This window comes from Zea mays, chromosome 3 (genome assembly GCF_902167145.1).
Source record: "Zea mays cultivar B73 chromosome 3, Zm-B73-REFERENCE-NAM-5.0, whole genome shotgun sequence".
NCBI lineage: Eukaryota > Viridiplantae > Streptophyta > Magnoliopsida > Poales > Poaceae > Zea > Zea mays.
In genome coordinates this window covers 140655868-140727438 of record NC_050098.1, presented here as the reverse complement: position 1 = coordinate 140727438, position 71571 = coordinate 140655868, and the positions used below count along the sequence as shown (strand labels likewise).

At 51.6% G+C, this 71571-nt stretch overlaps 1 protein-coding gene across 3 annotated transcripts; it reads right to left on the bottom strand.

Annotated features, from left to right (window-relative positions):
* Positions 1–40459: 40459 nt before the first annotated feature.
* On the bottom strand, positions 40460–48480 carry LOC100280567 (pseudouridylate synthase). 3 transcript variants are annotated; one of them, XR_563474.4, is made up of 11 exons: positions 48102–48480; positions 46316–46372; positions 45422–45499; positions 44543–44596; positions 44206–44288; positions 43898–43997; positions 43756–43818; positions 41878–42156; positions 41257–41317; positions 40926–41159; positions 40460–40834 (listed from the first exon to the last, which is right to left on the bottom strand). XR_563474.4 is itself a non-coding variant. In NM_001366136.1 (10 exons), the coding sequence occupies exons 1-10, from the start codon at positions 48384–48386 to the stop codon at positions 41059–41061; spliced, it is 1161 nt and encodes a 386-aa protein (NP_001353065.1). In that variant the 5' UTR covers positions 48387–48413; the 3' UTR covers positions 40815–41058. The 3 variants fall into 3 exon arrangements, 1 of the variants encoding a protein (NP_001353065.1); NR_158751.1 differs by having other exon boundaries at positions 40494–40834; positions 40992–41159; positions 48102–48459; NM_001366136.1 differs by having other exon boundaries at positions 40815–41159; positions 48102–48413.
* Positions 48481–71571: the final 23091 nt, after the last annotated feature.

Here is a 71571-nt window from a genome sequence, read left to right as displayed (position 1 = left end):
ATTTAATTCGACATAATCATATTAATTATAATTACTATCTAGTTTCGATTAACCTCCTACACTAACAGTTGTCAGTTAAATAAGTAATTTAAATAGAACGAGAGATTCTAAGCGAGGCAAATTTACGACGTGCGGAACAACACGACAGCGCGCGAAACGATGTGCAGACATGCGCGACATAGCACGCTGATGACACTCGAAACAGTGTGTGCGACCAGAGCGAACGACGCGCGAAACAACACACCACCACGTACGGAACAGCATGCGCGACATGCGAGAAAAACTAAATGGGTGACGCGTTTATACTAAACAAATATTAAATAAATAAAAGTAGTTAAGTTAATATTAGCCATGTTAATGTTTATTATAAAAGCGCAAATTGAACACCACACATTTAATCTAATTGGAAAATTAATCTAATAAATATTAGTCGAGCAAACCTTAAGTTAATTATCTAAAATATATGATATGACGAATTAACGTTATTAACATGAGTGTTTAAAAGTGAAAACAATTTATTATCATGCGTAGAAACCGCGCGACACACGTGACTGCCACGCGAGATACACGCGCGAAACAAAACGGACGACAGCGCGCGACACGCGCGAAACGACGTGACGACGTGCGATCAACACAACCACGAGCGCAACAAATAAGTAATTAAATAAAGGTATTTAAGCTGGTAGTAATCAAGCTAATTAATTTGTATCTATAAAGCACGAGTTAATACTATATACTCATTCTAATCAAATTGTTATTTTAAATCACCAACGGACAAATTAATCATTAATTAAATAAATAATGCATGTGTTATGGCAAAATAATATTTTTATAGCGTGTGCGACACTATTACGAAGCTAACACGGCTGATACGGAATAAATCAGACTCTAACGCAAAACTTGTCGTGTATTTAATAACTATGGATTAATAGTGATGTGGTGTGATTCCATCGGTCAGAAAGGGACTCGTGGAGGACCGCATGAGGCTCAGCCACAACAGATCACGGAGGAGTGGCATCAATATTGTGGCCACATCCATCCTCTTCCTCCTCTAACCGTTATGAACGTAGGGAACGATGGGGACATGGCTGCGCGTGCCATGGGCTCGACGGGCACGCGACGAGAGCAGGACGCGACGAGGCGAGGGCTCAGCGGGGCTACGCCTGGACAGGCTTCGCCGGCGACAAGGCGAACGGCAGGGGCTGGGCTTGGCCGCGCGCCACCAAGGGCCTCCTAGCCACGCCCTGGGGGCTCGCCGGGGGGGTGCGCTGGGGAGAGAGAAGGAAGGTCGATCGGCTCGACAGACGGCGGGGCGTTAGACGCGCTGGACCTCGAAGCGGGTACGGATCGCGCGCCGGGGCCGCGAGCCGTCGTGCTGGTCACGACGGACCACGCGTCGGGGCTGGCTGCTCGGTTGCGACCAGGGAGGGGCTGGGGGCGAGGTGAGGGTAGAGAGAGGGCTGCACGGAGAAGGTTTTGGGCTGCGGTTCGGCTCTAGATCGCACGAACGTGGGCGAGAAGGGTGGGGGAGAGACGGTTGAGGAAGATGAATAGAAGAGGGGCAGCCTGGTGGGTGGGCCCACACACAAACGGCGGCGATGCTCCCACACGCGCGCGAGCTGGGCCACGCGACGGGGTATTGGGGTTTATTTTCTCTTTTTATTTCTCTCTTTTTCTCTATTTGAATCTTGTTTTAGGTTTTGAATTCAATTTCAACCACGCTCTGCGAGTTTAAATAGATGCACTCCAAAGCAAATCATCGTACAACAATAGATGTATTCCGGCATGATGCAACAATCATTATTCCTTTAGGGTTCATTCCACTAGATTTACGCCAATATACAACAAAATAATTTCCCATTTTTAGGAAAAAGAGAAGGAAAGCAAAGACATGAGAGAGTAAAACCTAAATTTGTTGGATATTAAGAAAAAAAATTTATACCCCCAAATTCAGGGTGTTACAGTATGGTAAGGTATTACTAGTGCTTGCTAGAGCAACAGCTAAAACAGAAGGCATAGGAGCTTGGGCACCTATAACGTGTGATGATAGTATACCAAAATAACTAGACTCTATGTGCTCTCACTAAGTTCTCCAAAGTCAATGCCCACCCATGTGATTAATTAACTAGGAGAAGATATAGGACAAAAGTGAACATAAGGTAATAGAAGTCTAGCTTTGATCCAATCTAGAATGTATCATCTATCTCATAGAACATGAAATCAACAACATCAAACAATGTGTGAGATCAAGGCACCAAAGAGACACAACTAAATGTTGGTGAGTGCCTCACCATATCCCATCTATGGCAAAAGTGTCATCTACATCACATTATGAAAGACCCACATAGCTAGTGTGAAGTCAACTGGTGCTCGACAGGATCCCTCTCCAAAGTGTGGCCTAAATAGCCCGGTTACATGTGTTGTCCATGGTACATCCCCACCATGAGGATGCCTCATTGGACCTATAGCTCCATAGCATAAACTGAATTCTACCCTGAGATGTTGGAAGGTGAAAGGCTCTCTGACCTATCTAGCATAGATTCTATAGTCATGTCCCATAAACCTAAATTATATTCACTTATGATATGGAGACCACATTGGCTCATTGATCAATTTAAAGTCCTACACTAATGAGAAGCTCTTGCAAGTCTGCCAGGTAAGTGAGGTACTCCTCAACCTCTAGTCCAACTTCCTCTATAAGGATACAAAGGTCGATGGTTTTATGATCCTTGAGAGAAATCATAAACATCAACTGTGTCGTGTAAAATGACTCGAATAGTCGTATTGAATAGAACTCCTTTTGGGTCTTGTACCTCAGGTAGCAAGTCTGTGATTAGTACATGTTGATGAACCAACTAGATGTAGCCCCATGAAGGTCTAGCAAACAAAGGTCAACCTAAATCTAGTCCACCTTGTACTCATCAGTCATCATGCTCTCAAAACTAGGGCTTGGGAGGTGTAACTACTGGTCGTTTCCCCTACTATCGGACCTCGATCGGGTACACAAGTATGTGTGTGTGCACATCGACTAACAAAGAGGTGTGGCCTTTGACTAGTGTGACTAAGTAGAAGGTGTATTTGATGCATCAAGTCTAATCAAACCACCACTGCCACCTCACTCTATTATCTCTATTGCAATGACCTTGCCCTTGATAGGCCTAAGAAAATGGCACGGTTCCTGGTTGTCATCCCCACTAGATGGGGGGCTAGACATTTGGTCCGAGCCATATTTGAACTATCAATAAGAAACTCCGCCTAAGTCAAATACTGTCGGGGACCATAATTTGGGGTACCCCCAAGGCTCTTAATCTCAGCTGGTAACCCCCATCAGCACAAAGCTGCAAAGGCCTGATGGGCGCGATTAAGGTCAAGGCTCAGTCCACTCGAGGGACACGATCTCGCCTCGCCCGAGCCCAGCCTTGGGCAAAGGCAGCCGACCCAGGAGGATTTAGGTCTCGCCCGAGGGTCCCCTCAAACAACGGACGCACCTTCGGCTCGCCCGAGGCCTAGGCTTCGCGGAGAAGCAACCTTGGCCAGATCGCCACGCCAACCGACCGTATCACAGGAGCATTTAATGCAAGGATCGACTAACACCTTATCCTGACGCGCGCTCCTCAGTCGACAGGGCCAAAGTGATCGCAGTCACTTCGCCGCTCCACTAACCGACCTGACAGGAAAACAGCGCCGCCTGCCCTGCTCCGACTGCTGTGCCACTCGACAGAGTGAGGCTGACAGCAGCTAAGTCCAGCCTTGGGCGCCATAAGAAGCTCCGCCTCGCCCGACCCCAGAGCTCGGGCTCAACCTCGACGCCGGACGATGGACTCCGCCTCGCCCAACCCCAGGGCTCGGACTCAACCTCGACCTCGGAAGACAGACTCCGCCTCGCCCGACCCCAGGGCTTGGACTCAGCCTCGACCTTGGATGACGGACTCCGCCTCGCCTGACCCCAAGGCTCGGACTCAGCCTCGACCTCGGAAGACGGTCTCCGCCTCGCCCGACCCCAGGGCTCGGACTCGACCTCGGAGGATCCTCCGCCTCGCCCGACCTCGGGCTCGGACCTGCCATGTCACGGGGGGGGGCCATCATTACCCTACCCCTAGCTAGCTCAGGCTACGAGGAACAAGACCGGCGTCCCATCTGGCTCGCCCCGGTAAAAAAGTAATGACGGCACCCCGCGTGCTCCATGACGACAGCGGCTCCACCCCTTACGGAAGCAAGGAGACGTCAGCAAGGATCCGACAGCCCTGACAGCTGTACTTCCATGGGGCTCAAGCGCTCCTCCGACGGCCACGACATCACATGAACAGGGCGCCAAAACCTCTTCGACTGCCACGACGGCATGTACTTAGGGCTCTAGCTCCTCTCTGCTAGACACATTAGCACACTGCTACACCCCCCATTGTACACCTGGGCCCTCTCCTTACTCCTATAAAAGGAAGGTCCAGGGCTCTCGTACGAGAAGGTTGGCCGCGCGGGAGAACGGGCTGGCAGACAGTCTCTCTCTCTCTCTCTCTCTCTCTCTCTCTCTCTCTCTCTCACTCTCCCTCGCGGACGCTTGTAACCCCCTACTGCAAGCGCACCCGACCTGGGCGCGGGACAACACGAATGCCGCGGGTTTCCCCTTTGCTGTTTCTCCCCCCTTTGTGTTTCGTCTCGCGCCGACCCATCTGTGTTGGGACACGCGGCGACAATTTACTCGTCGGTCCAGGGACCCCCTGGGGTCGAAACGCCGACAGTTGGCGCGCCAGGTAGGGGCCTGCTGCGTGTTGACGAACAGCTTCCCGTCAAGCTCCAGATGGGTAGTCTCCAGCAACCTCTCCAACCCGGGACGATGCTTCATTTCGGGAGTCTTGAGTTCATGTCCCTCGACGGCAGCTACGATATTATACTCCTTCCTCCGCCGCGCGACAACGAAAATGGCGGTCGTCAGCCCGCCCGCCGGCGGCGGAATCGACGACATCTTCCCCACGTGACGGAAGAGCAACATCCAGGTCTGTCCCGTCACCTTCCCCGTCGACGGAGGAAGAGGCGGGGCAGGCATGGCCAAGCAGGAGGCGGCACCTCGTCGGCTGTCGAGCGAGTCGACAGCGCCCCAGCGGGGGACACGTCGGGCGTCGACCTCGCGTCTGAGACGAAGACGAGCGTCATTTCCCCGCAACACGCCAACTCCAAGCAGATGGACGACGCCAGCACGCTCGCGAAGGGCTTGCTGGGCGTTAGCCTCGTACCTGAGACAACGGTGCAGTCCATCCCCGACGCGACTTAGTCACCACCCGTCGATCAAGAGGTACCGTCCGTTTCCCGTTGCATGCCTTTTAGATTCAGCTGCGACCCACCAAGCGACCCCGCTTCGGTGGACGCTTTCATAAAGGCATGTCCAAACCCTCCGGGGTATCATATGCGGTTACCCTGGGATCGGCTGACAGCCGTCTCGACCTACGGGCCTCTAGGTTCCGAGGAAGATGACGAGCCCGACTCTGGTTGGGATTTCTCCGGGCTCGATAACCCCAGTGCCATGCGGGACTTCATGACCGCATGTGACTACTACCTCTCTGATCGCTCCGATAGCAGCCACAGCCTCGGCGACGAGGAATGTGGCCCAAGTCGCGAATGCTTCCACGTCGATCTAGGGGGTCTCGATGAAGGCAACCATCTTGGTATGCCGGAGGACGGTGATCCCCCTAGGCCTGCGCCTCGCGTTGACATCGTTCGGGAGCTAGCTGTGGTCCCAGTCCCTGCGGGGGGTCAGGACGCACAGCTCGAGAAAATCCGCGAGGTACAGGCCAGGCTCGACGAGGAAGCAGGACAACTTGTGCAGCTTCGGCAAAATATCGAGCAGGAGTGGGCAGGCCGAGCACCGGCCGGAGAAGCGCGTCATCTGGCCCAGAACGTCCAGCACCGCATCACCGACGATGCCAGGGCGAGGCTGCCCCCGGCTTCCAGTGGGGTCGGCCAGAACCTGGCTGCAGCAGTGATACTACTCCGAGCGATGCCGGAACCATCCACCACCGAGGGGCGGCGTATCCAGGGAGAGCTCAAGAATCTCCTAGAAGATGTTGCGGTCCGACGGGCCGAGAGCTCTGCCTCCCAAAGGCAGGGGTACCCCCCGGAGCATCGTGCCGCGACTTCCCGATTCATGCGGGAAGCCTCGGTCCACACCGGGCGAACGCGGAACACAGCGCCTGCGTCCCCGAGTCGCATCGGCAACGAGCACCACCGCCGCGACCGTCGAGCCCACCTCGACGAGAAGGTGCGCCGAGGCTACCACCCCAGGCGTGGGGGACGCTACGACAGCGGGGAGGATCGGAGCCCCTCGCCCGAACCACCCGGTTCGCGAGCTTTCAGCCGGGCCATACGACGGGCACCGTTCCTGACCCGGTTCCGAACCCCGACTACCATCACCAAGTACTCGGGGGAGTCAAAACCGGAGCTGTGGATCGCGAACTACCGGCTGGCCTGCCAACTGGGTGGGACGGACATGACAACCTCATCATCCGCAACCTTCCCCTGTTCCTCTCTGACGCCGCCCGAGCCTGGCTGGAGCATCTGCCTCCTGCGCAGATCTCCAACTGGGACGACCTGGTCAAAGCTTTCGCCGGCAACTTCCAGGGCACATACGTGCGCCCTGGGAACTCCTGGGATCTCCGAAGCTGCCGCCAGCAGCCGGGAGAGTCCCTGAGGGACTACATCCGGCGATTTTCGAAGCAGCGCACCGAGCTGCCCAACATCACCGACTCGGATGTCATCGGCGCGTTCCTCGCCGGCACCACTTGCCGTGACCTGGTGAGCAAGCTGGGTCGCAAGACTCCCACCAGGGTGAGCGAGCTGATGGACATCGCCACCAAGTTCGCCTCTGGTCAGGAGGCGGTCGAGGCCATCTTCCAGAAGGACAAGCAGCCTCAGGGGCGCCAGCCGGAAGACGTCCCCGAGGCGTCCGCTCAGCGCGGCACGAGGAAGAAGGGCAAGAAGAAGTCGCAAGCGAAATGCGACGCCGCCGACACGGACCTTGTCGCCGCCGCCGAGCATAGGAACCCTCGAGAGCCTCCCGGAGGCGCCAACCTATTCGACAAGATGCTCAAGGAGTCGTGCCCCTATCATCAGGGTTCCGTCAAGCACACCCTTGAGGAATGTGTCATGCTTCGGCGCTACTTCCACAAGGTCGGGCCACCGGCGGAAGGTGGCCGAGCCTGCAACAACGACAAGAAGGAGAATCACAAGGCAGAGGAGTTCCCCGAGGTCCACGACTGCTTCATGATCTACGGTGGGCATGTGGCGAACGCCTCGGCTCGACACCGCAAGCAAGAGCGCCAGGAGGTCTGCTCGGTAAAGGTGGCGGCGCCAGTCTACCTAGACTGGTCCGACAAGCCCATCACCTTCGACCAGGGCAACCACTCCGACCGCGTGCCGAGCCCAGGTAAGTACCCGCTCGTTGTCGATCCCGTCATCGGCAACATCAGGCTTACCAAGGTCCTCATGGACGGAGGCAGCAGCCTCAACATCATCTACGCCGAGACCCTCGGGCTCCTGCAGATCGATCTGTCCTCGATCCGGGCCCGCGTGACGCCTTTTCACGGGATCATCCCGGGGAAGCGCGTCCAACCCCTCGGGCAACTCGATCTGCTCGTCTGCTTCGGGACTCCCTCCAACTTCCGAAAGGAAACCCTCACGTTCGAGGTGGTCGGGTTCCGAGGAACCTACCATGCAGTGCTGGGGAGACCATGCTACGCTAAGTTCATGGCCATCCCCAACTACACCTACCTCAAGCTCAAGATGTCGGGCCCCAACGGGGTCATTACCGTCGGCTCCACGTACCGACACGCGTACGAATGCGACGTGGAGTGCGTGGAGTACGCCGAGGCCCTCGCCGAATCCGAGGCCCTCATCACCGACCTGGAGAGCCTCTCCAAGGAGGCGCCAGATGCGAAGCGCCACGCCGGCAACTTCGAGCCAGCTGAGACGGTTAAGTCCGTCCCTCTCGACCCCAGCAACGACGCCTCCAAGCAGATCCGGATCGGCTCCGAGCTCGACCCCAAATAGGAAGCAGTGCTCGTCGACTTTCTTTGCGCGAACGCCGAGGTTTTTGCGTGGAGTCCCTCGGACATGCCTGGCATACCGAGGGATGTCGCCGAGCACTCACTGGATATCCGAGCTGGAGCCCGACCCGTGAAGCAGCCTATGCGCCGATTCAACGAAGAAAAGCGCAGAGCCATAGGCGAGGAGATCCACAAGCTGATGGCTGCAGGGTTCATCAAAGAGGTATTTCATCCCGAATGGCTTGCCAACCCTGTGCTTGTGAGAAAGAAAGGAGGGAAATGGCGGATGTGTGTAGACTACACTGGTCTAAACAAAGCATGTTCGAAGGTTCCCTACCCTCTGCCTCGCATCGATCAAATCGTGCATTCCACTGCTGGGTGCGAAACCCTGTCTTTCCTTGATGCCTACTCAGGGTATCACCAAATCAGGATGAAAGAGTCCGACCAGCTCGCGACTTCTTTCATCACACCCTTTGGCATGTACTGCTACGTTACTATGCCATTCGGTTTGAGGAATGCGGGTGCGACATACCAAAGGTGCATGAACCACGTGTTTGGAGAACACATTGGTCGAACGGTCGAGGCTTACGTCAATGACATCGTAGTCAAGACGAGGAAAGCCTCCGACCTCCTCTCCGACCTTGAAACGACATTCTGGTGTCTCAAGGCGAAAGGCGTAAAACTCAATCCTGAGAAGTGTGTCTTCAGAGTCCCCCGAGGCATGCTCCTGGGGTTTATCGTCTCCGAGCGGGGCATCGAGGCCAACCTAGAGAAAATCGCGGCCATCACCAACATGGACCCCATCAAGGACTTGAAAGGAGTATAGAGGGTCATGGGATGCCTTGCGGCTCTGAGCCGTTTCATCTCGCGCCTCGGCGAAAGAGGCCTGCCTCTGTACCGCCTCTTGAGGAAGACCGAGTGCTTTACTTGGACCCCCGAGGCCGAGGAAGCCCTCGGGAACCTAAATGCGCTCCTTACCAGCGCGCCCATCTTGGTGCCCCCCGCTGCCGGAGAAGCCCTCTTGGTCTACGTCGCCGCTACCACTCAGGTGGTCAGCGCCGCGATCGTGGTCGAGAGACGAGAAGAGGGGCATGCATTGCACGTCCAGAGGCCGGTCTACTTCATCAGTGAAGTACTGTCCGAGACCAAAATCCGCTACTCGCAAATCCAGAAGCTACTGTACGTGGTAATTCTGACGCGGCGTAAGTTGCGACACTACTTCGAGTCTCATCCGGTGACTGTGGTGTCATCCTTCCCCCTGGGGGAGATCATCCAGTGCCGAGAGGCCTTGGGTAGGATTGCAAAGTGGGCAGTGGAGATCATGGGCGAGACAATCTCGTTCGTCCCTCGGAAGGCCATCAAGTCCCAAGTCTTGGCGGACTTTGTGGCTGAATGGGTCGACAGCCAGCTTCCAGCAGCTCCGATCCAATCGGAACTCTGGACCATGTTTTTCGACGGGTCGTTGATGAAAACAGGAGCGGGCGCAGGCCTGCTCTTCATCTCACCCCTCGGGAAGCACCTCTGCTACGTGTTGCGCCTCCATTTCCCGGTGTCCAACAATGCGGCCGAGTACGAGGCTCTGGTTAACGGGTTGCGCATCGCCATCGAGCTAGGGGTCTGACGCCTCGACGCTCGTGGTGACTCGCAGCTTGTCATCGACCAAGTCATGAAGAACTCCCATTGTCGCGACCCGAAGATGGAAGCCTACTGCGATGAGGTTCGTCGCCTGGAGGACAAGTTCTTCGGGCTCGAACTCAACCACATCGCCCAACGATACAACGAGACTGCGGATGAGCTGGCTAAGATAGCCTCGGGGCGGACAACAGTTCCCCCGGACGTCTTCTCCCGAGACCTACATCAACCCTTAGTCAAGACCGACGACACGCCCGAGCCCGAGAAGGTCTCGGCCCTGCCCGAGGTGCCCTCGGCTCAGCCCGAGGCACCCTCGGCCCCCGAGGGTGAGGCACTGCGCGTCGAGGAAGAGCGGAATGGGGTCACGCCTAATCGAAACTGGCAGACCCCATACCTGCAATATCTCCACCGAGGAGAGCTACCCCTCGACAGAGCCGAAGCTCGGTGACTGGCGCGGCGCGCCAAGTCGTTCGTCTTGCTGGGTGACGAGAAGGAGCTCTACCACCGCAGCCCCTCAGGCATCCTCCAGCGATGCATATCCATCGTCGAAGGTCATGAGTTATTACAAGAAATACACTCGGGGGCTTGCGGTCACCAGGCAGCGCCTCGAGCCCTTGTTGGAAACGCCTTCCGACAGTGTTTCTACTGGCCAACCGCGGTGGCCGACGCCACTAGGATTGTATGCACCTGCCGAGGGTGTCAATTCTATGCAAAGCAGACCCACCTGCCCGCTCAGGCTCTGCAAACAATACCCATCACCTGGTCATTTGCTGTGTGGGGTCTGGACCTCGTCGGTCCCTTGCAGAAGGCACCCGGGGGCTACACGCACCTGCTAGTCGTCATCGACAAATTCTCCAAGTGGATCGAGGTCCGACCCCTAAACAGCATCAGGTCCGAACAGGCGGTGGCGTTCTTCACCAACATCATCCATCGCTTTGGGGTCCCGAACTCCATCATCACCGACAACGACACCCAGTTCACCGGCAGAAAGTTCCTGGACTTCTGCGAGGATCACCACATCCGGGTGAACTGGACCGCCGTAGCTCACCCCATGACGAATGGGCAAGTAGAGCGTGCCAACGGCATGATTCTGCAAGGACTCAAGCCACGGATCTACAACGACCTCAACAAGTTCGGCAGGCAATGGATGAAGGAACTCCCTTCGGTGGTCTGGAGTCTGAGGACAACGTCGAGCCGAGCCACGGGCTTCACGCCGTTCTTTCTAGTCTATGGGGCCAAGGCTATCCTGCCCACAGACTTAGAATACGGATCCCCGAGGACGAAGGCATACGACGACCGAAGCAATCGAACCAACCGAGAAGACTCACTGGACCAGCTGGAAGAGGCTCGGGACATGGCCTTACTACACTCGGCGCGGTATCAGCAGTCCCTGCGACGCTACCACGCCCAAGGGGTTCGGTCCCGAGACCTCCAAGTGGGCGAATTGGTGCTTCGGCTACGACAAGACGCCCGAGGGCGTCACAAGCTCACGCCTCCCTGGGAAGGGCCATTCATCATCGCCAAGATTTTGAAGCCCGAAACATACAAGCTGGCCAACAGTCAAGGCGAGGTCTACAGCAACGCTTGGAACATCCGACAGCTACGTCGCTTCTACCCTTAAAATGTTTTCAAGTTGTTCATACACCTCGTTTACATATGCTAATAAAGTCTAACCATCAAGGAAGGGTCAGCCTTGCCTCGGCAAAGCCCGACCCTCCCTCGGGGGCTAGAAGGAGCGAACCCCCTCTGCGTCAAAATTTTCCTCGGAAAAAGTCTTTCTGCCAGAACATCTTTCGTGCTTTTCGACTACTTCGAAAGTGGGATCCTGAAAACGACGGAGTACACGTAAGCAGGCAAGGCCGACCAGCCGAGGGACTCCTACGCCTCCGGGATACGGATACCTCACTCATCACCTTCTGCGATAAGTAACTCACGCTCAGATAAGCGATTCCGCTGACCGAACAAGTCTTAATGCTCGAAAAGTTGTTCTGCCGAAACGATTTTTCGTGCCTTCTCGACTATATCGATAACAGAATCCAACGGACGAGTAAGAGTACACGTAAGCGGCAAGGCCGACCGAGCCGAGGGACTCCTACGCCTCCGGGATAAGGATACCTCACTCATCACCTTCCGTGAAAAGTAACTCTCGCTCGGACAAATAATTCTGTTACCGACAAATAAGTCCTGATACTCGAAACAAGGGGAAAAGAAACGCAGCTTTACAACACGACGATGATATGTTTGGGCCTCGGCGGCCGCAAAAAACATACGCACACTACAAGATAAACTGTTCCTGCAGGATCAGACATCAGTGGGGGAGCAGCAGCACCCTCGGCGTCGACAAAACCTTCGGCGGAATCCGACCCGGCCTCGGACGGCAACACGGTCGGAGGATCTCCACCTCGAAGGAACCTGTCGGCACCACGCCTGGCTCATCGCCGCTAGGGTCTCCTCCGGGAACCCGGCCCGAGCAGACGGCTCGACCGGCCGCTCCGTAGCCTCAGCCAGCTGTCCCCCGAGGACGTCAGCCCGGCTCATGGCCTCGGCAACCCAACTCCGGCATCGGTCCCGCCAGTGGACGGCCCGGCCAGGCTCCAGTCGACGAAGCTTCTTTTCGAGCTAACTCTGCCTCTGTCCATGCTAACACCGCTGCCTCCGGCTCCGGCTCATCGCAGAGCGGCCGAGGGTTTCCTTTAACTAAGCAAGAGAAGCCTCGGGCGGCAAGGCCGACCGAGCCGAGGGACTCCTACGCCTCCGGGATACGGATACCTCACTCGTCACCTTCGCACGAGGCAACTCACACTTGGTTAAGCGGTTTAGTTAGCCGACAGGCGAGTCCCAGTGCTCGAAATGAGGAAGAAACACGGCTTTATGCCTAAATACATACATGTTCAGGCCCCGACAGCCGCAATGAACAGACACCGGCACCTTTGGCAGGCGAAGCAGGCGACGCTTCACCTCCGCCATAATGACCGCGTCAAAAAAGGTGCGCCACGTCGTTTGATTTCGTATCCTTTTCCTCTTCCTCTTTCTCTCTCTTGCTACAGGGACCGGGAAAGGGGATACTCCGAAAGGGATCCTTCTCCGCGAAGGAAGCGGGCCCCGAGCCCCCCTACTGATCAGAGGTTCGAAGGCTGGCCCCTCGGAAGGGTTCGACAGACGCCTCAGAGCACTCGGGCTCCGCGCCCACCACTGGTCAGAGGTTCGAAGGCTGGCCCCTCGGATGGGTTCGACAGCCGCCTCAAGCCACTCGGGCTCCGCGCCCACTACTGATCAGGGGTTCGTAGGCTGGCCCCGGAAGGGTTCGACAGCCGTCTCAGAGCATGCAGAGCGTGGGATGACTCTGGGTACGTCCGATACATGGCCGAGGCTCGGGCTACGCTCCCGAGGTACCCTAGGACATTTCCAAGACCAGCAGGAGCGATTCTGTAACGGAATCCCATCAGAGGGAGGCATCGAGCCCTCGGACCCTATCAAACGGGACCGGGTCCGGCAAATCACCTGCAGGTACTTTTGGAGCGCGCCTCTGGGCCACTAGCCGACCCTTATCGAACGGGGCATGGGCGTCCACTCAGATCACCCGTTAGCAACTCACTGGAGACACCATGTTCGGCGCCCTCCGAGGGCAACATGGCGCTTCCCCCCCCCCCTCCTCCTTGCGGAAAGGCGACGCAGGGGCGTATGAAAAAAAGCCGAGTCTGTCCTTGACCGTCCTCTCGCTCTGTGCGGAGGCTCGGGGGCTGCTATCACAAACCCGGCTCCGGCCAAACCGTTGACAGCGTCAACATACCAGCCCGAGATCTTGGAACCTGACTATGCACCCGGGCTACGGCCAGTTTGCATGAGGAAACAACCAGACCGGCCGAAGCATCACGAAACGCGCTAAGACCTCGAAGGAGTCAAACCACTCCTCCGAGGCCTCGGGGGCTACACCCGGCGGATGCGCTCGCGCGCACCCACCGGAACGAAACGCAACCGAGAAAGGCCGGTCCCCTTGCAAAAAAGTGCGACAAAAGCCTCCAAGCGAGTACCAACACTCCCTTCGAGGCTCGAGGGCTACTGTCGGGGACCATAATTAGGGGTACCCCCAAGGCTCCTAATCTTAGCTGGTAACCAACATCAGCACAAAGCTGCAAAGGCCTGATGGGCGCGATTAAGGTCAAGGCTCAGTCCACTCGAGGGACACGATCTCGCCTCGCCCGAGCCCAGCCTCGGGCAAAGGCAGCCGACCCAGGAGGATTTACGTCTCGCCCGAGGGTCCCCTCAAACAACGGACGCACCTTCGGCTCGCCCGAGGCCTAGGCTTCGCGGAGAAGCAACCTTGGCCAGATCGCCACGCCAACCGATCGTATCGCAGGAGCATTTAATGCAAGGATCGACTAACACCTTATCCTGACGTGCGCTCCTCAATCGACAGGGCCGAAGTGACCACAGTCACTTCGCCGCTCCACTGACCGACCTGACAGGAAAACAGCGTAGCCTGCCCTGCTCCGACTATTGTGCCACTCGACAGAGTGAGGCTGACAGCAGCTAAGTCCAGCCTCGGGTGCCATAGGAAGCTCCGCCTCGCCCGATCCCAGAGCTCGGGCTCAACCTCGACGTCGGACGACGTACTCCGCCTCGCCCGACCCGAGGGCTCGGACTCAACCTCGACCTCGGAAGACGGACTCCGCCTCGCCCGACCCCAGGGCTCGGACTCAGCCTCGACCTCGGACGACGGACTCCGCCTCGCCCGACCCCAGGGCTCGGACTCAGCCTCGACCTCGGAAGACGGTCTCCGCCTCGCCCGACCCCAGGGCTCGGACTCGACCTCGACCTCGGAGGAGCCTCCGCCTCGCCCGACCTCGGGCTCGGACCTGCCACGTCACAGGGGGGCCATCATTACCCTACCCCTAGCTAGCTCAGGCTACGGGGAACAAGACCGGCGTCCCATTTGGCTCGCCCCGGTAAAAAAAGTAATGATGGCACCCTGCGTGCTCCATGATGACAGCGGCTCTCAGCCCCTTACGGAAGCAAGGAGACGTCAGCAAAGATCCGACAGCCCCGACAGCTATACTTCCACGGGGCTCAAGCGCTCCTCCGACGGCCACGACATCACATGAACAGGGCGCCAAAACCTCTCCGACTGCCACGACGGCATGTACTTAGGGCTCTAGCTCCTCTCTGCTAGACACGTTAGCACACTGCTACACCCCCCATTGTACACCTGGGCCCTCTCCTTACGCCTATAAAAGGAAGGTCCAGAGCTCTCGTACGAGAAGGTTGGCCGCGCGGGAGAACGGGCTGGCGGACAGTCTCTCTCTCTCTCTCACTCACTCTCCCTCGCGGACGCTTGTAACCCCCTACTGCAAACGCACCCGACCTGGGCGTGGGACAACACGAAGGCCGCGGGTTTCCCCTTTGCTATTTCTCTCCCCTTTGTGTTCCGTCTCGCGCCGACCCATCTAGGCTGGGACACGCGGCGACAATTTACTCGTCGGTCCAGGGACCCCCCGAGGTCGAAACGCCGACAAATACTAAATAAATCAAAATAGAAATTGTCAAACTCTATGACCAAACTCCCTCTATGTCATAACCAACTTCCACTAAACCTTTCGAGCTTGGTCTTCGTCGGTAATCACACGCTTCAATGGCTGACACATTACACAACAAAGTAGGAGGAATATATAAGCATGTATACTAGAGATAAGAATACCATATTAGAAGCAAAGCATAAAGATGTGAGAAAGATCATCATGGCTTTGATGCCTAGCAAGATTTGATAATCAGATAATTGGAAGCAAAAGGAAACATATCACAAGGGCCTGAGCAGGTTAAATGTAGAAAAAGGTAGAAATAAGTGATTACTCAAGGGATTGATTGGTTGTGACATTTTAGCAAGCACCTTGAGCGCATCCACCTCCCTAATCCTCGTTGGAACCCCTAATAAGGATGTACTCGCAAGGGCCAAGCTCTTGATCGAGTAACTCTATGGATATCCCCTAGACATTCCTCACATGCAAGTGGGTCTCTAAAATGACCTCTACCACTGAGCTTTCATCCAAACTGTCGTAGGCCTTGTTTTCTTCTATACACGGTTGTGGCCACACCACAAACTTGATTGGTGTATTATCCCAAAACTATAAGCCCCTCTAAATACAATAATGGTACGTGAAAGCACCAAGTGGTAAGAGGTGTATAAACCTCACTTAACACTAAGCCTAAACCTAAAGTAGGAACATAAGCGCACCAACCCTTTTTGTATGCCATCAGCTCACACACCCTTCAAATGACAGTTAGAATGGTATGTAAAGGCCCAAGTTCAAAACTAGTCGTTGCCAAAAGCTATAGCAGTATGTGTATGCACTAGATATATTTGATGATAACACCAGATTTCTGATAGTTTGAGCATTAAAATTTGATCGTTGCGATGTTTTTCTATGAGCACCAGACACCAGCATTGAGTAGGAGCACTAGATACATCTAGCGGTTTAATGAAAGTCAATGTTATTTCCTATGTGTATTGCATATATGCACCTAATAGAAGCACCAGACACGTTTGGTGTTTTTTTACAACCCAACACACTTTCGTATTTTGGACATGACTTTTTACTTTGAACTCTAGTTTTTATTATCTTAGTCTTTTTGAAAGCTAATGAAAAGCTCTATATCTTAGAGCTAAAGTCATGTGAATTTGAGTAGATCCAAAGTCATGAGACAATTCTAATCGATGCATCTCTTTGCCTCAATTTTGGTGGCTTCACTTTTGTTTGTGTGTTTAGGTCTAGGCTACTATTTCTTAGTGTCTTAGACTCTTAACATGTCTTGCAAGTCTTTAACAAGGCTTTTAAAATCTTACTTCAGGTGTTGATCATTCGGACCATCAATTTACTTAAATCTAGGTGCACATTATATCCAGTTGAACTATACCTTATATAATAGCAAACAACATTAGTCTAAATTATCATGTTGTTCATCAAACATCAAAATCCAAACTTAATGGTTCATAGCATCCATTTTTCTTACTGACATGACCGATAGCAAGATAGAGTGAGAAAATAATAAACAGTTAGTATATATATTTTTGATCGATTGTAATCCTCTCATGTGCAGAAAGGGGGTGAAATTTTCATAGCCAAAGGTTTCTAAGGAGTAGTCTTTTCCAATCTAAAATTGAAAAGGGGACTTTACAAAGAAATAGAAAGACTTCCTAATTATCATATATTTTATTTATCGTATATCTTATTACATATTATGCTACCTACATGCACTAAAGTAAATGATGCTAATTCTATCGAGAATTAGATTGAATAAGCTAATCAAAAATCAATTTTTGGTTTGTGGATAAGACCTTGCTCTTCCATAGAAAGACAAAAGGGAGACAGTAGTAGGGTTTACATCAAAAGTAAAAATACATAAATAAGTTAGATATCTAATAAATATTTGTTTATCCTAATTTTATATTAGGTTCTTACGTTCTTTGTTTATAAAAAAGGTAAATAAAAAGAAAGAAAAAAATCTCTCTATTCACATGTCTTTAGCCCTTTTTATGGAAAGATCAATGTATCATAGTCTCCGGTTCTACCTAAAATCATATAAAATTTTGTTAGGAATAAATTTCTTTTATGGGTTCATCCCCAGTCCTAGGGCATAATGGCTTTTTAACTCTGTACCCTTGATTCCATTGTGATTATTGATTAATAGTATAATCTTTTCATAGAAATAGGAGACATAATTTTTAATCTCGCTTAGGTTGTTTTAGTGGTAGTCTTTGCATTTTCTCTTTCACTAGTATTATTGGAGAGTGAACTCCAGGGATACTGCCAATTTTTTGAGTAGTCAAAATTGTAGTATCAGCTCTTTTCTCTAATTTATAATTTTGCATCAATATCTTTATCAAATTTTATTTTTTCCTCTTTAGTTTTATTTCACTCTTGTAAGAAACTCTTTTAAGAAAGTAAGAGTCGTTCTATTAGTCCCATGTTCTATTACAGTATATGACGCCTATAGTAACTTAATAATTTTTATTCTACAAGAAATGAGTAAAAGATCTATATATAAGAAAATTACAACATAAAAAATAGACTTTCTTACACAAAGCTATTCATAACATATCACACATTTTCCATTTGTAATGTTTTCTTATAGATAAGGATCTCAATTGAAGCATCTCTCACCTTTTTTAAGCATCAAAGATTTGTAGTTTTTGCTATTATAATCTATTTTTAGTATATTCTCGTATTGTTTTCCTCCTTGGATTGAATGGGCCTTGTCAATGAAGATTTATTCAAATAGAAAACAACTCCAAAACGCATTTGGCAAGTTTCTAGTTCCAAAACCCAATTTAGAAACAAATCAGTTAAAACAAGAAAAACTGATTTAGCTAAAGGGGTGTTTGGTTTATAAGGACCAATTTTTAGTCACTCCATTTTATTCTGTTTTAGTCCTTCCATTTTATTCTATTGTAGTCCCTAAATTGTCAATACAGTTTTAGTTTCCGTATTTGGTAATTTAGAGACTAAAATGAAATAAAATAGATGGACTAAAAGTTAGTCTCTAGAAACCGAACACCCCCTAAGGCGCCGTTTGGTTAGAGGGACTAATCTTTAGTCTGTGGTTTTTAGTCCCGTTTAGTCCCTATTTTGTCAAACGAAAAGACTAAAGTATGGACTAATTGGCTTTAGTCTTGTCGGGGACCATAATTAGGGGTACCCTCAAGACTCCTAATCTCAGCTGGTAACCCCCATCAGCACAAAGCTGCAAAGGCATGATGGGTGCGATTAAGTCAAGGCTCGGTCCACTCAAGGGACACGATCTCGCCTCGCCCGAGCCCAGCCTCGGGCAAGGGCAGCCGACCCCGGAGGAGTTACGTCTCGCCCGAGGACCCCCTCAAGCAACGGACACACCTTCGGCTCGCCCGAGGTCCAGTCTTCGCCAAGAAGCAACCTTGGCCAAATCACCACAACGACCGACCGTATCGCGGGAGCATTTAATGCAAAAGTGGCCTGACACCTTATCCTAACGCGCACCTTTCAGTCGACTGAGCCGAAGTGACCACAGTCACTTCGCCGCTCCACTGACCGGCCTGACAAGAGGACAGCGTCGCCTGCGCCAGTCCGACTACTATGCCACTCGATAGAGTGAGGCTGACAGCAGCCAAGTCCGGCCTCGGGCGCCATAGGAAACTCCGCCTCGCCCGACCCAGGGCTCGGACTCGGGCTCGGCCCCGGAAGACGACGAACTCCGCCTCGCCCGACCCAGGGCTCGGACTCGGGCTCGGCCCCGGAAGACGACGAACTCCGCCTCGCCCGACCTAGGGCTCGGACTCGACCTTGGCCTCAACCGACGGTCTCCGCCTCGCCCGACCCAGGGGCTCGGACTCGACCTTGGCCTCGGAAGACAGACTCGACCTCGACCTCGGAGGAGCCTCCACCTCGCCCAACCCAGGGCTTGGACCGACCACGTCATAGGAGGCGCCATCATTACCCTACCCTAAGCCAACTTAGGCTACGGAGAACAAGACTGGCGTCCCATCTGGCTCGCCCCGGTAAACAAGTAATGATGGCGCCCCGCATGCTCCATGACGACGGCGGCTCTCAGCCCCCTTACGAAAGCAAGGAGACGTCAACAAGGACTCGACAGCCCCGACAGTTGTCCTTCCGCCAGGCTCCAACGCTCCTCCGACGGCCACGACATCACACGAACAGGGTGCCAAAACCTCTCCGGCTGCCACGACGACATGTACTTAGGGCACTAGCTCCTCTCTGCTAGACACGTTAGCACACTACTACATCTCCCAATTGTACATCTGGACCCCCTCCTTACACCTATAAAAGGAAGGTTCAGGGCGCTCTTATAGAGGGTTGGCCGCGCGGGGAAGGACGGGACGGCGCTCGCGTAAGCCTCTTGCTCCCTCCCGCGTGGACGCTTGTAACCCCCTACTGCAAGCGCACCCGACCTGGGCGCGGGACAAACACGAAGGCCGTGGGTTTCCCCCTTTACGCCTGTCTCCCTCCGGCTTTCTCCCCCCTTCGCGCTCCGTCTCGCGTCGACCCATCTGAGCTGGAGCACGCGGCGACAATTTACTCGTCGGTCCAGGGACCCCCCGGGGTCGAAACGCCGACAGTTGACGCGCCAGGTAGGGGCCTGCTGCATGTTGACGAACAGCTTCCCGTCAAGCTCCAGATGGGCAGTCTCCAGCAACCATTCCAGCCCGGGACGGTGCTCCGTTTCGGGAGTCTAGAGTTCATGTCCCTCGACGGCAGCTACAACATGATACTCCTTCCCCCGCCGCACGACGGCGACAATGGCGGCCGACAACCCGCCCGCCGGCGGCGGAGTCGACGACGTCTTCCCCACGTGGCGGAAGAACAACATTCGGGTTTATCCCGTCGCCTCCTCCGCCGACGGAGGAGGAGGCGGGGGAACCAAGGCCAAGCAGGAGGCGGCACCTCGTCGGCTGTCGAGCGAGTCGACGGCGCCGGCGCCCCAACGGGGGACACGCCGGGCATCGACCTCGCGTCTGAGACGAAGACGAGCGTTGTTTCCCCGCAACACGCCAACTCCAAGCAGACGAACGGCACCAGCATGCTCGCAAGGGACTTGCTGGGCGTCACCCCTGTACCTGAGACGACGGTGCAGTCTATCCCTGACGTGACTTCGTCACCGCCCGTCGACCAAGAGGTACCGACCGACTCCCATCTCGTGCCTTTTGGATTCAGCCTCGACCCACCAAGCAACTTCGCTTTGGTGGACGCTTTCATAGAGGCAAGTCCAAACCCTCTGGGGTATCATATGCGGTCACCCTGGGAACGGCTGACAACCGTCTCGACCTACGGGCCCTCGGGTTCCGAGGGAGATGACGAGTCCGACTTTTGTTGGGATTTCTCCGGACTTGGTAACCACAGTGCCATGCGGGACTTCATGACCGCATGCGACTACTGCCTCTCCGATTGTTCCGACGGTAGCCGCAGCTTCGGCGACGAGGACTGCGGCCCAAGTCGTGAATGTTTCCACGTCGATCTAGGGGGTCCCGGCGAAGGCAACCATCTTGGTATACCGGAAAACGGTGATCCCCCTAGGCCTGCGCCTCGCGTTGACATCCTTCGGGAGCTAGCTGTGATCCCTGTCCCGGCGGGGGGTCATGACTCACAGCTCGAGCAAATCCGCGAGATGCAGGCCAGGCTCGACGAGGGAGCAGGAACGCTTGAGCTGTTCCGCCGGGACATCGGGCAGGAATGGGCGGGCCAACCTCCGGCCGGAGAAGCGCGTCATCTACCCCAGGGCATCCAGCACCGCATCACCGACGATGTCAGGGCAAGGCCGCCACCGGCTTCCAGTGGGGTCGGCCAGAACCTGGCTGTAGCGGCAATACTTCTCCGCGCGATGCCGGAGCTATCAACCACCGAGGGGCGGCGTATCCAGGTAGAGCTCAAGAATCTCCTGGAGGATGCCGCGGTCCGACGGGCCGAAAGCTCTGCCTCCCGAAGGCAGGGGTACCCCTCGGAACATCGCGTCGCGACTTCCCGATTCATGCGGGAAGCCTCGGTCCACACCGAGTGCACGCGCAACACAGCGCCTGCGGCCCCGGGTCGCCTCGGCAACGAGCACCATCACCGCAACACTCGAGCCCACCTCGACGAGAAGGTGCGCCGAGGCTACCACCCGTGGGGGATGCTACGCCAGCGGGGAGGATCGGAGTCCCTCGCCCGAACCACCCGGTCCGCAGGCTTTCAGCCGGGCCATACGACGGGCGCCGTTTCTGACCCGGTTCCGAACCCCGACTACCATCACAAAGTACTCGGGGGAGACAAGGCCGGAACTGTGGCTCGCGGACTACCGGCTGGCCTGCCACCTGGGTGTAACGGACGATGACAATCTCATCATCCGCAACCTCCCCCTGTTCCTCTCCGACACCGCTCGAGCCTGGCTGGAGCACCTGCCTCCGGGGCAGATCTCCAACTGGGACGACCTGGTTCAAGCCTTCGCCGGCAACTTCCAGGGCACGTACGTGCGCCCTGGAAACTCCTGGGATCTCCGAAGCTACCGCCAGCAGCCGGGAGAGTCTCTCCGGAACTACATCCGGCGATTCTCGAAGCAGCACACCGAGCTGCCCAATGTCACCGACTCGGATGTCATCGGCGCGTTCCTCGCCGGCACCACCTGCCGCGACTTGGTGAGCAAGCTGGGTCGCAAGACCCCCACTAGGGCGAGCGAGCTGATGGACATCGCCACCAAGTTCGCCTCTAGCCAGGAGGCGGTTGAGGCCATCTTCCAGAAAGATAAGCAGCCCCAGGAGCGCCAGCCGGAAGATGTCCCCGAGGCGTCCACTCAGCACGGCACCAAGAAGAAAGGCAAGAAGAAGTCGCAAGCGAAACGCGACACCGCCGACGCGGACCTTGTCGCCGCCGCTGAGTACAAGAACCCTCGGAAACCTACCGGAGGTGCCAACCTCTTCGACAAAATGCTCAAGGAGCCGTGCCCCTATCATCAGGGGCCCATCAAGCACACCCTTGAGGAATGCGCCATGCTTCGGCGCCACTTTCACAAGGTCGGGCCACCTGCGGAGGGTGGCAGGGCCCACGACGACGATAAGAAGGAGGATCACAAGGCAGGAGAGTTCCCCGAGGTCCACGACTGCTTCATGATCTACGGTGGGCAAGTGGCGAACGCCTCGGCTCGGCACCGCAAGCAAGAGCGTCGGGAGGTCTGCTCGGTAAAGGTGGCGGCGCCAGTCTACCTAGACTGGTCCGATAAGCCCATCACCTTCGACTGGGGCGACCACCCCGACCGCGTGCCGAGCCCAGGGAAGTACCCGCTCGTTGTCGAGCCCGTTGTCGGCAACGTCAGGCTCACCAAGGTCCTCATGGACGGAGGCAGCAGCCTCAATATCATCTACGCTGAGACCCTCGGGCTCCTGCGGATCGATATGTCCTCGGTCCGAGCAGGCGCTGCGCCTTTTCACGGGATCATCCCCGGGAAACGCGTCCAGCCCCTCGGACAACTCGATCTACCCGTCTGCTTTGGGACACCCTCCAACTTCCGAAGGGAGACCCTCATGTTTGAGGTGGTCGGGTTTCGAGGAACCTACCACGCAGTGCTGAGGAGGCCATGCTACGCCAAGTTCATGGCAGTCCCCAACTACGCCTACCTCAAGCTCAAGATGTCGGGCCCCAACGGGGTCATCACCGTCGGCCCCACGTACCGACACGCGTACGAATGCGACGTGGAGTGCGTGGAGTACGCCGAGGCCCTCGCCGAATCCGAGGCCCTCATCGCCGACCTGGAGAGCCTTTCTAAAGAGGCGCCAGACGTGAAGCGTCACGCCGGCAACTTCGAGCCAGCGGAGACGGTTAAGTCCGTCCCTCTCGACCCCAGCAACGACGCCTCTAAGCAGATCCGGATCGGCTCCGAGCTCGACCCCAAATAGGAAGCAGTGCTCGTCGACTTTCTCCGCGCAAACGCTGACGTTTTCGCATGGAGTCCCTCGGACATGCCTGGCATACCGAAGGATGTCGCCGAGCACTCGCTGGATATCCGAGCTGGGGCCCGACTCGTGAAGCAGCCTCTGCGTCGATTCGACGAGGAAAAGCGCAGAACCATAGGCGAGGAGATCCACAAGCTAATGGCGGCAGGGTTCATCAAAGAGGTATTCCATCACGAATGGCTTGCCAACCCTGTGCTTGTGAGAAAGAAAGGAGGGAAATGGTAGATGTGTGTAGACTACACTGGTCTAAACAAAGCATGTCCAAAAGTTCCCTACCCTCTGCCTCGCATCGATCAAATCGTGGACTCCACTGCTGGGTGCGAAACCTTGTCTTTCCTCGATGCCTACTCAGGGTATCACCAAATTAGGATGAAAGAGTCCGACCAGCTCGCGACTTCTTTCATCACACCTTTCGACATGTACTGCTATGTTACCATGTCGTTTGGTTTGAGTAATGCGGGTGCGACGTACCAACGGTGCATGAACCACGTGTTCGACGAACACGTTGGTCGAACGGTCGAGGCCTACGTCGATGACATCGTAGTCAAGACGAGGAAAGCCTCCGACCTCCTTTCTGACCTTGAAGTGACATTCCGATGTCTCACGGCGAAAGGTGTAAAACTCAATCCTGAGAAGTGTGTCTTTGGGGTCCCCCGAGGCATGCTCTTGGGATTCATCGGCTCCGAGTGGGGTATCGAGGCCAACCCGGAGAAAATCGCGGCCATCACCAACATGGGGCCCATCAAGGACTTGAAAGGCGTACAGAGGGTCATGGGATGCCTTGCGGCTCTGAGCCATTTCATCTCGCGCCTCGGCGAAAGAGGCCTGCCTCTGTACCGCCTCTTAAGGAAGGTCGAGTGCTTCACTTGGACCCCTGAGGCCGAGGAAGCCCTCGGGAACCTGAAGGCGCTCCTCACGAACGCGCCCATCTTGGTGCCTCCCGCCGCCGGAGAAGCCCTCTTGATCTACGTCGCCGCTACCACTCAGGTGGTTAGCACCGCGATCGTGGTTGAGAGACGAGAAGAGGGGCATGCATTGCCCGTCCAGAGGCCAGTCTACTTCATCAGTGAGGTACTGTCCGAGACCAAGATCCGCTACCCACAAATTCAGAAGCTGTTGTACGCGGTGATCCTGACGCGGCGGAAGTTGCGACACTACTTCGAGTCTCATCTGGTGACTGTGGTGTCATCCTTCCCCTGGGGGAAATCATCCAGTGTCGAGAGGCCTCGGGTAGGATTGCAAAGTGGGCGGTGGAAATCATGGGCGAGACGATCTCGTTCGCCCCTCGAAAGGCCATCAAGTCCTAGGTCTTGGCGGACTTTGTGGCTGAATGGGTCGACACCCAGCTCCCAACAGCTCCGATCCAACCGGAACTCTGGACCATGTTTTTCGACGGGTCGCTGATGAAGACAGGAGTAGGCGAGGGCCTGCTCTTCATCTCGCCCCTCGGGAAGCACCTACGCTACGTGCTACGCCTCCACTTCCCGGCGTCCAACAATGTGGCCGAGTACGAGGCTCTGGTCAACGGGTTGCGCATCGCCATCGAGCTAGGGGTCCGACGCCTCGACGCTCGCGGTGACTCACAGCTCGTCATCGACCAAGTCATGAAGAACTCTCACTGCCGCGACCCGAAGATGGAAGCCTACTGCGATGAGGTTCAGCGCCTGGAGGACAAGTTATACGGGCTCGGGCTCAACCACATTGCCCGACGCTACAACGAGACTGCAGACGAGCTGGCTAAGATAGCCTCGGGGCGAACAACGGTTCCCCTGGACGTCTTCTCCCGAGACCTGCATCAACCCTCCGTCAAGACCAACGACACGCCCGAGCCCGAGGCACCCTCGGCCCAGTCCGAGGCACCCTCGGCTTAGCCCGAGGCACCCTCGGCTCAGCACGAGGCACCCTCGGCCCCCGAAGGTGAGGCACTGCGCGTCGAGGAGGAGCGGAGCGGGGTCACGCCTAATCGAAACTGGCAGACCCCGTACCTGCAATATCTCCACCAAGGAGAGCTACCCCTCGAGCAAGCCGAAGCTCGGCGGTTGGCGCGGCGCGCCAAGTCGTTCGTCTTGCTGGGAGACGGAAAGGAGCTCTACCACCGCAGCCCCTCAGGCGTCCTCCAGCGATGCATATCCATCGCCGAAGGCCAGGAGCTCTTACAAGAAATACACTCGGGGGCTTGCGGTCATCACGCAGCGCCTCGAGCCCTTGTTGGAAACGCCTTCCGACAAGGCTTCTACTGGCCGACCGCGGTGGCCAGCGCCACTAGAATTGTCCGCACCTGCCAGGGGTGTCAATTCTACGCAAGGCAGACACACTTTCCCGCTCAGGCCCTGCAGACCATACACATCACCTGATCGTTTGCTGTGTGGGGTCTGGACCTCGTCGGCCCCTTGCAGAAGGCACCCGGGGGCTACACGCACCTGCTGGTCGCCATCGACAAATTCTCCAAGTGGATCGAGGTCCGACCCCTAAACAGCATCAGGTCCGAACAGGCGGTGGCGTTCTTCACCAACATCATCCATCGCTTTGGGGTCCCGAACTCCATCATCACCGACAACAGCACCCAGTTCACCAGCAGAAAGTTCCTGGACTTCTGCGAAGATCACCACATCCGGGTGGACTGGGCCGCCGTGGCTCACCCCATGACGAATGGACAAGTAGAGCGTGCCAACGACATGATTCTGCAAGGGCTCAAGCCTCGGATCTACAACGACCTCAATAAGTTCGGCAGGCGATGGATGAAGGAGCTCCCCTCGGTGGTCTGGAGTCTGAGGACAATGCCGAGCCGAGCCACGGGCTTCACACCGTTCTTTCTAGTCTATGGGGCCGAGGCCATCTTGCCCACAGACTTAGAATACGGTTCCCCGAGGACGAGGGCCTACGACGACCAAAGCAATCGAGCCAACCGAAAAGACTCACTGGACCAGCTAGAAGAGGCTCGGGACATGGCCTTACTACACTCGGCGTGGTACCAGCAGTCCCTGCGACGCTACCACGCCCGAGGGGTTCGGTCCCGAGACCTCCAAGTGGGCGACTTGGTGCTTCGGCTGCGACAAGATGCCCGAGGGCGGCACAAGCTCACGCCTCCCTAGGAGGGGTCGTTCGTCATCGCCAAGGTTCTGAAGCCCGGGACGTACAAGCTGGCCAACAGTCAAGGCGAGGTCTACAGCAACGCTTGGAACATCCGACAGCTATGTCGCTTCTACCCTTAAGATGCTTTCAAGTTGTTCGTACACTTTGTTCACACACAAAGTCTAACCATCAAGGAAGGGTCAGCCTTGCCTCGGCAAAGCCCGACCCTCCCTCGGGGGCTAGAAGGGGGGAACCCCCTCTGCGTCAAATTTTTTTCCTCGGAAAAGATCTTTTCTGCCAGAACGTCTTTCGTGCTTTACGGCTACTTCGAAAGTGGGATCCTGAAAACGACGGAGTACACGTAAGCAGCCAAGGCTGACCGAGCCGAGGGACTCCTACGCCTCCGGGATACGGATACCTCACTCATCACCTTCTGCGATAAGTAACTCACGTTCGGATAGGTGACTCCGCGGACCGAACAAGTCTTCACGCTCGAAAACTCTTCTGCCGAAACGATTTTTTTCGGGCCTTCTCGACTATATCGATAGCAGAATCCTACGGACGAGTAAGAGTACACGTAAGCGGCAAGGCCGACCGAGCCGAGGGACTCCTACGCCTCCGGGATACGGATACCTCACTCATCACCTTCCGTGAAAAGTAACTCTCGCTCGGACAAACAATTCTGTTACCGACGGATAAGTCCAGACACTCGAAACAAGAGGAAAAGAAATGCAGCTTTACAACACGACGACAGTGTGTTTGGGCCTCGGCGGCCGCAGAAAACATACACACACTACAAGGTAAACCGATCCTGCAGGCTCGGACCTTGACGGAGGGGGAGCAGCAGCACCCTCGGCATCAACTACACCTTCGGCAAAGTCCGACCGAGCCTCGGACGGCAACGCGGTCGGAGGATCCCCACTCTGAAGGACGACATCAGCACCACGCCCGGGCCATCGCCGCCAGGGTCTTCTCCAGGAATCCGGCCAGAGCAGACGGCTCGGCCGGCCATCTCGAAGCCTCAGCCAGCTGTCCCCCGAGGACATCAGCCCGGCTCGTGGCCTCGACAACTCGACTCCGGCGTCGGTCCCGCCAGTGGACAGCCCGACCAGGCTCCGGCCGACGAAGTCTTCTTTTTGAGCCAACTCCGCCTCTGTCCGTGCTGACACCGCTGCCTCCGGCTTCGGCTCATCGAAGAGTAGCCGAGAATTTCCTTTAACTGATTAAGAGAAGCCTCGGGCGGCAAGGCCGACCGAGCCGAGGGACTCCTACGCCTCCGGGATACGGATACCTCACTCGTCACCTTCGCACGAGGCAACTCACACTTGGTTGAGCGGTTCAGTCAGCCGACAGGCAAGTCCTAGTGCTCGAAATGTGGAAAAACACGGCTCCGTGCCCAAAATACATACATGTTCAGGCCCCGACAGCCGCAATGAACAAGACACCGGCACTCAAGGTGCCATTACAAACAGAACCCCGGTTCCGTCCCCGCGGGTATGAACAACCTCCACACCGGGGAGCCTGCGGGGCGACAAGCTCCGGGCGACTCGCCAGCGACCTCTGCAGCAGCAGCCATGGTCCCAGGACGGACACAGCCACCGGGAGGCTCTTGTTCGCGTCCCCACTCAAGGGACACGAACCAGACATTAAAGCCAAAGAGCCGGAGGTCGGTCCGTAGGCGGCGCTGACGGCCTCGACGGCGGGGAAGCCTCCTCCGGCTGCCACCACGCCAGCACCGACGGCGGTGTCCGCCTCTCCACCAACGCCGCACCGGCGAGCGCGGGCCGCTCCAAAGCGCACCGGCAGATCCTCGCTCCCGTCCTCGCCACGAAAGCGAGGAGGAGGACGGAATGTTGCATCCTAGCTGGGCAGCAACAGTTCGCCTTCCCCGGTATGGCTGGAGGACGCCTCCTCCACAGAGCTGGAGGATGGTTTCTGCCACCAGAAGCTGGAAGAAGAGGTGGCCAGCCGACCCGCGCGGGAGGTAGAGCCCCGGCTCACCCCGCTCTCTGCCCTGGCAAGGATGATGAAGATCCTTGAAGCTGAGGGCGGGACCAAGATCGCAGCCCGGCTTGCTTCTCCCCACCCAGGAGCTGGTGGTCACCGTCTTGGGTGACCACCGGCGAGGGGATGCGGCCGGGCTGCCTGATGAAAATCCTTAAAGCCGAACGATGGCTGAAAGGTACCAACTTCCGCGAAGTTGCGTTCCTCCAACGACAAGGAGGAAGAACTGCGAGTGTCCCCCATCCGGGGGCTCAGAAGGTGGAAAGACACGATGCATGAAGGGACCGCAAAGACATGGTTGCCTTTCAAGGGGTCACCGTCCTTTTAAAGGCACCTCTCCCCACTTGCGTCCTCAACCGTCACGGGCTGAGTCTTCTCCAACACGCTCCAAGGTCCTCCACTTACGACACGGGGGCTGGGGCCCACGCGTCATGCAAGCTGGCCCAGGGCAAAAGAAGCCAAACCGCCGCGCGCGGTGCGCGCAACTGCCCAGCGGTTACAAGCATTCCTCCACTTTCGCCCAGACCAGCGGGTGAAAGGGCGGACCGCCATGCAGGCGGCGTGCAACCGCACCAAGTAAGTGCGCCCTTTCGACTCCAACGCATCCAGCATGGGGGCCCAGGCCCACACGTCATGCAACCGGCGCGCCGGTTGCTACGTGCAAGCAACTGCACCGCCACTCGCGCCACTACCGTGCCTCCTCGACTGCGGAACCAGTACCGCGACTCGAGGCAACCCTGCGTATGACCCAACGGTGCCAGCCAGGCGCATCGGTCACGGGTCAGTCAGCTGCGGGAGAAGGCGCGACGGTCGATACGGCCAAAAATGGGCCGGTAGTAATGGCGGTGGCAGGCGGGCGGAAGCAGCGGTCACGTCGTTAGCCAAGCTCACGTCCCCTCCTGGGACAGCGAGAGAACCCTCTCCCACGGCGTGAAGACGGTGCGCCCGTGTTCCGTTCCTCGAACGGCTCGCGCACGCGCAACGGCTGCCCTGCGAACCACTCGTCCCGTCGCATTAACTCCGCGGCGGGACAGGCGGCACCTTTGGCAGGAGAAGCGGGCGATGCTTCACCTCCGTCATAATGACCGCGTCAAAAAGGTGCGCCACGTTATTCAATTTCGTATCCTTTTCCTCTTCCTCTTTCTCTCTCTTACAACAGGGACCGGGAAAGGGGATACCCCGAAAGGGATCCTTCTTCGCGAAGGAAACGGGCCCCGAGCCCCCCTACTGATCAGAGGTTCAAAGGCTGGCCCCTCGGAGGGGTTCGACAGCCGCCTCAGAGCGCTCGGGCTCCACGCCCACTACTGATCAGAGGTTCGAAGGCCGGCCCCTCGGAAGGGTTCAACGGCCGCCTCAGGCCACTCGGGCTCCGCGCCCACTACTGATCAGGGGTTCGTAGGCTGGCCCTCGAAGGGTTCACAGCCGCCTCAGACGCAGAGCGAGGGATGACCCTGGGTACGTTCGATACATAACCAAGGCTCGGGCTATGCTCCCGAGGTACCCTAGGACATTTCCGAGACCAGCGGGAACGATCTTGTAACAGAATCCCATCACAGGGAGGCATCGAGCCCTCGGACCCCGTCAAAAGGGGACCGGGTCCGGCAGATCACCCGCAGGTACTTTTGGAGCGCGCCTCCGGGCCTCTAGCCGACCCCTAACAAATGGGGCACGGGTGTCCACTCAGATTACCCGTCAGCAGCTCACTGGAGACACCATGTTCGGCGCCCTCCAAGGGCAACATGGCGCTTCCCCCCCCCCTCCTCCTTGCGGAAAGGCGACGCAGGGGCGTATGTAAAAAGTCGAGTCTGTCCTTGACCGTCCTCTCACCCTATGCGGAGGCTTGGGGGCTGCTCTCGCAAACCCGGCTCCGGCCAAACCGTTGATAGCGTCAACATGCCAGCCCGAGAACTTGGGACCCGACCGTGCACCCGGGCTACGGCCAGCTCGCATGAGGGAACAACCAGACCGGCCGAAGCATCACGAAACGCATTAAGACCTCGAAGGAGTCAAACCACTCCTCCGAGGCCTCAGGGGCTACACCCGGCGGGTGCGCTCACGCGCACCCACCGGAACAAAACGCAACCGAGAAAGGCCGGTCTCCTTGCAAAAAAGTGCGACAAAAGCCTCCAAGCGAGTATTAACACTTCCTTCGAGGCTCGGGGGCTACTGTCGGAGACCATAATTAGGGGTACCCTCAAGACTCCTAATCTCAGCTGGTAACCCCCATCAGCACAAAGCTGCAAAGGCCTGATGGGTGCGATTAAGTCAAGGCTCGGTCCACTCAAGGGACACGATCTCGCCTCGCCTGAGCCCAGCCTCGGGCAAGGGCAGCCGACCCCGGAGGAGTTACGTCTCGCTCGAGGACCCCCTCAAGCAACGGACACACCTTCGGCTCGCCCGAGGCCCAGTCTTCGCCAAGAAGCAACCTTGGCCAAATCACCACAACGACCAACCGTATCGCGGGAGCATTTAATGCAAAGGTGGCCTGACACCTTATCCTGACGCGCGCCTTTCAGTCGACTGAGCCGAAGTGACCACAATCACTTCGCCGCTCCACTGACCGGCCTGACAAGAGGACAGCGTCGCCTGCGCCACTCCGACTGCTGTGCCACTCGACAGAGTGAGGCTGACAGCAGCCAAGTCCGGCCTCGGGCGCCATAGGAAACTCCGCCTCGCCCGACCCAGGGCTCGGACTCGAGCTCGGCCCCGGAAGACTACGAACTCCGCCTCGCCCGACCCAGGGCTCGGACTCAGGCTCGGCCCCGGAAGACGACGAACTCCGCCTCGCCCGACCTAGGGCTCGGACTTGACCTTGGCCTCAGCCGATGGTCTCCGCCTCGCCTGACCCAGGGGCTCGGACTCGACCTCGACCTCGGAAGACAGACTCGACCTCGACCTCGGAGGAGCCTTCACCTCGCCCAACCCAGGGCTCGGACCGACCACGTCACAGGAGGCGCCATCATTACCCTACCCCAAGCCAACTCAGGCTACGAGGAACAAGACCGGCGTCCCATCTGGCTCGCCCCGGTAAACAAGTAATGATGGCGCCCCGCATGCTCCATGACGACGGCGGCTCTCAGCCCCCTTACAGAAGTAAGGAGACGTCAGCAAGGACTCGACAGCCCCGACAGCTGTCCTTCCGCCAGGCTCCAGCGCTCCTCTGACGGCCACGACATCACACGAACAGGGTGCCAAAACCTCTCCGGCTGCCACGAAGGCATGTACTTAGGGCACTAGCTCCTCTCTGCTAGACACGTTAGCACACTGCTACATCTCCCAATTGTACACCTGGACCCCCTCCTTACGCCTATAAAAGGAAGGTCCAGGGCGCTCTTACAGAGGGTTGGCCGCGCGGGGAAGGACGGGACGGCGCTCGCGTAAGCCTCTCGCTCCCTCCCGCGTGGACGCTTGTAACCCCCTACTGCAAGCGCACCCGACCTGGGCGCGGGACAAACACGAAGGCCGTGGGTTTCCCCCTTTATGCCTGTCTCCCTCCGGCTTTCTCCCCCTTCGCGCTCCGTCTCGCGCCGACCCATCTGGGCTGGGGCACGCGGCGACAATTTACTCGTCGGTCCAGGGACCCCCCGAGGTCGAAACGCTGACAAGTCTCTAGTCCCTCGCATAGGTGCTAAAAAGGGACTAAAGGGCAATATTTACTCCAATTGTCCTTGTCTAGAAAACTGGCGTGAAACAAGAAAAGAGGTATTTTAGTCTTTATGTGTTGTGTTTAATGTATTTAGAATATGTTTAGTCCCTACAACCAAACAGGATAGAAACTAAAGTTTAGTCACTGGACTAAACTTTAGTCATATGACTAATGGAACCAAACGGACCCTGTTGGGGGCCTTCGGCTTCCGAAGGTCCTCAAAAACATGATTTAACAATGTTTTCCAAGTGAAATATGTGAACAGGTATCTTCGGAATCGGGTTATAAGTATACAAGAGTATGGTCAGGACGAAGCCTGAGCGAGACGAAAGGCGATTATGACGAAGGATAAGATAATCACGAAGCTATGCGCAGAAAAGCTTCGGCATGATAGCAGAGAAGGGGAACCGACTTAAAGATGAAAAGGCAAATTAGACCTCGAAGAATTACTATAGAGTTATTGATAAATGTAAAGGGCATTAATGTAATTCTACATGGGCTGCGTCCCTTGCCTATAAATAGATGAACAGTACTCCCGTACTGTTCACGCTGACTTGGCATTCGCTTTTTGCATCACACTTGTACCTTTGCTTTCCTTCAAACAGAAGGTACATTTATAATTTGTTATTTTTGATATGGTAATGCAAATAAAAATAAGTTAATAATAATGTTTATATTATTCTTCATATTTGATATGTAAATTCTTTCTTATCATTTATGATGCTTACGAAGGTTTTTTCCTTCACAACCTTTGTCCGAAATTCATTATATCCGAAAGGACATAATGTATTGAAGGACAAAGGACTATAATATTTAACACTTGTTATGTTGCCTTGTTCTTAACTCTTAGCATTCGAGAACAAGTTCCCAACATTGGCGCCCACCTCCGGTGAACTCACTTCCATTTTTTGAGTTTTGAACACCTTCGGCAAGCATCACCTTCGTCATGCCGCCGAAGAAAGCTTCAGCAACAGGGGTTGCCACTCTGCAGCCGCTGGACCCCAATCAGGATGTCCTTTCTCTTAGGGAGGCCCGAAGCCAGAAGAGAAAGGCCACCAGCCCAACGCCTCCGGAGGACGACTTGGATCAAGAAATCCAAAACTTGGAGATGCTCCATCAACAGGTCCAACAGAAGAAGGAAAAAATGGCTCATCTAGCTGACCTGCAAAGACAGATAGACGAAGCCTCTGAAGAAGTTCGTCATCTTGCTCAAGATGACCAGAACCGAAGGCCTCCGCACAGAGAGCTTCATCAGGAGGGCTTCTACAACGAAGACGACTGGTATGAAGATTTCCATCATGGAAATTTTGCTTTTGATGATACTTCTCCTCTCTCAACAGAACTGTAGGCTACACCTTGGCCCCATTCTTACAAGCCATCCCAGCTCCCCATGTACGATGGTCATTCAAACCCGAAGCAATTCTTGATGAGTTATGAAGCAACCATATCTTCATATGGTGGCAATACTGCAGTCATGGCAAAGTCTTTGGTCATGGCTGTCAAGAGTGTTGCACAAACCTGGTACTCCTCTCTTCGGCCAGGAACAATCACCTCATGGAAAAAGCTGAAGGACATGCTGATAACCAGCTTCCAAGGGTTTCAAACGAAGCCGGTTACCGCTCAAGCTTTATTCCAGTGCACCCAGGACCACGAAGAATACCTTCAGGCGTATGTCCGAAGGTTCCTGCGTCTGAGGGCACAGGCACCAACAGTGCCCAATGAAATTGTCATTGAGGCCATGATTAAGGGGCTTCGGCCGGGACCTTCAGCTCAATACTTTGCTAGGAATCCTCCTCAAACTTTGGAGAAGCTGCTCCAGAAGATGGACGAGTATATTCGAGCTGACAATGATTTCCGCCAAAGAAGGGAGGAAGCATACAGGTTCTCTGAAATGACCAGAGGCTTCGGAGGAAGATTCCATCCGAGGCACGTCAGGTCAATTCACAACTCTACTCAGAGTGATGATAGAGGGAGTCAACAGCAAAGGCCACACTACCCCTCGCCAGCTTCGGGGCAGCAGCAAAGCTTTTTTCAGCCGCCAGCTCCAAGGGGCAGAGGCGCCAGGGGCTTCGGAGGAAGATTTGGGGATCAGCCAAAGAAAATTTATTGTCTATTCTGTGGTGAGGACAAGGGCCATACCACCAGGATGTGCCATGTTACCATCCAGAAGCAAAAGGAGATAGCAGAAGCTGCAGCACAACAGGGTCAGCCGAAGCAAGTCATGCATACTGCTTCGTACCATTCGCCTTACATTCCAGAATATGTAGGCAACCACCTTGCAGCTTCTGTCGCTTCGGCAAGCCAACCTCAAGCATCTTGGCAACAGCCTCCACCTCCACCACCAACGCAACGAGGCCAGCAGCCAGAAGGGAGTCAGCACACTCACCTTCAATGGGACTTCAGAGAAGAGTCCGAAGCTCACACAGTCAATAGCACCGTGCCAGAGTCGAAGCATATTTACTGACAAATATCCTACCCCGACAGCAGTTTTTCGCATTCAGTATTATTTTCTTTTTAATAAGGAACAATTATGGGAGGCTTAAGTGCTTTTTGTTGTTTTTAATCTCTTGTAACAGTTTCGCTTTTTACTATAATGAAAATATATCTTCTCCATAGGCTTAAGTTGCCGAAGCATAAGAATTTATGGTAGCAAAGAGGACCTTCGAATTATCAAAAAATTTGTTCTAAGGAACGCAGCGTAATTTCTTCGAAGCAGCAAAAAGTCGTTCCTAAGGGAGCGCAGTGTAAGTTTTCTGCTCAAAAGTCGTTCCAAAGGGAATGCAGAGCTTAAAGCGAAAAATAAACGTTGATTCCGCTCAAAGTAAAAGGCGAAGAAGCTCCTAAGGGAGGCTTACAGCGAAAAATAAACGCTGATTCCGCTGAAAGTAAAAGGCGAAGAAGCTCCTAAGGGAGGCTTACAGCGAAAAATAAACGCTGATTCCGCTGAAGTAAAAGGCGAAGAAGCTCCTAAGGGAGGCTTGTAGTGAAAAAACGTCGATCTTCGGCAAATATCATTTTGCACAACATCACATCATTACATCATTTGCACAGCATAACATCATACATCATATTACATCAACAACGCAAGAAGGGGGTCTCAGTATTGATATTCGAAGATTGTTTCGAAGAAACAGTGTCAGGGCACAAAAAAAACTATCGAGGAATTATACCTTCGTCAAATTCTGAAATGAAAAGATTTATTGATTATTGATTTTACGATGATTGGTTACTGATTTTATGAGAACGCGGATATTATTTACAAAGCATGAAAAGAAGGGAAGGTGTTTTTTCGCCGAAGGCTCAAAAACGGTATGTATATGAAGTTTCATGCATCGTAAAGAATAAAACTGTAAACAGCTAATATATTACATTCAAAGTTACAAAATATTACACATGCTTCTCAACAAATGTTATATTCTAAATCTTTTTACAATAACAGCTAATCTTCCCTTAAAACTATTTCTGCAACTTCGTTTAGTAGCTTATCAACAACTTTATCCATGATGCATTCGGCCATTTTCTTAATTTCATCGTCCCCCTTCGTGTGGGGGTCCATAGATGGCTCGGCAGGTTCTGGGGGAGAATATACGGCTATATTACTATTACAAACCGTGAACAAGTTCGAAATCAAAAAATTACAACAGAGTCAAAAACCACTAGTCAATACCTATTTGCACTTCGGGCTCTGCACTTTTCTCAGCGGCCTCTGCTACTTTTCTAGCGTCATGAATGCCTTTTTCGCTTTTTCGTGTAATTTCTTGGGCCATTTCCCGGCCATCATTGTCCCAGATGTCGGTGAAAAATTTTCCACCGACCAGGCTCGCTTCGGCCGAGGGGTCTTTTATATCTTCGGAGGATAAGGCGGCTTCGGATTGTGCCAAGAATCTCACGTGGTCACAGCCTTTCCTCTCCAAAATGGTAGCAATCCCCCTGGCACCCGAAAAGGCGCATATGTCTCCTCGACTACATAAAATTTCTTCAAAAGCTTCAGCTTCGTGGCTGATCCATCCAATTGGACCTTTGGGGTCACCCCTTACGAAGTTCTCCTCACTTGAGAATGCGCCAACGCTGGCGAAGCTGGTTTTTATTGTCTTAACACATTCCATAGATTTTTCATAGCATCTTTTCTTAGATGCACGAAGCTCTTCAACATTTCTCTCCAAATGATTTCCCCATTGTTAACTGATTTCTCGTTTTGTTTCTTCAAGTGTGCGCTCCTCTTTAGCTCTGACTAGTTGTTTTCGAAGATCTTCAATTTCACGCTTCTGAGCCTCAGCTTGAACTTTAAAAGTAGCTTCGTCTTCTTTTATTCTATTTATCAATGAATATAATATTTTATCTTTTTCGAGACCTTCGTTCCTTAGTTCAATTACTTCGGAACGAAGGTTGCTCAGGGCCATAACGCACCCTTCGTCTTCAGCATCTTTTTGAGCCCTGAGGGCATTGCTAAGTATAAGACCCTGCAAAAAGTTTGGTTTCAATAAGTTTAAACAAATGAAAAATTTTGATTTCAACAAATAATACAAAAACCTCATTTTTGCACCTTTAAGCTATTGTACGCCAAGCTGTCGGCTAGCTCATCTTTTGATAACACCGAGAGCCCATTTTCTAGTGTTGGGAACCCGAAGCTCTTGCTCATCTCCCGACAGACAGAAATCTCCTTGTTGTCAGGGAGACAATACAAAAAGTCTTCTTCTCCACTGCCGTTGAATATCAACGCCCCCTTTGGATATTTCAGTTTTTGGGCGTAAAATTGGGCCTCTTGCTTTTCTTTTTCAGTCAATTTTTTCCCCGAAGCATGACGTAAAATATAATCGAAGGCTTCGGAAGATGCTTCGGGGGCGGCAGTGCCAGTTTCTTCAGCCGAAATTTCTTCTGCTATTTCTGTTTCTTCGGCTTCCAAGGATTTCACCTTGGTGGGCTCTGAAGGCCCAGCTTCAGTCTTAGATTGATGCTTCGGAGCTTCGGCATCAAATGCTTCGATTTGCACTTCAGAAGTCTCGCCAAATTTCTTTGGAGTAGTGCTTGAAGACTTTATTGTCTCCAATACATCCAGTACATTAACCATTCTTTTTCTCTTTGGGGTCGTCATTGGCATTGGCATTGGCACCTCAATTTTTGCTGAAGGACTTAGAATTTCTGATGTCTTTGGTTCTTCAGCTCTCGGTTCTTCTATTTTTTCCGTCGCCGGCACTTCGGCCAGCCCTTCAATATTCGGCAGGGGGGTTGGTTCTTTAGCTTCGGTGGCCGAAGAGGTCTCACCGACAAACTCAGGCACTGTGGCCGGTTCAATATAACGTGGCCGGTGTGTGAGAACCTTTACCCTTTTCCTCTTCGGCGCCGGCTCGCTAGGAGCGGCTGAAGCAACCTCCTTCGCAGAAGATGTATTCTTTCTTTTTTGACCCCACGTTGGATAACGGTAGTCGGGGTAGACAAACCCAATTGCATCAAATACTCGGTTGAGTCTCTTCTTCTTTCGGCCTCCGAAGGCCGCTGATAGTGCAGTATCTTCGGCCTTCGAGTATAATCCAAGCAATTCATCACTTATGGCCTCAATACTTTTTAGCCAGTCATCATCTGGCTCGACGAATTTATCTCCATATTGGAATGTGTATTTCAACCTAACTAATCCACCTTCGTCAGTTTCTCTAACGGTCTCCTTCGGCATTTCACACTTTTCTACAAGTGGCCATATTCTGAAGGCAAAGTGTTCTTGGACCAAATCCCTTGTCCCAATAAAAGAGCAGACCACGCCGAAGGCTCTCTGGCATTCTTCGGCTGCTTCATTCATTTCCACCTTCGGCCTCCGGAGGCCGAAGCGTTGCCAGATAAGGCGCATAATGATATCTTTAATATCTTCCCGTGTTTTCAAGTCACTCTTCACATAAAACCATTCTGTCATCCAGTCGCCAGGCCACCTCTTTCGAAAGGTTGGCACGGGACAGCTTGACCCAGACCGGGCGCTGAAGCTGTAGCAGCCAAAATTGTTGTGATACTGCTCTTTACCCCAGGGTTTTGTCTCATACAATACCTCATGTATGTTGCAGAAACTTTTTGCATTTGGTTCTAAACCTTGGCTCCTCACGGCCCAGACGAAGATGCCCATCCTTATGATTGCTTCGGGAGTAAGTTGATAAAGGCAGATTTCAAATATCTTCAGTACTTCCACGACAAAACTGCTCAAGGGAAACCGCAGTCCAGCCTTTAAGAAGCTTCGGAATATCACGACTTCATTCTCCTCGGGAGTCGGACAAGTTTTCTCTCCTTCGTCAGCCCTCACAATAGACAAGTCCCGAAAATATCTACCCCTCATATTGACAAGATGGCTTTGTTTAATACTTGATTTACCAAAAACAGCATGGCTTGGTCGCCAAGGTCGATCTTCGGAATCTTCACCACCACTATCCACATCATAATTGTCACTGTCACCGGTGTCTTCAGATAAACCCTCCAAAATCTCCCTAGTGATCTTCTCTGTATTGGTCTTTGCTATTGATTGAAGAAAGCCGAGATGCATCTCCTCAGAAAGGCTCAGCTTCGATTCAGCAACAACTTTCTTATCTTCAGACATCTTCGCAAATGCTGGGAAAGTGCTCTCGAAACCGAAGCTTAAAAATTTAAAAAGCCAAGCAAGTGTTGTTGCGCACAGGCTAAAGGTCGAGTGAGCAAGAGCAGATGGCAAGAAGGCGTGCCAAATAAACTCGTGGTGAGCTCTTATTTATACACCTAGTGTGTTGAAAACTGGAGGGTCCCGCTTGTCAATGACTGTTGCTATTCTAGCAGAGGGAAAATGTTTTTTCGGACCTTCGGCTTAAGGCCTTCGTCCATGTTGCAATATGAATTTATCATTCTAGCAAATTAATATTACGAGGGGCTACTGTTGGGGGCCTTCGGCTTCCGAAGGTCCTAAAACATGATTTAACAATGTTTTCCAAGTGAAATATGTGAACAGGTATCTTCGGAATCGGGTTATGAGTATACAAGAGTATGGTCAGGACGAAGCCTGAGCGAGACGAAAGGCGATTATGACGAAGGATAAGATGATCACGAAGTTGTGCGCAGAAAAGCTTCGGCATGATAGCAGAGAAGAGGAACTGACTTAAATATGAAAAGGCAAATTAGACCTCGAAGAATTACTATAGAGTTATTGATAAATGTAAAGGGCATTAATGTAATTCTACATGAGCTGCGTCCCTTGCCTATAAATAGATGAACAGTACTCACGCTGACTTGGTATTCGCTTTTTGCATCACACTTGTACCTTTGCTTTCCTTCAAACCGAAGGTACATTTATAATTTGTTATTTTTATATGGTAATGCAAATAAAAATAAGTTAATAATAATGTTTATATTATTCTTCATATTTGATATGTAAATTCTTTCTTATCATTTATGATGCTTACGAAGGTTTTTTCCTTCACAACCTTCGTCCAGAATTCATTATATCCGAAAGGACTTAATGTATTGAAGGACGAAGGACTATAATATTTAACACTTGTTATGTTGCCTTGCTCTTAACTCTTAGCATTTGAGAACAAATTCCCAACAGACCCTAAGTACCAAAGTCATCTAGACAAGTTTTATGGGGAAGCCTTGCTGACCGAGTCCAGAAGGCGGCTGAAAAGCTAGTATAGCCGACTCTAGGCAGGACCCGCACTCTTTTCCCCCGTTTATTTCGTTAGAATTAAATTCCATTTTAATAATTATAATTTAGACAAAACTAATTAAGTTTATATATATATATATATAATATTTGTATATATTATTCTAAATCATATGATAGAGATAGTTATATATTACATTTATGTTATAACAAAGCAAGTAGAAGAGTGTGCTATAAGTTGTACATCGAAAAAATAACATGTAAATATATAGAATCAAATTCCATCTCTCACTCATGAATTTGAGATAGACTTATATGATAACTTTGGAAAATGGAGGAATATCACATTCTAAAAAAATAGCTTATTCCATTAGTAAGATTCCAATTCCTCATAATGAAAGTAAACAAATAGGACCTTATTTTAATTTTGCATATCATCAGATACTGAGATCTGAGACAGAATAGAACACAGGACTACGGATTTTGGAATGTGCAGTTATTACCTAAGCTGTGTTAAGTTACGAAAATGTCTAGAGATCATTATCATTCAATACCGAACTATCCTAAATAAGGTGTATTAGCGAAGAGGCAGAAATTACTAGAGAACAGGTCCCGATGAATCCCAACCACTAATTCTAATAGTGATGAAGCCAGTTACTTTATCATCTTGCACTAAGATTTGATCATCTGAATCGGAATGCACAACGGAGCAAAAAGGCCTCACGCTGAGTTGTTTAGATGGTGTAAGTGGTGTTCCTTATATCATAAGTTTGACTTATTATAAGAGCGAATTTCAGTCAGGAGTTAAAAAAATCTCTCATCTGTCCCAAGCCAAATGCCGTTGTGGCGACAGAGATTTCCGATATTTTGCCAGGGCTATCTTATCTCGTGCAGGTCAAGTTTTTTTCGAATGCACAACAGAAACTGACGATAATAAAGCAATTTATCAAGGAACAGAAAAGAATATTTTCTTGAAGAAAGTTCTCTTGCAGTCTTGCTCGATGTAATTTATCAAGGAACAGAAAAGAATATTTTCAATATGCACACAACGCATTTGGCTAATTAATTATATATCAAGAACCAAGTACAGTCATGAGAAAACCAAGAAATAAAATTTTGCCCCTACCAGGTCAAATCTACGTACACCCAACAAAATCGGGTGGATCCAGCTGAAATTTAAAGAGTGGATAGTTGAACTTAACTAAAATGAAGCTACCTATTTTGTTTCTGAACATGCAGAAGAGCTCTGTGTACAAGAAGAGAATGAAGCCGGCTCTTGTGCTGACAGATAAACTTAATTCTAGGTTTTCAATCACCATGCAAGATTCAGTGGACAAAACAGGCAACTGAAAGCTTTGGCAAGTGGCAGCATATAATTCCTGATCAAAGTGAAATTACAGATTACGACAAGGTGTATAATGATGTATCATTCTTGATAAGCAAAGGACATGTTTGAATATCTTATTCGACCTGGTACAGATACTTCAAAGTTGCACTCACTGAGGTGCACTATTCATAGATTGGATTCAGGTATACCTTTGATAGCCAACAGCTGACAAAATCTGGAGGCCCACCAACAGAAGCCACTAGATAAAACTTGTCTTCAGGTATTCAGATCATATTTAACGTTAGCAAGGTACAGACCACAAGAAGGTGCCATACTGGGTGCAGCAGTAACCGTCTTTGCATCCAGAATTCTCTCAACTGCATCAAAAGTAATATTCACTTCAATGCACCGTCATGAATCATGAAGCAAAAAAGGTATTCAGAGAAGTTGAAGAAGAAGAACATAAAACCATACCATCTGCAGTTGTTAGATCTCCAGTCCCAACAGATTTTAGAAGACCGACCATCAACCTTACCTGTGCCAAATAGGGCATCAGAGAACTAGCCAAAAAGCATAATAATAATAATAATAACAAATGGATGGAGCCTGCAGCTTCCCATATGAATACTGTGACAGCATCCATCAAGTTATAAAATAAAAAAAGTGTGGCTCCGAACACAAATAGTAAAAGCAATTTCAAAGCATTTACCTCTAAAGGCACTCAAATACAAATAGCATCACCTTTAACTATGCATAGATAAGACATGATAAACTTCAGACACGATTTGGAGATCCTCGATTACTAGGACAAACAGAGATATAAGAATTTCACCCAATATACAATAGAGATCATATTGAGTAACATTTCTGCCTTTGCTTCTAACACAATGCATAAAAACAATGATGAAGAAAGTAGATCAACGGTGAATGACATCTGGTACAGAATAAGAGTAATTATAATCCAATACACACCAGCACAAATCACAAGTTCGTTTTTTTATAAGGAAGTTTGGTTTTAATTAACACTCTAAAAATCCAGAACAAGCATGCCAAGAGTAAATAAGAAATCTATGGCGTTCAAGAAACCAAATTAACCTGGTGGTAAAGAAAAGACCGTGCCCTTGCAGTAACAACAAAGCAACGGTGCCTTGACCGCTTTCCAAAATCTTTTCCATTCTCAAAATCTGATTTCACACTACTGGTACAGGAACCATCAGATCCTTTCCCAGAAGATTCCATGTCTGGTTTCCTTGAATAAACAAGAGAGACATTTGATAATTCCAACTCTGATCTTTCTACACTTGAAGGAAAAAACATGAAAGGGAATACTTCTGTAACACTAAGTTCATCCAGAGTTCGCACTGGAGAGTTTGCCTGCAAGCAACAGTTACTAAAAGAAATCAATGGCATGCAAACAGTGTTATAACCCATGAGAGCACTTGTGAAAACAAGAGGTGGAGTTTAAGCTTTTTCTGTTACATTGTTTAGAAATGTAATTCATTGGTGTCCTGGCATTTGGGCATCCCCTTTAGCCAACACATACTTAACTCAACATGTTGCAACATTTAAAAAAACATCACAATGAGAAATAGTTACTAAGAGAAATCAATAGCACACAAACAGTGTTATAACCCAAGAGTGAACTTGTGAAAACAAGAGGTACAGTTTAGACTTTTTGTTCTGTTACATTGTTAAAAGCATAATTCACTGGTATCCTGGGGTTTGGGGCATCCCCTTTAGCCAACATATAATAAACCCAACAGCTAACATATTGCAAAAAAAAAAGACAATCACAAGAATCATGCATGTAGTACACACAATCAAATAAACCTGCGATGATTTAATCTCAAATTCATCTTTGATGCATGTTTATTTTGTTTCTTGACATCTAGAATGACTTTGAAACTGAATCGTTGCAGATATACTTAAGTTACAGGTATTTTTTCTCGGCCTCGCAGGAGAGCTATGTATCATTGTATTGATGGAAAGATAAGAGACATATAGAGACCCAAACACCACCACACACACTCAAACTACTAGGACTTAATTACCAAAAACAGAGAAGTGAGACCTGACCTAAATCCAAAGGCACTCTAAACAACACCTCTTGCTGTGATTAGGGATAATCCTTTGGCTCCAGCCAAACAGCAAAAAATGGGCTTCATCCCTTGCGAGATTCAAAGCAGTACATGTATCAGGGACAACCTCATTGAAGACACAATCATTCCTGAACTTCCAGATAGTCCAAGTGCCGAAGGTAATGAAGGAGTTTAATTCCCTGCGCGCTTCAGCACTAACAGAATATTCTGCCCCGTCCCACCAGGCTTCGAAAGAAAGATTGGTAGTCTTAGGTGCAAGTGAAGTGAGGCCAACACTATGCATGATTTATTCACTACTAATGGGGATGCCAGGACACACAATCTGCAGTTCTGCACTAGTTTAAAAAATGGCTGCTCAGGTGCATATGTGCTAGGCAACACCATTCTATCTAGTGTCTAAGACTATCTCCGTCAGCTTACTTATACTCATACCCATATTCAAACTCCACTCTATGAACAGTGCAGAACAGTGCTTATGTGTAAGCTTTGGTTGAACTGCTGGAGTCGGCCTAATTGTCACATAGCTCACCTAGGCCCTATCCCATGGGCATTGGCTACCAAGCAACTTTGCTTTTTTTAAAGACTTAATTTGTCCTTTAAAGGAAAAAATAAATTAAGCTATTGAAAAGTAACTTGTAAAGGAAAAGAAAAGTGTACTTCACAACTTTGTATTCTGACTAATCCATTTGGTTTATCAATGTTTTGCAGGGGAGCAGTGCTAGGTACAAGCTTAATAGCAGAAGTCCTAAACATCATGGTAAATTAAATAGTAAAATAAAATGTGCCTTTGTCTACAGTAGATGAGACACTTCTTTATGAACTCCGTGCACTTCAAAAACCTGATGATTCACAATAGTTAAGAAGTAAATATCACCTGACATCCAGCCGCTCGAAATGAACTGAAATCATGATGCCCAACAAGTATGCTGCATGCTTTCTGAAGAAGAGACACCATCAGGAAAACAGCAGCACAATTTTACATCAGCAAACAAGTAAAATATAGCTCCAGACTTCACCTTCATTGACTGAATATCCAAATCTTCAGATATATGCCAAACAGAGTTTTTCTCAAAAACAGATGTTGATTCAGGTCCAGCAAGCAAGCGATAGTGATATCTTCAAAAAAATGAGTAAAACATGTAGTATGAAACATTTTCAGCATTTCAGAAGGCGAACAGAGTAATCTATGAGCTAGCTTAGCTATTAACTTTTTAGTACATATCTTAAAGCTGCAAGCCATTTATAAATACTGGACACAAGATTGAAATTCGAACAAGAGTAACTTTAAACATGCCCAGATTGTATTATATATTCTGCTACCTACGTGCGCTCTAGAGATTTGTATCTAGCATGAAAATCTGGTGCAACACAGCAGACATCAGTCACCATTATGTCACCTTCACTCTTCTGCAAGGACAAAGAAGTGGAGCACATAAATACAAACAGAAGGAGACCAATTATAGCAAATATGGAAACCTAGAAAAATCAAATTTAATCAGCAACACCTTTTTCTTGTTCAAGAAAAAGTAAACAAATTTGTGTTTATTCAACTCAGTAAAACAGATCAATCCAACCAAAATGGTCGAAAATCCTCACTGTAAAATTTTCATTTTGTTTTCAGAGAGTGATAGATTCACAACCTCATTCAGTCCAAAACTTACCAGTAGAAAGTGGTTCACAGCACGTTTTACAACTCCAGGCTCATGAGGTGTTAACTGTAAAAAGGGAAAAGCAAATCAGCAGCAGGAGTTATAAGAGGCGCTGTTCTAGAAAACATATTTTTATTTATTTCCTCTTTTACAAATTATAGGACACTTTAGTTTGGTTCTAAGTCAAATGCCTCTAACTGAACAAGTTTTTAGGAATAAAAACATATTAAAATCTTAAAGTCCAATCAAGTGCACTATCAAGACATTTTTTAGATCAAAAGCATTCACCCAGCTTTATTAGAAAGCTTACCAATAGTCAAATATCCACTGCTGATGTTACCAGCTTACAATCAACATTGTGATAGTTTAACTACCAACAATCACTCTCAACTACTAACAACACTCACAACAAACAGTTCAAAACCTACCAAACAACTCTCCCACCAAAATACATCAATCCAGACGCCCAGACTACAGCGACTTGTTTCAGCAGTGGCGCCAGCCGCCAGGTCTTCAACGACATCAACATTTTGTGAACTATCAAGACATTTCATATAGAAATTTAATGAAACTAATTGATGTTGTAGATGTTGGTGCATTTTTATTTAAACTTGGTTAAATATGACTTAAGGCAAAGCTAAAGTGAATTATGATTTGGAACGGACAAAATAGATGATTTAGAGGCAAGGTCAGGAGAAAAGGTAATTCTATTGCTTGTAGAATTTTATTTTGGAAAACCTAGAAGATTTAAATCAGGCATAACAACAACTGTCACAAATATACTTATCATGCAAAGATCAAAAAAAGAAATAAGTTTAGAGTGTCAAGAGATGTAGACAAGGCCTGGTCGGTAATCAGTGTTAAGAAAAAAAATGAGTTTTGTGTACAGACAACTTCGCCAGGCTTCCTTTTACTTATCCGCTCAACATCAACATGACAAACATTTGATAAAGCATGAACACCTGCATCCTGAAAAAAAAAGCAAAGGACATTATACACATTATAATAGATCTCTAGAGTCCAGAGAAGATTGACCAGTACAAGAATTAAGTAGCCTGAACCTGAACAAAAGCAAAGGACATTAAACACATTAAAATAGATCTCCAGAGTCCAGAGAAGTGTTACCACTACAAGAATAAAGTACTAAAGAAAAGTATGCATTACAAATCAGTAAAAACACTAATCAGGCCTCAAACCATGGCAACGATCTGAAGATCTCTTCCTACACAGCAAAGTACGTTTGGAACTAAGAAGTAAATGCATAGAGCCTCATATGGCATGTCATGCAAGGTTCGATCCTAACTCCATAGACCACAGTTGACGCCTATTCAAAAAGTACCTCCTTCTTTTAATTATTGTTTTGACACCAGCATTGTCTCCATCACACACCTTTGAGCATTTGGATGTTTGCTATGGTTTTGAAAATACAATAACGCATACATACTTTTGATGAATCTGCTAGTATCATTCCACTCTGCAAATAATTTATGCATTTGTGGCTAGCAGTTCGTATGCTAGGACAGCATTTCGTTGAGAAAAGAAAAAGGAAAGCGAGTATTCTAGGACATCTTAGAAAAGATATAGTGAAGCATCATAAGTTCAAAGCAAGAATGTCAACAAAATACAAGTCCATTAAATGTCTTGCCTTCGCAAAATAATGTGTACTAACCTACTGCAATAAAGATACATACTACGACACTAACCTACAACTAGAAGGCAAAGATACATACTAACCTAGAAGGCACTAAATTTATTCGCATTTGCATTAAAGCCAAGTTCTCGTACCGTTCGGCTAGAAAAGATTATTGAAACTGGCTGCCCAATAAATCGGTGAAATGCCTCCTGAAATAATAGAAAGAAAAAGGGTAAAGTGTTAGCTAGATCTAACATCCACACCCTAACCTCTACTACTAAGCAAACGCTATATAAATACTAAAGTAATCGACAAAGAGGCAATAGTTTTGACAAGTATGATTAACTATGTTGCAGACTTGGAGGTAGCCTACCCCAACTTGCTTGGGACTAAAAGGCTTTGTTGTTTGTCATTTTGTTATTGTTGCAGACTTGCAGGTGATGGTGATAATGATGGTGAGTGGTGACATTAAAAAACCTATAGAAGACTTGCTGCTACCATATTAGTGGAATGGTAGTGGCAAGAATTGTGTTAGTAATACTGATGCAATACCATGTGATGTATATACACAGAAGCCTCACTTCTTTTGTAGGCCGATGTACAGCTGACATGAGAAGACTAAGGAAAACAAATGTATGTTCTCCAGTCTCCCATGGAGATCTGTGAAAGGCAGAAGGCACAATGAAATCTCCAGTTTGAGGCAGACCTTAATTGTTTTTGTCATGTCTATTTTAATTCCATGGAATCAAATGAGCTGAAAGAAAGTTGTCGACTGGCGAGCAGATACTCTTTTAAGACCTCTTTTGACTATCTAACGGTACAATTTTCCCTCTCCGTTAGGGAGCCACAACAGCAGTCTTCTACCCAGTTTACTGACCAAGCACCAGAAACTAGAAATGTGTTTACCCTATATGCATTCTGAATTTCTGATTATCATTCCCACTAATCTTAGGTCGATCACTAGGCTCAACTATCATCAGCCATTGTCCTAAGCATCAGATCATATGAACAAAAAAATAGTTCAAATGTCACAAAATTTCCTATTCCTACTCTAGAGACCCCACCTCTAAATTTTAAACATGTAAAAAGCCACAAGGCTAGCCAGCTCCAAATTGAAGAAATCTTAGCAACAAGTGGCTTTAACTCCTATTATGTAACTTCATGTTTTGTGCATTCAAGTTAGAAATTTAAGGACTCATCCACAGTGGGAAATAACTGGGGATTATATGTTTAGTGCTTCATTAAAATGGTGACACTATTCTTGGAAGGACAAAGGCATATATTGCAGAACGTTAGATAAAAAAAATATGCATTGAAGTCTTTGCTAGCATGGATCATATGATCATGGAAATAGTCAGCTACATAAGCTTAAACATGTAAATGGACCAGTAAAGGATGACAAGGGAGGGTATAACAAGGCATTTGAGAACAGGAACCGCATGATCATTTGTAGTGATCAGCTTCCAGTTGACAAGTGACAGGAAAAGGCACTGGAGTCATTTTTCATGTCCCACAACAAAAATTAATCAGATGCCTTGAGATAACAAAATATATAATGGATGTTTCAACAATATATCTACACTTCTACAGTGTCAGGGCATCAACCACCTGATTTAAAGGAATGGATCCAAAACATTTGCAGCCTCTAATTCAGTGACCCATTATAAAAAACTATCACAATTCACAACCATAGCTAACGCAGTAATTCCTCCAGTGCTATCCAAACAAGGTAGCTAGGTCACATCCAAGCCATTCAGTCAAGAAATTCACCTTATTCCTGCAATTATCTATTATCCCATCATCTGCAAGGCTATCTCTAACAAAACCATCCGGCATCAGCATTCCAACAAAATTTATTTCAGAATTTGCGTCTGCAGCTATACTAACATCTTGGGCTACTACTTTTGATCTTACATCTCAGACTGTCAAGCGCCTTACCTCGAGGACCCCAGTGACGGTGCGCTGGTTGGGCTGCTTCTGTGAGCCGGAGAAGCGGGTGCCAATGTACTCCACGGCGACCAGGTACCTCTGCGCCCTAGGGTTCCGTGCGCCGGCCATCATCTCGCTCTCCTCTCCCGTCGCCGCGCCGCCGTTCGGTTTCCCCGCCGGCGTTGGTTCTGACGGCTCGGAGCACCGCTGGAGCTTGGCCGACGGCGTGGGATCGTCGAGGGAGAGGTCACAGTGACGCTTGCTTGAGGCGGCGGCGGGGTTTCTGTCGGTCATGGCGATTGTGACATGCGTGGGAGAGGATGCGAGGGTTTTGGGAGGAGTCTGGGAGTCCGGGAAGAAGTGATTTGAGAACAAGTGGCTGTCTAGTCTAACTTTTTTTTTAAAGTTTTCACGGCTAATAGTTAGTTGACTAAAATATTTTGGTAAAGTTAGCTAGCCAATAAATAACTATTTAACTATTAACTAATTTATCAAAAATAGATAATAGCTGAACTATTATCTAGAGTATTAGATGTTTCAACTAATTTTAGCCACTAGCATTAGTTCTAGACTCTAGTGCATTCAAACACCCCTTAGTTCTTTCAATTTAACTGACTAACTTTGGATATGGGGTGTTTAAATGAACTAGAGCTAATTGTTAGTTGGCTAAAAAGTTACTAGTGAAATTAGCTAACTAATAAATAGATAGCTAACTATTAACTATTTTATTAAGAATAACTAGTAATTGAACTATTAGCTATAGTGCTTGAATGTCTCCGCCTAATTTTAACCGCTAACAACTAGCTCTAGTGCATTTAAACACCTCTAAGCTGTAGTATAGTTAGTCAAGAACCAAATATTTCCTATAATAATAAAACTTCGGAAATGTAATAATAGTGCTTTTTCTTTTTAAAAATTAGTTTATTTCTTTACTCCTTTAGGGCCTGTTCGGTTATTTTCAATCCATATGGATTGGAGGGGATTGATACGGATTGGAGGGGATTTTGACTTACTGGGATTGAAACCCCCATCAATCCCCCTCAATCCATATGGATTGTGGTAGAACCGAACAAGCCCTTAAAGGATGAGTTTCCACTGTCGTGCCTAATAGAACTTCGGATATGCAATTATAGTGCTTTTTTCTTTTTAAAATACTCTATTTCTCTATCTCTACCTTTTTAAAGGACGAGTTTCCAACGTCGTCCCTCACGCGTGAAGCTTGTAGATCTGTTTCTATCCACCACGTTTCATCTAATAACCACCATGCAAATGCGCGTAGACATCTGGACTCCCGCTCCCACGACCGCGACTGTCGGCGTTTCGACCCCGGGGGGTCCCTGGACCGACGAGTAAATTGTCGTTGCATGTCCCAGCCCAGATGGGTCGGCGCGAGATGAAACACAAGGGGAAAAAAGGGGAACCGTGGCTCGTGTTATCCTGCGCCCAGGGCGGATGCGCTTGCAGTAGGGGGTTACAAGCGTTCGCGAGGGAGAGAGAGAGAGAGCATGTCCGTCAGCCCGTCCTCCTGTGCGGCCACCTTCTCGTATGAGGGCCCTGGACCTTCCTTTTATAGATGTAAGGAGAGGGTCCAGGTGTACAATGAGGGGTATAGCGATATGCTAACGTGTCCAGCAGAGAGGAGCCAGAGCCCTATGTACATGTCGTCGTGGCTGTCGGAGAGGTGCTAGTGCCCTGTGCATGTGGCGACGTGGCCATCGGAGGAGCGCTTGAGCCCTGTAGAAGCACAGCTGTCGGGGTTGTCGGGACCTTGCTGACGTCTCCTTGCTTCCGTAGGGGGCTGAGAACCGCCGTCGTCATGGGAGCATGCGGGGTGTGAAAGGGAATTAGGCTTACACCTATTTCCTAATTGATTTTGGTGGTTGAATTGCCCAACACAAATAATTGGACTAACTAGTTTGCTCTAGTCTATAAGTTATACAGGTGCCAAAGGTTCACACTTAGCCAATAAAAAGACCAAAAATTGGGTTCAACAAAGAGAGCAACGGATAACCGAAGGCAGCCCTGGTCTGGCGCACCGGACAGTGTCCGGTGCACCAGGGAACTCCAAGCCAAACTCTTCACCTTCGGGAATTTTCAGAGGCGCTTCGCTATAATTCACCGGACTGTCCGGTGCTCCAGAGGAAAGCGACTCTTAACTCGCCAGCTTCGAGAATCCGCTCCGCTATAATTCACCGGACATGTCCGGTGTACACCGGACTGTCCGGTGAGCCAGCGGAGCAACGGCTACTTCACGCCAATGGTCACCTGCAGAAGCAATTAATGCGCGCCAGTACGCGCAGAAGTCAGGCACGCGCGAAGTGGCGCACCGGACACTCTACAGTACATGTCCGGTGTGCCACCGGACATCCAGGCGGGCACAGCAGTCAGAGCTCCAACGGTCGGAACCCAACGGCCTGGTGACGTGGCTGGCGCATCGGACACTGTCCGGTGTGCACCGGACTGTCCGCTGCACCATGCGACAGACAGCCTCCACCAAACGGCTAGTTTGGTGGTTGGGGTTATAAATACCCCCAACCACCCCACATTCAAGACATCCAAGTTTTCAACCTTCCAACCACTTACAAGAGCTAGGCATTCAATACAAGACACACCCAAGTGATCAAATCCTCTCTCAATTCCACAAAAGCTTTAGTGTTAAGTGAGAGTGATTTGTTGTGTTCTTTTGAGCTCTTGCGCTTGGATCGCTTTCTTCTTTCTCATTCTTTCTTGAGATCAATACTAAATTGTAACCAAGGCAAGAGACACCAATTGTGTGGTGGTCCTTGCGGGGAAGTTTTGTTCCCGGTTTATTTGAGAAGAGAAAGCTCACTCGGTCCGAGGGACCGTTTGAGAGAGGGAAGGGGTTGAAAAAAGACCCGGCCTTTGTGGCCTCCTCAACGGGGAGTAGGTTTGCGAGAACCGAACCTCGGTAAAACAAATCCGCGTGTCACACTCCTTATTCGCTTGCGATTTGTTTTTCACTCTCTCCCGCGGACTCGATTATATTTCTAACGCTAACCCGGCTTGTAGTTGTGATTAACTTTGTAAATTTCAGTTTCGCCCTATTCACCCCCCCTCTAGGCGACTTTCAATTGGTATCAGAGCCCGGTGCTTCATTAGAGCCTAACCGCTCGAAGTGATGTCGGGAGAACACGCCAAGAAGGAGATGGAGACCGGCGACAAGCCCACTACAAGCCATGGGAAGGCTTCATCGGAAGAGTCCCGCAAAAAGGGGAAAGGGAAGGAGAAGAAAGCCTCCTCCCACAAGTCGCATCGGAGTGGCGACAAGAAAAAGAAGATGAGGAAGGTGGTCTACTACGAGACCGATACTTCATCACCTTCCACCTCCGGCTCCAACGCGCCCTCCGTAACTTCTAAGCGCCATGAGCGCAAGAAGTTTAGTAAGATCCCCTTACACTATCCTCGCACTTCTAGACATACTCCATTACTATCCGTTCCATTAGGCAAACCGCCAACCTTTGACGGTGAAGATTATGGTAGGTGGAGTAATTTGATGAAATTTCACCTAACCTCACTCCACAAAAGTATATGGAATGTTGTTGAGTTTGGAGCATAGGTACCATCCGTAGGGGATGAGGATTATGATGAGGACGAGGTGGCCCAAATCGAGCACTTCAACTCCCAAGCCACAACTATACTCCTCGCCTCTCTAAGTCGAGAGGAGTATAACAAGGTGCAAGGATTAAAGAGCGCCAAGGAAGTTTGGGACGTGCTCAAGACCGCGCACGAAGGAGATGAGCTAACCAAGATCACCAAGCGGGAGACGATCGAGGGGGAGCTCGGTCGCTTCCGGCTTCGCAAAGGGGAAGAGCCACAAGATATGTACAACCGGCTCAAAACCTTGGTGAACCAAGTGCGCAACCTCGGGAGCAAAAAATGGGATGACCACGAGATGGTTAAGGTTATTCTTAGATCGCTTATTTTCCTTAACCCTACTCAAGTTCAATTAATTCGTGGTAATCCTAGATATACACTAATGACTCCCGAGGAAGTAATCGGGAATTTTGTGAGCTTTGAGTACATGATCAAGGGCTCAAAGAAAATCAATGAGCTAGACGATCCCTCCACATCCAAAGCACAACCGATCGCATTTAAGGCGACGGAGGAGAAGAAGGAGGAGTCTACACCGAGTAGACAACCAATCGACGCCTCAAAGCTCGACAACGAGGAAATGGTGCTCGTCATCAAGAGCTTCCGCCAAATCTTCAAGCAAAGGAGGGGGAAAGACTACAAGCCCCGCTCCAAGAAAGTTTGCTACAAATGTGGTAAGCCCGGTCATTTCATTGCAAAATGTCCACTATCTAGTGATAGTGACAGGGGCGACGACAAGAAGGGGAGAAGAAAGGAAAAGAAGAGATACTACAAGAAGAAGGGCGGCGATGCCCATGTTTGTCGTGAGTGGGACTCCGACGAAAGCTCTAGCGACTCCTCCTCCGACGAGGACGCCGCCAACATCGCCATCAACAAGGGCCTTCTCTTCCCCAACGTCGGCCACAAGTGCCTCATGGCAAAGGACGGCAAAAAAAAGAAGGTTAAATCCAAATCCTCCACTAGATATGAGTCTTCTAGCGATGATAATGCTAGTGATGAGGAAGATAATTTGCGTACTCTTTTTGCTAACCTCAACATGCAACAAAAGGAAAAACTAAATGAACTAATTAGTGCTATCCATGAAAAGGATGATCTCTTGGACTCCCAAGAGGACTTCCTTATTAAAGAAAACAAAAAGCATGTTAAGGTGAAAAATGCTTATGCTCTAGAAGTAGAGAAATGTGAAAACTATCTAGTGAGCTAAGCACTTGCCATGAGACTATAGACAACCTTAGAAATGAAAATGCTAATTTGTTAGCTAAGGTTGATTTAAATGTTTGTGATGTTTCAATTCCCAATCTTAGAAATGATAATGATAATTTGCTTGCTAAGATTGAAGAATTAAACATTACTCTTGCTAGCCTTAGGGATGAAAACGAAAAATTAATTGCTAAGGCTAAAGATCTTGATGTTTGCAATGTCACAATTTCCGATCTTAGAGATAAAAATGACATATTGCATGCTAAGATTGTTGAACTTAATTCTTGCAAACCCTCTACATCTACCACTGAGCATGTTACTATTTGCACTAGATGTAGAGATGTTAACATTGATGCTATTCATGGTCACATGGCTTTAATTAAACAACAAAATGATCATATAGCAAAGTTAGATGCTAAAATTGCCAAGCATGACTTAGAAAACGAAAAGTTTAAATTTGCTAGAAGCATGCTCTATAGAGGGAGACGCCCTGGCATTAAGGATGACATTAGCTTCCAACAGGAAGTCAATATCAAGCTTAATGCCCCTCCTAAGAAATTGTCTAATTTTGTTAAGGGCAAGGCTCCCATGCCTCAGGATAACGAGGGTTACATTTTATACCCTGTCGGTTATCCTGAGAGCAAAATTAGGAGAATTCACTCTAGGAAGTCTCACTCTGGCCCTAACCATGCTTTTATGTATAAGGGTGAGACATCTAGTTCTAGGCAACCAACCCATGCTAAGTTGCCTAAGAAGAAAACTCCTAGTGCATCAAATGAACATAGCATTTCATTTAAGACTTTTGATGCATCTTATGTTTTAACTAACAAATCCGGCAAGGTAGTTGCCAAGTATGTTGGGGGCAAGCACAAGGGGTCAAAGACTTGTGTTTGGGTACCCAAAGTTCTTGTGTCTAATGCCAAAGGACCCAAAATCATTTGGGTACCTAAAGTCAAGAACTAAACTTGTTTTGTAGGTTTATGCATCCGGGGGCTCAAGTTGGATCATCGACAGCGGGTGCACAAACCACATGACAGGGGAGAAAAAGATGTTCTCCTCCTATGAGAAAAACCAAGATCCCCAACGAGCTATCACATTCGGGGATGGAAATCAAGGTTTGGTCAAAGGATTGGGTAAAATTGCTATATCTCCTGACCACTCTATTTCCAATGTTTTTCTTGTAGATTCTTTAGATTACAATTTGCTTTCCGTTTCTCAATTATGTCAAATGGGCTACAACTGTCTTTTTACTGATATATGTGTCACTGTCTTTAGAAGAAGTGATGATTCAATAGCATTTAAGGGAGTGTTAGAGGGTCAGCTATACTTGGTAGATTTTGATAGAGCTGAACTCGACACTTGCTTAACTGCTAAGACTAACATGGGTTGGCTCTGGCATCGCCGACTAGCCCATGTTGGGATGAAGAATCTTCATAAGCTTCTAAAGGGAGAGCACATTTTAGGATTAACAAATGTTCATTTTGAGAAAGACAGGATTTGTAGCGCATGTCAAGCCGGAAAGCAAGTTGGTGCTCACCATCCACACAAGAACATCATGACGACTGACAGGCCACTGGAGCTCCTACACATGGATCTATTCGGCCCGATAGCTTACATAAGCATCGGCGGGAGTAAGTACTGTCTAGTTATTGTGGATGATTATTCTCGTTTCACTTGGGTGTTCTTTTTGCAGGAGAAATCTCATACCCAAGAAACTTTAAAGGGATTCTTGAGACGGGCTCAAAACGAGTTCGGCTTAAGGATCAAGAAAATTAGAAGCGACAACGGGACGGAGTTCAAGAACTCTCAAATTGAAGGCTTCCTTGAGGAGGAGGGCATCAAGCATGAGTTCTCTTCTCCCTACACGCCACAACAAAATGGTGTAGTGGAGAGGAAGAATCGAACTCTATTGGACATGGCAAGAACCATTTTGATGAGTACAAGACTTCGGATCGGTTTTGGGCCAAGGCGGTCAACACCGTCAACCGGTTGTATCTACACCGAATCCTCAAAAAGACATCATATGAACTCCTTACCGGTAAAAAGCCCAACATTTCATATTTTAGAGTCTTTGGTAGCAAATGTTTTATTCTTGTTAAAAGAGGTAGAAAATCTAAATTTGCTCCTAAGACTGTAGAAGGCTTTTTACTAGGATATGATTCAAACACAAGGGCATATAGAGTCTTTAACAAGTCCTCTGGACAAGTTGAAGTTTCTTGTGACGTTGTGTTTGATGAGACTAACGGCTCTCAAGTAGAGCAAGTTGATCTTGATGAGATAGGTGATGAATAGGCTCCGTGCATCGCGCTAAGGAACATGTCCATTGGGGATGTGTGTCCTAAGGAATCCGAAGAGCCTCCAAATGCACAAGATCAACCATCCTCCTCCACGCAAGCATCTCCACCAACTCAAAATGAGGATGAGGCTCAAGTTGATGAAGGAGAAGATCAAGCAAATGAGCCACCTCAAGATGACGGCAACGATCAAGGGGGAGATGCAAATGATCAAGACAAGGAGGATGAAGAATCAAGGCCGCCACACCCAAGAGTCCACCAAGCAATCCAACGAGATCACCCCGTCGACACCATCCTCGGCGATATTCATAAGGGGGTAACCACTAGATCTCGTGTTGCACATTTTTGTGAGCATTACTCGTTTGTTTCCTCTATTGAGCCACACAGGGTAGAGGAAGCACTTCAAGATTCGGATTGGGTGGTGGCGATGCAAGAGGAGCTCAACAACTTCACTAGAAATGAGGTATGGCATTTGGTTCCACGTCCTAATCAAAATGTTGTAGGAACCAAGTGGGTCTTCCGCAACAAGCAAGATGAGCATGGTGTGGTGACAAGGAACAAAGCTCGACTTGTAGCCAAAGGATACTCCCAAGTCGAAGGTTTGGATTTCGGTGAAACCTATGCACCCGTAGCTAGGCTTGAGTCAATTCGTATATAGCCTATGCTACTTACCCTGGCTTCAAGCTTTATCAAATGGACGTGAAAAGTTCCTTCCTCAATGGACCAATCAAGGAAGAGGTCTATGTTGAGCAACCTCCCGGCTTTGAAGATAGTGAGTACTCTAATCATGTCTATAAACTCTCTAAGGCACTTTATGGGCTCAAGCAAGCCCCAAGAGCATGGTATGAATGCTTTAGAGATTTTCTTATCACTAATGGATTCAAAGTCGGAAAGGCCGATCCTACACTCTTTACCAAAATACTTGAAAATGATTTGTTTGTATGCCAAATTTATGTTGATGATATTATATTTGGGTCTACTAACGAATCTACATGTGAAGAGTTTAGTAGGATCATGACACAAAAATTTGAGATGTCAATGATGGGGGAGTTGAAGTATTTCTTAGGACTTCAAGTAAAGCAACTCCAAGAGGGTACCTTCCTAAGCCAAACGAAGTATACTCAAGATATTCTAAGCAAGTTTGGGATGAAGGATGCCAAGCCCATCAAGACACCCATGGGAACCAATGGGCATCTCGACCTCGACATGGAAGGTAAGTCCGTGGATCAAAAGGTATACCGGTCGATGATAGGTTCTTTACTCTATTTATGTGCATCTCGACCGGACATTATGCTTTCCGTATGCATGTGTGCAAGATTCCAAGCCAACCCTAAGGAAGCTCACCTTACGGCCGTAAAACGAATCTTGAGATATTTAGTTTATACTCCTAAGTTTGGGCTTTGGTATCCTAGGGGATCCACATTTCATTTACTTGGTTATTCCGATGCCGATTGGGCGGGTTGTAAAATTAATAGAAAGAGCACATCGGGGACTTGCCAGTTCTTGGGAAGATCCTTGGTGTCTTGAGCTTCAGAGAAGCAAAATTCCGTAGCTCTTTCTACTGCCGAAGCCGAGTACATTGCCGCAGGCCATTGTTGCGCACAACTACTTTGGATGAGGCAAACCCTTAGGGACTATGGTTACAAATTAACCAAAGTTCCTCTTCTATGTGATAATGAGAGTGCAATCCGCATGGCGGATAATCCCGTTGAGCATAGCCGCACTAAACACATAGCCATTCGGTATCACTTTTTAAGGGATCACCAACAAAAGGGAGATATCAAGATTGCATACATTAATACTAAAGATCAATTAGCCAATATCTTCACAAAGCCACTTGATGAACAATCCTTTAACAAACTTAGGCATGAGCTAAATATTCTTGATTCTAGGAACTTCTTTTGTTGATTTGCACACATAGCTCATTCATATACCTTTGATCATATCTCTTTCATGTGCTATGACTAATGTGTTTTCAAGTGAATTTCAAACCAAGTCATAGGTATATTGAAAGGGAATTGGAGTCTTCGGCGAAGACAAAGGCTTCCACTACGTAACTCATCCTTCGCCGTCACTCCGAGCATCTCTCCATCTTTGGTATACTCTTCACTCATGTTTTATTTGCCAAAGGGGAGAAAGTAGTTATGAAAGGGCTCTAATGACTCCATTTTTGGCGATTCATGCCAAAGGGGGAGAGAGTATTAGCCCAAAGCAAAAGGACCGCACCACCACTTAATTTTAAAAAGAGATTTTCAATTGGTAAATTTCAAATTGGTATCTCATTGTGTTCAAAAAGGGGGAGAGAGTAGTATTTTCAAAATCAATATCTTAAAACCCTCTTGAACACTAAGAGGAGAAATTTCATTGAGAGGGAGTTTTGTTTAGTCAAAGGAAAAGCATTTGAAACAGGGGGAGAAAATTTCAAATCTTGAAAATGCTTCGCAAAATCTTATTCATTTACCTTTGACTATTTGCAAAAGAACTTTGAAAAGGATTTACAAAAGAATTTGCAAAAACAAAACATGTGGTGCAAGCGTGGTCCAAAATGTTAAAATGAAAGAATCAATCCATGCATATCTTATAAGCATTTATATTGGCTCAATTCCAAGCAACCTTTGCACTTACATTATGCAAACTAGTTCAATTATGCACTCCTATACTTGCTTTGGTTTGTGTTGGCATCAATCACCAAAAAGGGGGAGATTGAAAGGGAATTAGGCTTACACCTATTTCCTAATTGATTTTGGTGGTTGAATTGCCCAACACAAATAATTGGACTAACTAGTTTTCTCTAGTCTATAAGTTATACAGGTGCTAAAGGTTCACACTTAGCCAATAAAAAGACCAAGAATTGGGTTCAACAAAGAGAGCAAGGGATAACCGAAGGCAGCCCTCGTTTGGCGCACCGGACTGTCCGGTGTGCCACCGGACAGTGTCCGGTGCACCAGGGAACTCCAAGCCAAACTCTTCACCTTCGGGAATTTTTAGAGGCGCTTCGCTATAATTCACCGGACTGTCCGGTGCTCCACCGGACAGTGTCCGGTGCTCTAGAGGAAAGCGACTCTGAACTCGACAGCTTTGGGAATCCGCTCCGCTATAATTCACCGGACATGTCCGGTGTACACCAGACTGTCCGGTGAGCCAGCGGAGCAACGACTACTTCGCGCCAACGGTCACCTGCAGAAGCAATTAATGCGCGCCAGTACGCGCAGAAGTCAGGCACGCGCGAAGTGGCTCACCGGACACTCTACAGTACATGTCTGGTGTGCCACCGGACATTCAGGCGGGCCCAGCAGTCAGAGCTCCAACGGTCGGAACCCAACGGCCTGGTGACGTGGTTGGTGCACCGAACACTGTCCGGTGTGCACCGGACTGTCCGGTGCACCATGCGACAGACAGCCTCCACCAAACGGCTAGTTTGGTGGTTGGGGTTATAAATACCCCCAACCACCCCACATTCAAGACATCCAAGTTTTCAACCTTCCAACCACTTACAAGAGCTAGGCATTCAATACAAGACACACCCAAGTGATCAAATCCTCTCCCAATTCCACAAAAGCTTTAGTGTTAAGTGAGAGTGATTTGTTGTGTTCTTTTGAGATCTTGCGCTTGGATCGCTTTCTTCTTTCTCATTCTTTCTTGAGATCAATACTCAATTGTAACCAAGGCAATTGTAACCAATTGTGTGGTGGTCCTTGCGGGGAAGTTTTGTTCCCGGTTGATTTGAGAAGAGAAAGCTCACTCGGTCCGAGGGACCGTTTGAGAGAGGGAAGGGGTTGAAAAAGACCCGACCTTTGTGGCCTCCTCAACGGGGAGTAGGTTTGCGAGAACCGAACCTCGGTAAAACAAATCCGCGTGTCACACTCCTTATTCGCTTGCGATTTGTTTTTCACTCTCTCCCGCAAACTCGATTATATTTCTAACGCTAACCCGACTTGTAGTTGTGATTAACTTTGTAAATATCAGTTTCGCCCTATTCACCCCCCCTCTAGGCGACTTTCAGGGTGCCATCATTACTTGTTTACCGGGGCGAACCAGATGGGACACCGGTCTTGTCCCCCGTAGCCTGCGCTAGCTAGGGGTAGGGTAATGATGTACCCCCCCTGTAACGTGGTCGGTCCGAGCCCAAGGTCGGGCGAGGCGGCGACTCCTCCAAGGTCGAGGCTGAGTTCGAGCCCTAGGGTCGGGCGAGGCGGAGACCGTCTTCCGAGGTCGAGGTTGAGTCCGAGCCCTGGGGTCGGGCAAGGCGGAGTCCGTCTTCCGAGGTCGAGGTTGAGTCCGAGCCCTGGGGTCGGGCGAGGCGGAGACCGTCTTCCGAGGTTGAGGTTGAGTCCGAGCCCTGGGGTCGGGCGAGGCGGAGACCGTCTTCCGAGGTCGAGGCAGGGGCCGAGCCTCGGGGTCGAGCGAGGCGGAGCTTCCTATGGCACCTGAGGCTGGACTCGGCTGCTGTCTGCCTCACCCTGGCGGGTGGCGCAGCAGTCGGAGTGGGGCAAGCGGCGCTGTTTTCCTGTCAGGTCAGTCAGTGGAGGGGCGAAGTGACTGCGGTCACTTCGGCCCTGCCGACTGAGGAACGCGCGTCAGGATAAGGTGTCAGGCGATCCTTGCATTGAATGCTCCTGCGATACGGTCGGTTGGCGAGGCGATCTGGCCAAGGTTGCTTCACTGCGAAGCCTGCCCGAGCTGGGCCTCGGGCGAGTCGAAGGTGCGCCCGTTGCTTGAGGAGGCCCTCGGGCGAGGCGTGAATCAGCATGGGTCTACTGTTCATGCCCGAGGCTGGGCTCGGGCGAGGCGAGATCGTGTCCCTTGAGTGGATGGAGCCTTGACCTGAATTGCGCCCATCAGGCCTTTGCAGCTTGTGCTGATGGTGATTACCAGCCGAGATTAGGAGTCTTGGGTGTACCCCTAATTATGGTCCTCGATAGTAGCCCCCGAGCCTCAAAGGGAGTGTTGGTACTCGCTTGGAGGCTTTGTCGCACTTTTTTGCAAGGGGACCGGGCTTTCTCGGTTACATTTTGTTCCGGTGGGTGCGCGCGAGCGCACCCGCCGGGTGTAGCCCCCGAGGCCTCGGAGGAGTGGTTTGACTCCTCTGAGGTCTTAGTGCCTTTCGCGACGCCTCGGCCGGTCTGGTTGTTCCCTCATGCGATCTGATCGTAGCCCGGGTGCATGGTCAGGTTCCGAGTTCTCGGGCTGGTATGTTGATGCTGTCAACGGTTTGGCCGGAGCCGGGTTTGCGAGAGCAGCCCTCGAGCCTCTGCACATAGCGAGAGGACGGTCAAGGACTGACTCGGCTTTTGTCATATGCCCCTTCGTCACCTTTCCGCAAGGAGGAGGGGGGAAAGCGCCATGTTGCCCTCGGAGGGTGCCGAACATGGTGTCTCCAGTGAGTTGCTAACGGGTGATCCGAGTGGACGCCCGTGCCCCATTCGATAAGGGTCGGCTAGTGTCCCAGAGGCGCGCTCCAAAAGTACTTGCAGGTGATTTGCCGGACCCGGTCCCGTTTGATAGGGTCCGAGGGCTCGATGCTTCCCTCTGATGGGATTCTGTTACAGAATCGCTCCTGCTGGTCTCGGAAATGTCCTAGGGTACCTCGGGAGCGTAGCCCGAGCCTCGGCCATGTATCGGACGTACCCAGAGTCATCCCTCGCTCTGCGTGTTCTGGGGCGGCTGTCGAACCCTTCGGGGGGCCAGCCTGCGAACCCCTGATCAGTAGTGGGCGCGGAGCCCGAGTGGTCTGAGGCGACTGTCGAACCCTTCCGAGGGACCAGCCTTCGAACCTCTGATCAGTAATGAGCCTGAAGCCCGAGTGCTCTGGGGCAGTTGTCGAACCCTTCTGAGGGGCCAGCCCTCGAACCCCTGATCAGTAGGAGGGCTCGGGGCCCGCTTCCTTCGCATAGAAGGATCCCTTTCGGAGTATCCCCTTTCCCGGTCCCTGTAGCAAGAGAGAGAAAGGGGAAGGAGAAAAGGATACGAATTTAAATGATGTGGCACACCTTTTTTGACGCGGTCATCGTGGCGGAGGTGAAGCGTCGGCCGCTTCGCCTGCCAAAGGTGTCGCCTGCCCTGCCGCGGAGTTAATGCGACGGGACGGGTGGTTCGTGGGGCAGCCGTTGCGTGAGCCGTTCGAGGGACGGAACACAGGCACGTCATCTTCATGCCGTGGGAGAGGGCTCCCCTGCTGCTCCAGGAGGGGACGTGAGCCTGAAGACGATTTGACCGCTGCTTCCGCCCGCCTGCTGCCGCCATTACTGCCGGCCCACTTTTGGCCATATCGACCGTCACGCCTCCTCCCGCGGCTGACTGACATGTGATCGATGTGCTTGGTTGGCACTGTTGGGCCATGTACAAGGTTGCCTCGAGTCGCGGCACCGGTTCTGCAGTCGAGAAGGCGCGTCATTGGCGTAAGTGGCGGTGCAGTTTTTCGCACGTAGTAACCGGCACGCCGGTTACATGACGTGTGGGCCTGGGCCTCCATGCTGGATGCGTCGAAGTCGAAAGGGTGCATCCCCGTGGTCCAGTTGCATGCCGCCTGCATGGCGGTCCGCCCTTTCACCCGCTGGTTTAGGCGAAGGTGGAGGAGTGCTTGTAACCGCTGGGCGGTTACACGCTCCGCGCGCGGCGGTCTGGCTGCTTCTATCCCAGGCTAGCTTGCATGTCGTGTGGGACCCAGCCCCCGTGTCGTAGGGGGAGGACCCTGGAGCGCGTTGGTGAAGACTTAGTCCGCGACGCCTAAGGACGCGAGCGGGGAGAGTCGCCTTTAAAAAGGGATCGACCCCCCGAGTGGTAGCCATGCCTTCGCACTCTCCTCATGCATTGCGTCCTTCCGCCTTCCGAGCCCCCAGATGGGGAGCACCCGCGTTGCCTTCGTCTTGTTGTGGGAGGAGCGCAACCTCGTGGAGGTTGGCACCTTTCAGCCATCGCTCGGCTTCAAGGATTTTCATCAGGCAGCCCGGCTGCATCCCCTCACCAATGGTCACCCAAGACGGTGACCACCAGTTCGATGGTGGGGAGAAGCAAGCCGGGCTACGGCCTCTGCCCCGCCCTCAGCTTCAAGGATCTTCATCATCCTTGCTGGGGAGGAGGGCGAGGCGAGCCGAGGCCTACCTTCGCGTGGGCTGGCGTCTCGCTTCTTCCTCCGGCTTCTGGGGGTGGAAACCATCCTCCAGCTCTGTGGAGGAGGCATCCTCCAGCCATGCCGGGGAAGGCGAACTGCTACTGCCCAGCCAGAGTGCAGCATTCCGTCCTCTGTCCGGGCGACGGTGGCCAGCCGCACCGGGGGGTCTCACAACACGTCGTACGCCGCGAGGGCGGTACTCGTGTTCTGGGACGGTCCCATTCTCGTTTTCGTGGCGAGGACGGGAGTGAGGACCTGCCGGTGCGCTTTGGGGCGGCCGGCGCTCGCTGGTGCGGTGGTGGTGGGCAGGTGGACGCCGCCGTCGGTGCTAAGGTGGTGGCAGCTGGAGAAGGTTTCTCCGCCGACGAGATCGTCGGTGCCATCTGCGCTCCGGGCCTCCGGCTCTTTGGCTTTAATATCTGGTTCTCGTCCCCCGTGAGGGGACGCGAACGAGAGCCTTCCAGCGGTAGCGTTCGCCCTGGGACCATCGCTACTGCTGCAGAGGTCGCCGGCGAGTCAACCAGAGCTTGTCGTCCCGCAGGCCCCCCGATGTGGAGGTTGTTCATACCCGCGGGAGTGGAACCGGAGTTCCGTTTGTAATGGCACCTTGAGTGCCGTTGTCTGTTCATTGTGGCTGTCGGGGCCTGAACATCTAGGTATTTGAGTGCAATACCGTGTTTCTTCCTTATTTCGAGCACCAGGACTCGCCTGTCGGCTAGCTGAACCGCTTAACCGAGTGTGAGTTGCCCTGTGCGGAAGGTGACGAGTGAGGTATCCGTATCCCGGAGGCGTAGGAGTCCCTCGTCTCAGTCGGCCTTGCCACTCCAGGCTTCTCTTGCTCAGTTAAAGAAACCCTCGGCCGCTCTGCGATGAGCTGGAGCCGGTGGCAGCGGTGTCAGCGTGGACAGAGGCGGAGTCGGCTCGAGAAGAAGCTTCGTCGGCCCAGGAGCAGGTGACTTCCCAGGCCGAGGAGGCGTAGCAGCGGCGGCTGGAACCTAGCCAGGTCGTCCACGGGCGGGACCGACCCTGGAGTCGGGCTGCCGAGGCCATGAGCCGGGCTGATGTCCTCAGGGGACAGCTGGCTGAGGCTACGGAGCGGCCGGTCAAGCCGTCTGCTCGGGCCGGGTTCCTGGAGGAGACCCTGGCGGCGATGGCCCGGGCGCGGTGCTGACATCTTCCTTCAAGGTGGAGATCCTCCGCCCGTGTCGCCGTCCGAGGCCGGGCCAGATTCCGCTGAAGGTGGAGACGATGCCGAGGGTGCTGCTGCTCCCCCTATTGATGTCTAAACCTGCAGGAACAGTTTGTCTGTAGTACGCGTATGTTTTTTGCGGCCGCCGAGGCCCAAACATATCATTGTCGTGTTATAAAGCTGCGTTTCTTTTCCTCTTGTTTCGAGTATCAGGACTTGTTTGTCGGTAGCAGAATCGTTCATCCGAGCGAGAGTTACTTATCGCGGAAGGTGATGAGTGAGGTATCCATATCCCGGAGGCGTAGGAGTCCCTCGGCTCGGTCGGCCTCGCCGCTTACGTGTACTCTTACTCGTCCGCAGGATTCTGTTATCGATATAGTCGAGAAGGCACGAAAAATCGTTTCGGCAGAAAAGTTTTCGAGCGTTAAGACTTGTTCGGTCAGCGGAATCGCTTATCCGAGCGTGAGTTACTTATCGCAGAAGGTGATGAGTGAGGTATCCGTATCCCGGAGGCGTAGGAGTCCCTCGGCTCGGTCGGCCTTGCAGCTTACGTGTACTCCGTCGTTTTCAGGATCTCACTATCGAAGTAGTCGAAAAGCGCGAAAGATGTTCTGGCGGAAAGATTTTTTTTGAGGAAAATTTTGATGCACAGGAGGTTCCCCCCTTCTAGCCCCCGAGGGAGGGTCGAGCTTTACCGAAGCAAGGCTGACCCTTCCTTGAAGGTTAGACTCTATTTGTGCATGTAAAGAGAACGAGGTATATGAACAACTTGAAAACATCTTAAGGGTAAAAGCGATGTAGCTGTCGGATGTTCCAAGCGTTGCTGTAGACCTCGCCTTGACTGTTGGCCAGCTTGTATGTTCCGGGCTTCAAAATCTTGGCGATGATGAACGGCCCTTCCCAGGGAGGAGTGAGCTTGTGGCGCCCTCATGCGTCTTGTCGTAGCCGGAGCACCAAGTCACCCACCTGGAGGTCTCGGGACCGAACCCCTCGGGCGTGGTAGCGTCGCAGAGACTCCTGATACCGTGCCGAGTGTAGTAAGGCCATGTCCCGAGCCTCTTCCAGTTGGTCCAGTGAGTCCTCTCGGCTGGTCTGGTTGCTTCGGTCGTCGTACGCCCTTGTCCTCGGGGAACCGTATTCTAAGTCTGTGGGCAAGATAGCCTCGGCCCCATAGACTAGAAAAAACGGCGTGAAGCCCGTGGCTCGGCTTGGCATCGTCCTCAGACTCCAGACCACCGAGGGGAGTTCCTTCATCCATCGCTTGCCGAACTTGTTGAGGTCGTTGTAGATCCTTGGCTTAAGTCCCTGTAGAATCATGCCGTTGGCACGCTCTACCTGCCCATTCGTCATGGGGTGAGCTACGGCGGCCCAGTCCACCCGGATGTGGTGGTCCTCGCAGAAGTCCAGGAACTTCCTGCCAGTGAACTGGGTGCCGTTGTCGGTGATGATGGAGTTCGGGACCCCGAAGCGATGGATGATGTTGGTGAAGAACGCCACCGCCTGCTCGGACCTGATGTTGTTTAGGGGTCGGACCTCGATCCACTTGGAGAATTTGTCGATGGCGACCAGCAGGTGCGTGAAGCCCCCGGGTGCCTTCTGCAAGGGACCGACGAGGTCCAGGCCCCACACAGCAAACGACCAGGTGATGGGTATTGTTTGCAGGGCCTGAGCGGGCAGGTGTGTCTGTCTTGCGTAGAATTGACACCCTTGGCAGGTGCGTACAATCCTAGTGGCGTCAGCCACCGCGGTTGGCCAGTAGAAACCTTGTCGGAAGGCGTTTCCGACGAGGGCTCGAGGTGCTGCGTGATGACCGCAAGCCCCCGAGTGTATTTCTTGCAATAGATTTTGACCTTCGGCGATGGATACGCATCGCTGAAGGATGCCTGAGGGGCTACGGTGTTAGAGCTCCTTCTCGTCACCCAGCAATACGAACGTTTTGGCGCGCCGCACCAGTCGCCGAGCTTTGGCTCTGTCGAGGGGTAGCTCTCCTCGGTGGAGATATTGCAGGTACGGGGTCTGCCAGTTTCGATTAGGCGTGACCCCATTCCGCTCTTCCTCGAGCGCAGTGCCTCACCCTCGGGGGCCGAGGGTGCCTCGGGCTGGGCCGAGGCCTCCCCGGGCTCGGGCGTGTCGTCGGTCTTGACGGAGGGTTGATGTAGGTCTCGGGAGAAGACGTCCGGGGGAACCGTTGTCCGTCCCGAGGCTATATTAGCCAGCTCGTCTGCGATCTTGTTGTATCGTCGAGCAACGTGGTTGAGCTCGAGCCCGTAGAACTTGTCTTCCAGGCGCCGAACCTCGTCGCAGTAGGCCTCCATCTTCGGGTCGCGGCAGTGGGAGTTCTTCATGACTTGGTCGATGACAAGATGCGAGTCGCCACGAGCGTCGAGGCGCCGAACCCCTAGCTCGATGGCGATGCGCAACCCGTTGACCAGAGTCTCGTACTCGGCCATGTTGTTTGACGCCGGGAAATGGAGGCGCAGCACGTAGCGGAGGTGCTTCCCGAGGGGTGAGATGAAGAGCAGGCCTGCACCCGCTCCTGTTTTCATCAGCGACTCGTCGAAATACATGGTCCAGAGTTCCGGTTGGATCGGAGCTACTAGAAGCTGGGTGTCGACCCATTTAGCCACAAAGTCCGCCAAGACTTGGGACGAGATTGTCTCGCCCATGATCTCCACCGGCCATTTGGCAATCCTACCCGAGGCCTCTCGGCACTGGATGATCTCCCCTAGGGGGAAGGATGACACCATAGTCACCGGATGAGACTCGAAGTAGTGTCGCAACTTTCGCCGCGTCAGAATTACCGCGTATAGTAGCTTCTGAATTTGTGGGTAGCGGATTGTGGTCTCGGATAGTACTTCACTGATGAAGTAGACCAGCCTCTGGACGAGCAATGCATGACCTTCTTCTCGTCTCTCGACCACGATCGCGGCGCTGACCACCTGAGTGGTTGCGGCTACGTAGATCAAGAGGGCTTCTCTGGCAGCGGGGGGCACCAGGATGGGTGTGCTTGTTAGGAGCGCCTTTAAGTTCCCGAGGGCTTCCTCGGCCTCGGGGGTCCAAGTGAAGCGCTCGGTCTTCCTTAAGAGGCGGTACAGGGGTAGGCCTCTTTCGCCGAGGCGCGAGATGAAGTGGCTCAGAGCCACAAGGCATCCCATGACCCTCTGTACTCCTTTCAAGTCCTTCATAGGCCCCATGTTGGTGATGGCCGCGATTTTCTCCGGGTTGACCTTGATGCCCCGCTCGGAGATGATGAACCCCAGGAGCATGCCTCGGGGGACTCCGAAGACACACTTCTCAGGATTGAGTTTCACGCCCTTCGCTCTCAGACACTTGAATGTTGTTTCAAGGTCAGCGAGGAGGTCGGAGGCTTTCCTCGTCTTATCTACGATGTAATCGACGTAAGCCTCAACCGTTCGGCCAATGTGCTCTCCGAACACGTGTTTCATGCACCTTTGGTATGTCGCGCCTGCATTCCTCAAACCAAATGGCATAGCAATATAGCAGTACATGCCAAAGGGTGTGATGAAAGAGGTCGCGGGATGGTCGGACTCTTTCATCCTGATTTGGTGATACCCTGAGTAGGCATCGAGGAATGACAGGGTTTCGCACCCAGCAGTGGAATCCACGATTTGATCGATGCGAGGTAGAGGGTAGGGAACCTTCGGACATGCTTTGTTTAGACCAGTGTAGTCTACACACATCCTCCACTTCCCACCTTTCTTTTTCACAAGCACAGGGTTGGCTTAGCCATTCGGGATGGAATACCTCTTTGATGAACCCTGCAGCCATCAGCATGTGGATCTCCTCGCCTATGGCTCTACGCTTTTCTTCGTCGAATCGGCGCAGAGGCTGCTTCACAGGTCGGGCTCCAGCTCAGTTATCCAGCGAGTGCTCGGCGACATCCCTCGGTATGCCAGGCATGTCCGAGGGACTCCATACAAAAAACCTCGGCATTCGCGTGGAGAAAGTCGACGAGCACTGCTTCCTATTTGGGGTCGAGCTCGGAGCCGATCCGGACTTGCTTGGAGGTGTCGTTGCTGGGGTCGAGAGGGACGGACTTAACCGCCTCTGCTGGCTCGAAGTTGCCGGCGTGGCGCTTCGCATCTGGCACCTCCTTGGAGAGGCTCTCCAGGTCGGCGATGAGGGCCTCGGATTCGGCGAGGGCCTCAGCGTACTCCACGCACTCCACGTCGCATTCATACGCGCGTCAGTACGTGGATCCGACGGTGATGACCCCGTTGGGGCCCGGCATCTTGAGCTTGAGATAGGTGTAGTTGGGGACGACCATGAACTTGGCGTAGCATGGTCTCCCCAGTACTGCGTGGTAGGTTCCTTGGAACCCGACCACCTCGAACGTGAGGGTTTCCTTTCGGAAGTTGGAGGGAGTCCCGAAGCAGACGGGCAGATCGAGTTGCCCAAGGGGTTGGATGCGCTTCCCGGGAATGATCCCGTGAAAAGGCGCCGCACCGGCCCGGATCGTGGACAGGTCGATCTGCAAGAGCCCGAGGGTCTCGGTGTAGATGATGTTGAGGCTGCTGCCTCCGTCCATGAGGACCTTGGTGAGCCTGACGTTGCCGATGACAGGGTCGACAACAAGCGGGTACTTTCCTGGGCTCGGCACGCGGTCGGGGTGGTCGCCTTGGTCAAAGGTGATGGGCTTGTCGGACCAGTCTAGGTAGACTGGTGCCGCCACCTTCACCGAGCAGACCTCCCGGCGCTCCTGCTTGCGGTGCCGAGCCGAGGCGTTCGCCACCTTCACCGAGCAGACCTCCCGGCGCCCCTGCTTGCGGTGCCGAGCCGAGGCGTTCGCCACCTGCCCACCGTAGATCATGAAGCAGTCGTGGACCTCAGGGAACTCCTCTGCCTTGTTGCCCTCCTTCTTGTCGTTGTCATGGACTTTGCCACCTTCCGCCGGGGGCCCGGCCTTATGGAAGTGACGCCGAAGCATGACGCACTCCTCAAGGGTGTGCTTGATGGGACCCTGATGATAGGGGCACGACTCCTTGAGCTTCTTGTCGAACAGGTTGGCCCTTCCGGGAGGCTTCCGAGGGTTCCTGTGCTCGGCGGCGGCAACAAGATCCGCGTCGGCAGCGTCGTGTTTCGCTTGCGACTTCTTATTGCCCTTCTTCTTCGCGCCGCGCTGAGTGGACGCCTCGGGGACGTCTTCCTGCTGGCGTCCCTGAGGCTGCTTGTCCTTCCGTAAGATGGCCTCGACCGCCTCCTGACCAGAGGCGAACTTGGTGGCGATGTCCATCAGCTCGCTCGCCCTGGTGGGAGTCTTGCGACCCAGCTTGCTCACCAGGTCGCGGCAAGTGGTGCCGGCGAGGAACGCGCCGATGACATCCGAATCGGTGATGTTGGGCAGCTCGGTGCGCTGCTTCGAAAATCGCCGGATGTAGTCCCGCAGGGATTCCCCTGGCTGCTGGCGGCAGCTTCGGAGATCCCAGGAGTTCCCAGGGCGCACGTATGTGCCCTGGAAGTTTTCGGCGAAGGCTTTGACCAGGTTGTCCCAATTGGAGATCTGCGCAGGAGGCAGATGCTCCAACCAGGCCCGGGCGACGTCGGAGAGGAATAGGGGGAGGTTGCGGATGATGAGGTTGTCATCGTCCGTTCCACCCAGCTGGCAGGCCAGCCGGTAGTCCGCGAGCCACAGTTCCGGCCTTGTTTCCCCCGAGTACTTAGTGATGATAGTCGGGGTTCGGAACCGGGTCGGGAATGGCGCCCGTCGTATGGCCCGGCTGAAAACTTGCGGACCGGGTGGTTCGGGCGAGGGGCTCCGATCTTCCCCACTATCGTAGCGTCCCCCACGCCTGGGGTGGTAGCCTCGGTGCACCTTCTCGTCGAGGTGGGCTCGACGGTCGCGGCGGTGGTGCTTGTTGCCGAGGTGACCCGGGGCTGCAGGCGTCGTGTCCCGCGTGCGCCCGGTGTGGACCGAGGCTTCCCGCATGAATCGGGAAGTCGCGGCGCGATGCCCCGGGTCGTACCCTTGCCTTCGGGAGGCAGAGCTTTCGGCCCGTCGGACCGCAGCATCCTCCAGGAGATTCTTGAGTTCTCCCTAGATACGCCGCCCCTCGGTGGTGGATGGCTCCGGCATCGCTCGGAGTAGTATTGCTGCTGCAGCCAGGTTCTGGCCCACCCCACTGGAAGCCGGGGGCAGCCTTGCTCTGGCATCGTCAGCGATGCGGTGCTGGGCGTCCTGGGCCAGATGACGCGCTTCTCCGGCTGGTGCTTGGCCTGCCCACTCCTGCCCGATGTTCTGCCGGAGCTGCACAAGTTGTCCTGCTTCCTCGTCGAGCTTGGCCTGCATCTTGCAGATTTGCTCGAGCTGTGTGTCCTGACCCCCCGCAGGGACTGGGACCACAGCTAGCTCCCGAAGGATGTCAATGCGAGGCGCAGGCCTAGGGGGATCGCCGTCCTCCGGCATACCAAGGTGGTTGCCTTCGTCGGGACCCCCTAGATCGACGTGGAAACATTCGCGACTTGGGCCACAGTCCTTGTCGTCAAGCCTGTGGCCATCATCGGAGCAATCGGAGAGGCAGTAGTCACATGCGGTCATGAAGTCTCGCATGGCACTGGGGTTACCGAGCCCGGAGAAATCCCAACCAGAGTCAGTCTCGTCGTCTTCCTCAGACCCCGGGGGCCTGTAGGTCGAGACGACCGTCAATCGGTCCCAGGTGACTACATATGGTACCCCGGAAGGTTAGGATATGCCTTTATGAAAGTGTCCACCGAAGTGAGGTCGCTTGGTGGGTCGAAGCTGAATCTAAAAGGCACAGGGTGGAAAACGGACGGTACCTCCTGATCGATGGATGGTGACGAAGTCGTGTCGGGGACGGACTGCACCGTTATCTCAGGTACGAGGCTAACGCCCAGCAAGTCCTTCGCGAGCGTGCTGGCGTCATCCGTCCGCTTGGGGCTAGCGTGTTGCGGGGAAACGACGCTCGTCTTCGTCTCAGACGCGAGGTCAACGCCCGACGTGTCCCCCGCTGGGGCGCCGGCGTCGTCGACTCGCTCGACAGCCAACGAGGTGCCGCCTCCTGCTTGGCCATGGTTGCCCCGCCTCCTTCTCCTGCGGCGAGGAAGGTGATGGGACAGGCCCGGATGCTGCTCTTCCGCCATGGGGGGAAGACGTCGCCGAGTCCGCTGCCGCCGGGCGGGCCGACGACCGTCGTTGTCGTTGTCGCGCGGCGGAGGAAGGAGTACCATGTCGTAGCTGCCGTCGAGGGACATGAACTCGAGACTCCCAAAACGGAGCAGCGTCCCGGGCTGGAGAGGTTGCTGGAGACTACCCATTTGGAGCTTGATGGGAAGTTGTTCGTCAACACGCAGCAGTCCCCTACCTGGCGCGCCAACTATTGGCGTTTCGACCCCGGGGGGGTCCCTGGACCGACGAGTAAATTGTCACTGCGTGTCCCAGCCCAGATGGGTCGGCGCGAGATGGAACACAAGGGGGAAAAAGGGGAACCGTGGCTCGTGTTATCCTGCGCCCAGGGCGGATGCGCTTGCAGTAGGGGGTTACAAGCGTTCGCGAGGGAGAGAGAGAGAGAGAGAGCTTGTCCGTCAGCCCGTCCTCCCGCGCGGCCACCTTCTCGTATGAGGGCCCTGGACCTTCCTTTTATAGATGTAAGGAGAGGGTCCAGGTGTACAATGGGGGGGGTGTAGCGATATGCTAACGTGTCCAGCAGAGAGGAGCCAAAGCCCTATGTACATGCCGTCGTGGCTGTCGGAGAGGTGCTAGTGCCCTGTGCATGTGGCGACATGGCCATCAGAGGAGCACTTGAGCCCTGTAGAAGCACAGCTGTCGGGGCTGTCGGGACCTTGCTGACGTCTCCTTGCTTCCGTAGGGGGCTGAGAACCGTCGTCGTCATGGGAGCATGCGGGGTGCCATCATTACTTGTTTACTAGGGCGAACCAGATGGGACGCCGGTCTTGTCCCCCGTAGCCTGAGCTAGCTAGGGGTAGGGTAATGATGTACCCCCCTGTAACGTGGTCGGTCCGAGCCCAAGGTCGGGCGAGGCGGCGACTCCTCCGAGGTCGAGGCTGAGTCCGAGCCCTTAGGTCGGGCGAGGCGGA

Coding starts and splice junctions, on each gene's coding strand:
- LOC100280567 (NM_001366136.1), bottom strand. CDS start 48,386: ATGACCGACAGAAACCCCGCCGCCGCCTCAAGCAAGCGTCACTGTGAC. Junction 45,500..46,315: donor TAATCTTTTCTAGCCGAACG/GTACGAGAACTT, acceptor TTTTTTTTTCAG/GATGCAGGTGTTCATGCTTT. Junction 43,998..44,205: donor TACAAATCTCTAGAGCGCAC/GTAGGTAGCAGA, acceptor ATTTTTTTGAAG/ATATCACTATCGCTTGCTTG.